The sequence below is a fragment of the Eublepharis macularius genome, chromosome 5 (assembly GCF_028583425.1).
Source record: "Eublepharis macularius isolate TG4126 chromosome 5, MPM_Emac_v1.0, whole genome shotgun sequence".
Lineage (NCBI taxonomy): Eukaryota > Metazoa > Chordata > Lepidosauria > Squamata > Eublepharidae > Eublepharis > Eublepharis macularius.
The window spans coordinates 173,082,409-173,153,575 of NC_072794.1; the positions used below are offsets into that span (position 1 = coordinate 173,082,409).

A 71,167-nucleotide genomic window follows, 5' to 3' on the forward strand; every position below is an offset into this window, starting at 1 on the left:
AGGACAACAAACTATGCCAAAGCTGCAAAAAAATCATACTTCTAACTCCCGGGATGGGCCTGCCTGACCCCAATCTGTTTCAGAGAGTGGAAACACACAAGACGAATTACACACTGTGACACTGAGAGATCTCTGTCTTTCGGTGCTACACCTCTGAAGATGCCAGCCACAGCTGCTGGCGAAACGTCAGGAACTACAATGCCAAGACCACGGCAATACAGCCCGGAAAACCCGCAACAGCCATCGTTCTCCGGCCGTGAAAGCCTTCGACAATACATCGAGAGAGACAGAGTTTGTATGTGTGAGAGACAGTCCCTCCTGTTGCGATTCTTCCCGGCTGAGCTGAGATTCACATCAAGTGGCTGTTTTTTTAAAAAAAACTACAGTTCCCAGGTATCCTTGCAGGATCTGGCACTTGCCCGTGCATCTCGTGTGTTTTGACCCAAAAGCTTAAGGGCTGCTGCCAGTGAGTTGCCAACCTCCAGGTAGGAGCTGGAGTTCTAGAATTACAACTGCAGACTACAGAGATCAGTTCTCCGGGGGGAAATGGTAGCTTCAGAGGACAAACTCTATGGCATACTCTAAATTCTAGATGAAATCTCCCACCATATCCCTCCCCCCTCAGACTTGTCAGTTCCTGCACACTTGTGGGGGACTCCTTGCCCCCAGCCTCCACCAACCCAGGTGCAACCTGGGAAATGACACCATTTCCCAATGCAACAGGCAGACATGGGGATGTGAGCACAAAGTACAAGTAAGTGGGGGTAAGTACCCCCCAGATCGCCATCCCCATCTCCCAGTTTGGTCCCAAGGGGAAGGAATTCCCCAGCTGAAGTTGGCAACTGTTGGGTTTGTAGCAAGTGCCAACCCTTCTGTCATAAAAGAGTTAAGCTAATGTTTGTGTTAAACTAGGGATAGCTAGTTAGCACAGGGCCAGTTTGGTGTAGAGTAGATCCTTCCTGCCAGAAAAGGGGTGGTACAAGGTGACCTTAAAATGGACTCTTGGCTGATCAATTTATTAGGGGGGGGGGGCAATTAACCTTTCCTGCATGCCTGATCTCATCAGATCTCAGAAGCTAAGCAGGGTCAGCCTTGGTTACTAATTGGATGGGAGACCTCCAAGGAAGACCAGGGCTGCAGAGGCAGGCCATGGCAAACCTCCTCCGTTAGTCTCTTGCCATGAAAACCCCAACAGGGGGTGCCATAAGTCAACTCTGACTTGAGGGCCAGATTTCATTTTCAAGTAAGCTTTCCTGCATGTATCAATCAGAGATCTAGTTACAGACCTGTTATCGAGATGAAAGGATAGAGGAAGAAAGGAACGAGAGAGAGAGAAAAAGAACAAGATGGAGTTTAGTTAGGCTGTTGTTATTTTTTATCCATGTACCCTTTTACCCTAATTTTATAGTAAACTCTTTTTATTAGAAGCTAAACACACACACTCACTCACACACACACACACACACACACACACACACACACGTCTGACTGCTCTTTATTTTCTGCTGTGCTTTTATTCCCTCTGCTTAACTTTGCCAACAGCTGCCCTAGCAAACTGCACTGGGGGCAAGGGGGAAGATCAGGGCTGAGCCAAACCAGCCTTCCCTCCCAGCTGTGAAGAAGCAAACAGGGCCACAGGGACACCCGCTTGTCTGCCGTGCTGCTTGCTGCCATTTGGCTTCCTTTCCTCACCTTCAGTTCCTCCAGAGCAAGGTCCAGATGTAGCGCCCTCGCTCCGGGTTGGCTTTGTGACGATGCCAAGTAACGAACGCTAGGCTTGCCAGTTCTGGCTTGGGACATTCCTGGACATATTGGGGAAGGGGGTCAAGCCTGGGGGTGGAGTTTGAAGAGGGGAAGGAGCTTAGCAACCTTAGTTTCAGTTGGGGAAATCTCCATATCTTTGCGTAAAAGGAGGGGCTAGCGAGTCCCTTCGTTAAGAGGCTTCACACTCTATTTGCCCATCCACGCCCAGCTTGAACAAGGTCTTGAGATTTCTCGCTCACTTCAGGTGTCAGCTACTTTAGCATAACTAGCGAACGGTCTCTGTAATTGTCGTGGCTGGATTTTAATTTCCCATAATTCTGTCTCGCCTTGTGTTTCCTTCAGGGCGCTGGGTTTCATCGGCTTTTTCACCCTGCGTGAAATGACAGCTGAATAAGAACACACTCCGCGCATCAGACGGAAGTGGGATCTAGACCACAAAAGCTTAGGGTCAAATTAAAAACAAGTTGGTCTTTTAGGTGACCTGCAATTCCAGTTTATTTTTCTGCAACCAGACTAACACAGCTGTTCCCTGGGAACCGATGAAAAGGAGAAGCCGGAGCGCAAGAGGGCATTAGTATTCCACAGACCTATCCGATTAACGAGGAGTGTAATTACGTGGCATATCCTGAGACCTGGAGATAAGGCAAGATCTTGGCAGCCAGGCTGATTTACAGAACAGAGGACAGAGGGAGGCCACTGCCAAGCATTGCACATCGTGCCCTTGAAGGTGTTAGTGCAGCCCTACTAGAGATGGGCACGAACCGAAATACGAACCAAATTAAGCATGAACCAGGCTGGTTCGTGGTTTGTGAACCACAGTTCATCAGATCCCATTTCTGATGAACCGCCACGACCTTTTAGGCTGGTTCATTTTGTTCGTTTTTTGGTTCGTCACTGCAGACAGCCTGGTGCCAATCAATCAGTTTTCTAGGCAACAGGGGATGGACTTCCCGCAGACCTTCTGCTGACTCGGAAGTGACGATTTGCTGACCTGGATGTGACGTCTTCACAGACCAAACGAACTGGTTCGCAAACCAGGGGCAGGTTCGTGAAAGTTCGTGGTTTGTGAAATTTGATGAACCACAAACCACATGGTTTGTTTTTTTTCTGATTCGTGCCCAAGGAGGGCAGGAAGGGATGAGCATGTCCCTTTTCTCTCATGCCCAGAGTAATGCCGATCACCACTTTGGGGTCTGGAAGGAATTTTCCTCCTGGCTAGTTTGGCTGGGGATCCTGGAAGTTTTTTTGCCTTCCTTTGGGCACAGAGCAATTGTCGCTGGGGGAGTGAGGCAGAGGAGATAGCTGTGAATTTCCTGCATTGTGCAGAGGGTTGGACTACATGAGCCTGGAGGTTCCACTTGTGTGGATTCTTTATTGCTGCTGCAGCTGCTAATGAGGCCCAGAGGCAACAGGGCTTCCACGTGGCTGCAGGTTTCCTTGATGGCTCTCCAGACCCCTCAGCAACAGCCACCCTCTCCCATTCTCCACTGCTGGTATTTTCTATTGCTTTTTTAAAACCAGGCATTGAATATCATTATAACTTTATAACAATCTGTTCTCCGAATTCCCAGCTTTCATTTTTTAAAAAGTAAGTCTTTATCTAACTTTGTTGCAGAGATATGCATTTCCCTTTATATCTCTGCAATGAAAAAGGCTAGATATTTACTTTTTTAAAAAAAATCTGGGAATTGTTATAATGATATAGCACTATGCAACTGCTAATTAAAAAACAAAAAGCCCCCAAGTAGCAGAGGGGAAATGACCGCCGTGGGGATGGGGCAGGCTGGCCATTTCGACATGAATTATCTGCCCTGAGTTGGGTACTTTTGGAAGCTGTTTTTTTTCCCCTGCTTCCACATAGAATCATGGTGCATTCACGTGCCTCATGGGGTTTCCCGGGCTTTTCTAAGATCTTTCTCACACCCACTTTGCTGTGAAGTTTGGACAAAGACCATGGCAAAACTTGGATGGCTGCTAGTCGGGGGGAAAGTTCAGATGTTCAAAGTCTCATAAACATAGCAGTATTTTTCTCTGCCCTGTCCCCGTGGCAGGCTCTCCCCACACTTGGCCAGGGATTTTTTAAAAATCAGTAATTGAATATTATTATATTGTCATACAATTAGGCTATCTGAATTCCCAGTGTTCATTTTTTTTAAAGTTCCACAAAAGTCCTGTCTGGGAGAGGGTCAGGCCAAATGTGCCAGCTAGAGGGGGCTCTTTCGCCAGCTGCTCCACCCTGAGCATGCCACTGTTGGCTTTCCCTTTCCAAACTGATGCCTATTATTAATTCCCTTTCAACATGCAAAGAGAGAAGGACCCGTAAACATCGTTTTCCCTGGAAGCCCTGGCTGCTGCTTCTGTGGCTTTTTCTCCTTCTCTCACTTCTCATTCTGCCTGCCTGACATCCCCTGGCTGGGGGTGTGTGTTTGCTCTGAGGACTATATAAGTGGACAGCTGTGAAGAGGTGGACCGGAACGAAGCAAGAGGCTGCGTGTGCAGAGCTGGCAGTAACAGGAGTGGAGGCTGGGTAGAGAAGGAAGAGGACTCCCGTGTGGGACAGCATGGCTGAAGGTAAATGCAAAAGGCTGCAGCAGGGACCCCCTTTGCCCCCCACCAGCTTCTGACTCCTTCTTCTGCCTGCTTCTTTGCTGCCAAGGGGTAACCATGCGCTGTTCCTTTCTCCATGTGTGTTCAAGTGCCCCACGTACTAATTCCACAGGGAGCCCAGAGGAAAGAACAGTGTGGCTCAGTGGCTCAGTTTATAAAATGGTAACATTCCCTGTAAAATAGCAAAGAGTCCAGTAACACCTTTAAGACTAACCAACTTTATTGTAGCATAAGCTTTCGAGAACCACAGCTCTCTTCGTCAGATGCATCTGATGAAGAGAGCTGTGGTTCTCGAAAGCCTATGCTACAATAAAGTTGGTTAGTCTTAAAGGTGCTACTGGGTTCTTTACTATTTTGCAACTACAGACTAACATGGCTAGCTCCTCTGGATCTATTCCCTGTAAAGTCTCCTTTTTATTAAAAAAATATGTATTTGTTTTATTCCTTTACCCTCGGCCACCCTGTTATTAAAAATGACTTTCTGAAACAAAAAAGAAGAAACCGTTGACTGAGAAGCGAACTTATTTTTTTTTAAAAAATCAAGCCAACCCTGATGCTAACCAATCTGAGAAAAATATTCTAACAAATATATATAAGTTTTTTGTACAACAACAGTCCATAATATGGGGTGTGCATAAACAGCAGTGATGTGAAGAAGGAAATATTGGAATTAATGCTTGGACCCTTCTTCCGATGTGGCATTTGCCATGAAATGGAATAGATAGTCATTTCAGAGTTCCGGAATGTCCCACATTTCCAACACCACTATTGGAAGAGAAGTGTTCAGGCTAAGCTAAGAGCCAGCGCATAGTGGTTGGACTAGGATATGGAACACTCCAGGTTGGAATGCTTGATCTGATAGTAAAGAGCCCAGTAGCACCTTTAAGACTAACCAATTTTTTTGTAGTATAAGCTTTCAAGAACCACAGTTCTCTTCATCAGATGCATGATGAAGAGAGCTGTGGTTCTCGAAAGCTTATGCTACAATAAAGTTGGTTAGTCTTAAAGGTGCTACTGGGCTCTTTTCTATTTTGCTACTACAGACTAACACGGCTAACTCCTCTGGATCTATGATCTGACATGGAAGCTCACTGGATGACCTTGGGCCAGTCACACTCTCTCAGCCTAATCCACCTCACAAGGTTGTTGTGCAGATAAAATGTAGGAGAGGAAAATGATGTAAGCTGCTTTGGGTCCCCGGGGAAAGAGGCAGGGTATAACTGAAGTAAAAATAAAACATAAAAATAACATTTGAGTCATTGGTCCCTGTGTGGCCCCTTCTCATCACAGCTGGCAAGGTTTCGTCTCCCATCTGGAAGCAAAACAGATTCCATCCTGCAGGAGTGGGAAGGTCTCCTTGCAAGTTGGGGGAATTAGCGTGCAAGGAGAGGTAGCAAGAGGGGGTAAACTCTGGGATCTCCACCTGTGTATGCAAGTATTGTCCCGGCTAGAGAATACTTTCAATGACCAGGCAGAGGTTTCAATCCAAAAGGGATTTATCAACAGCACGCAAAACACACTCAGTGCTAACGAGAAAGCAGTCATGAAAATCGGTTAGGGGTTGAGGGGATGGGTGATATTTACCATCCAGAAGAAGGCATCCGGGAGAGAGAGAGAGCATTGAACAACCGAGGCGTCAAGGCGAAAGAACTCAAATGGAAACTTGAGGGTGGATGCTGGATCAGCTACGGTGGAGGGGCAGAGCCAGTTTAGTGTTGTGGTTAAGAGCGTGGGACTCTAATCTGGAGAGCCGGGTTTGATTCCCCACTCCTCCACTTGGAGCCAGCTGGGTGACCTTGGGTCAGTCACTTAAGAGCGGCAGGACTCTAATCTGGAGAGCCGGGTTTGATTCCCCACTCCTCCACTTGGAGCCAGCTGGGTGACCTTGGGCTAGTCACAGCTCTCTGGAGCTCTCTCAGCCCCACCCACCTCTCAGGGAGTTTTGTTGTGGGGATAATAACATACTTTGTAAACCACTCTGAGTGGGCATTAAGTTGTCCTGAAGGGCGGTGTATAAATCGATTGTTGTTATCATTATCATTATCATTATCATTATCATTATCATTATCATTATCATTATCATTATCATTATCATTATCATTATCATACCATGGAACAAGCCCAGGGGCAAGATTACATTTTCTGCCCCCAAAACAAAGACTGAATGGTTGTTCCCAGAGTGGGACAAAGGATTGGAAAGTTGTCTCCGGGATGAGACAAAGAGCCGGCGAACTGTTTCCAAAGTGGGACAATGAACTGGCAAACCATCTCTGGGGTGGGACAATGAACTAGGAAGGTTTGATTAGGTTTTCCCAAGTGGAACTAAAGTTATCAATAATGACTGACAATCCGCAAGGCATGGATGGATGAGGCTATCAGCTCCCTGAGTCGCTTAAGAATAGGAAAGTGCTTAAGGGAATATCAACCGGGTGCGTTGCAGTGATTAATTCAGGAACTCCGGGAGGTCCCTATTGTATCAGGATCCTTAGTGCATCTCTGGGGGGCGTGGGGGGGGGGGCTGAGCTGGCCTCGCCTGTCGTCTCACATGCTAACAACGCTCTGTCTCCCGGCTGGGATCTGGCTTCCATATCTCTGCCTGCTTGGGCAGCGTATCTGTGTGTTAAACATTCCATATAATCACAAGTGTTCTTAATATTGTGAGGGCAAGTCTGACCACTAACAAGTGAGAGAAGCCACAGAGACTCTTTCCTGAGGTTCTTCTGTGCCGTGAGCCTTTCCTCTCTGCTGCATGCTCACTGCTTGTTTAACCCCATGATATTTAGGAAGGATGCCGCTGGGCGCGCCAGGCACCATCAGAGGGTGGCTTTGTGGTTGTCCTGGGCAATTCCATCGGCACTGCCGTTTTCTTAAAACAATGTTATTTGCAGAGAAGGTAAACTGAGGGCCACATGATGCTCGGAAGGGGCTCCCGACATGGAATCGCCCCCAAAGCAGCCCCAGGAGTCCTTGATCTGGATTGGGTCTGCAGCCCTAAGGACAGGGATTTAAGTCTTTCCCCGCATGTCATTAAATTGGCCCTTTCCCCTCTGTTTTGAGCACCAGCAGTGGGAAAACGTTCATTTGGGGTCTTACCCAAACTTAAAATAGGGTTGCCAGGTCCCTATACCCTCCTGAGGGGAGTGGGAGACTGGGCACTCACCTGTTGGATGATCGTTGCATGCGTGCCAAGCGCATCCTCGCTCTCTGATGATGACGTCACTTTTTTGAGAATTGGCCCCAAGTGAAGCTCCTGAGGCTGGCACGATGCTGGCGCTTCTGGGAGTGACATGGTTGCATCTGCCAGGAGCACGTGCCGCGATTGTGCCCAGGGTGTCTGCTCGTGGTGGACAATCACCAGGTGGCTTGAAATCTCTCACCAATTGCCAGCAACTGGTGAGCAAAGGGTAAAATTGCAGGCAGACACCTGGAATCCCTAGTTTGAAACATCTTGTGTGTGGGGGGGTCCCCTGTGGGGTGTTTTGCATTGGCAAAACAGTGCAGGGGGACCAGTGACCCACCACCACTTTCCCCCAGCTGCATGTCACCAACTCATATCAGCCCTCCCCAAGATGATTTTTCGGGTTTGTGATGGGTGGACTTGATGTGGACGGAACCAGCAAAAGTTCAGACATCACGGGTCATTGGTTCTAGGGTTGCCAATCTCCAGGGTGGCCCGGATACCTCTCAGAATTTCAGTTGTTCGCTAGACTGCAAAAAATCAGTTCCTTTGGAGAAAAAAACCCAGTTCCCCTGGAGAAAACGGCTGCTTTGGAAGGTGGTTTTATACCCTGCCGAAGTCCCTCCCCCTCCCAAATCTCCAGGAAGTTCTCTGTTCAGAGTTGGCAACCCTGTTGTGGGCAGATTTGCACGACCTTTCCTTGCCTACAAGCTCAGGTGGGATGGTTTTAGTTGAGAAAACAGGTGAATGAAGGGGGCACGGTGAAGGTCAATGAAGTTGTGAAGCGTGTGTAGAAAGCTGGCGGTCTGTCTGTGCTTCGATCACAATTTACAATACAGCCCCAAAAGTAAAACTTGCATCTCACAGTGAAGAAGACCCAAGAAATCGTCCCTTGGCTCCATTTGAGTCCGCTCCACTGGCCCTATTCCTTTCTTCCTTATTCACTCTTCCCCTGCATGAAATAATTGCACTGATATTGAGACCAGTGGGTTGCCAGAAGTTCACGAGACCCAAGCAGGGTGGGTGATGCTGCCCAGATTTTCATTGCACAAACACGATGGCTGGCAGCAGCTGAGCAGCTGGCCCAGCTCTTCAGCACCGAGGGCAGATGTTCCTCCTCGTGCTCTGCTGGTGAACCCAGCTTCAGCCTCTCCAAAATTGTCAGCACAGGACAACCATAGAGATAGTTGCCTCATTGGATGCTTGGAGGACAGCATTAGAACTTCAAGAGTGCTGCTGAGCTGGAAGGAGAAACCTTGGAGTCCTGGATCATTTCCACACGTCTTGGCAGAGCGCTAAACTCACAGAACGAGGGCGTCTTCATGGCACGGGCTCTGACGTCATCACACCACGAAAACGGAATCGTGGCACGATGACATCAGAAATTGCGCCATGAAGACGCCCTCGTTCCGTGAGTTTAGATGTGTGGAAATGACCCTGGTGTAACGGTGCAGCTCATGATGGGCTTATAGGCCTTTTCTCCTCTCCTTTCATTCCGTCACATTACCGCTGCAAACAGTTTCCACTTCTGTTTTCATTGCCAGTATGGAGGATTTGCTTTGTTTATGCCTTTCAGGAAATATAGATCTACAAAGTGATTGCGTTATAGATTATAATATGCAGAGAACACATAATGCTAATCCGCTGATGCAGAAGTAATGCTGAAAATGTCCGCGTTTTATGTGAAAAGTCGGGAACAAGGGAGCAGAAAACGGCAAGAAAGTAAAGACTGCCAGGTTTGATTCACGCAGAAGAGGCAACATGGGAACCGCACCAGCAAGCTTGCAAAATTCAATGCAATTTCCTGTCTGCAGCAAATCTCTCAACCAAAGAAAGTGGAAATGCAGCTCAGATTGGAGCCTAATAAGGTTGCCAATTTCAGCTAGAGAATTCCTGGAGATTTGGGGGCGGTGCTTATAGAGGGCAGAGTTTAGGGAAGGGAGGGGGCTCGGTGGGGATATGATACTATGGAGACCCCCCCCCCCACACACACACATACACAAGATGCCATTTCCTCCAGAGGAACAGATCTCTGCAGTCTAGAAATCAATTGAAATTCCAGAACTCCAGGTCACATCTTGAGGTTGGTAACTCAAGCAGTTGTATAACCTTTGCTGCCTGCCAGGGACTACAGAGCAGGGTTTGTGTCAGAGTAACTCAATCTTCTTTTGTTCCGGTGCCAGTTCTGGAACAGAGCAGCAGTAAGCCCTCTCCCCTTCTTCTTTCCCCAGGCAAGAGTAAACCTTAGACTAAGGCAATATTTCCTTAAGCCTTCAATTTTCCAGCTCACTGCATGACCTTGAGCCAACAGTCTCTCTCTCTCAGCCTAACCTGCCCCCTCCCCCAGCTGTTTTGGCACTTGAAAAGGTGCGCAGGATGGGGACAGAAGAACAAGAATGCCCCAGCCCACCATATTACAGTCCCCATCAGGATCAGCCCCCCACGACATTTTCAAATTGCTTTAAAACAGCAGCGGTACCAGCATCTGTGGGTTGGACCTGCGGGTGTCATCATGTCTAGTTTGGCCCTGAGACGGGCGGGAAAGAGAAAACCAATGCTACCTCTTGCCGTATTCCTCTAGAGGGTTGTCCAGATGTCTTTGCATGTGTGAACTGACACCAAGAAGGCTCATTTACCACGCAACCCCACCACTGACCATAGTTTTAGATACTGAAAAGCTGTATGTTTTTCCAGACACACTACTAGCCCAGTCTGTCTGTCTGTCTGTCTGTCTGTCTGTCTGTCTTTCTTTCTTTCTTTCTTTCTTTCTTTCTTTCTTTCTTTCTTTCTTTCTTTCTTTCTTTCTTTCTTTCTTTCTTTCAAAATCTTACTTATTTGCATTCCCTCTCTCTATATATATATGTCCCCAGTTGAAAGACCCAAAGCAGTTTATCAAATCCTTCTTTTATCAAATCCTTCTTTTTAAAAATGCAGTCCTGTCTTTCTCGGCATCTTGAAAGGCACTTGGTCAAGGCGGCGAGTATTTAGGTAATTGTAGAAGTTGATTCTATTGCACACCTTTTTATAAAAAAAAAAAGAAAGAAAAAAACCTAGACTGCAAAACTGGGAATTTAAAACTGCCTGACCGAATGTTCCAAGCAGCAGAGTAAACAGTGCCGAGAGGCACTTCTAGTCCTGGAAAAGGAGCCAGACAGCAAGAGCCATTAAAAGTTCATTTTGTTCATTTCCCCAAAGGAAGGTTAAGAGGGGACTGGAGCGCATTTCATGTTCAAAGTGAAGCACGTAGAGGAACACGCGCAATATGGCTGATTAATGCATCCTGCAAGCTGCCAACAAGAGGCGGGGCAGTTGTGAAGTCTCTATCCCCAGGCCGTGGCTGAAGCCCAGTGGATTCTGTAGGCTTGAACATACTGGAGAGGAAGTTCCCTAGCCAAAGAAATCTTTTCTGAAAAGCAGCTCGGGGAGAGGGGGAGGAAGAGGGGGAGGGGGTTAAGCACGCACCTGGTTCCTCTGCAGAAAAATTGGCTGCCTCCGACAGCTGCTATTGCTTGGGAGAAAAGTCACAAAAATATCACACCCACAGCTGGAGGCAGGGCTGGTTTGGCCCCCGCAAGGTCCAAGTCAGGAGGGAAGTTTGAAAGCGGCCACTTTGATGCAGTTTTCTTCTAACTGTTCCACTTGACGTTTTAACCATTCCACAATATATTTTGGATTGCATTCGTATTGTTTTAGGCCATTGTGTGAGCTGCCTTGGATATTTGCCTACGTGCGGGACAAATATTTAACTTCTTTATTGTGCCAGAGAAGTTCCTGCTGTGATTCGCATCTGTTCACGGTACAGCAGCAAAATCAGAGCAAAGCAGCCTTAGAAGGAACCCGGTGGGAGCAACCCAGACAGAGGTTTGCCCGGCCTTTTGGGATGGTGACTGCCCAGGCCCCGTCGGCACAGGAACAGCACCAGCTTCCTGGCAGCCCAGCTCTGCTTCTCTCCTCTTAGCAACCCAACAAGAAGCATTTCCTAAAGGCTGACTCTGGTTTACACCCCTGAAATTCCTTTAGATATCTGCATTCTGTCCTCAAGGTTTCCTTCTTTGTACCAGAGCCCAGTTCAAGGTATCGGCTATCACCTACAAAGCTCTTCGTGGCCTTGGTCCATTATGTCTAGGGGATCACCTCTTTCCCTACGTTCCACCACAGCAGCTTTGCTCAACTGGACAGGGCCTTCTGCTGGTGCCGCTTTGCACGTGGGCAAGATCAACAGCTGCCCAGACACCCACATTCTGTGTGGTGGCCCCCACTTTATGGAATGGCCTACCTGAGATTAGGAATCCTCCCATTCTCCTAGCCTTCCACAAAAGATGCAAAACTGAATTATTCGAGAAGGCTTTTTACTCAGATAGGAGGGCTGTACTGTAAGGAAGCAGTCTCAAGGGATCCATCAGTAAAGGGATAGGGAAGGACCATAGACTTTACTATAACTGTGAATATGATAGACCACAGACTCCACTACAATTGCTCTATGACCCTACAATTGCTCTATGTTCCTATGTTGTTTAATATGTCTAGAATTTCTTGTGCTCTGTTTCAGCATTTCTGCAGCTAGGTATTGGATTTCTGCCTTTTAAAAAATTCCTTGCAAATTTGCCTGTTACATACCCATTACGTGCCCACTTACCAGCCAGTCTGGTGTAGTGGTTAAAAGCAGCAGGTCTCTAACTGGGAGAACCGGAGCTCTCCTAGCCCCACCCACCTCACAGGGTGATTGTCGTGAGAATAACAACATACTTTGTAAACCGCTCTGAGTGTGTGTTAAGTTGTCCTTAAGGGTGGTATATAAATCGAAGCTTGCTGTTGTTGTTATATGAATGGGCTGGAGGCGCCCACATATCCATCTCTCCAATGGAGATGCTTTCCTCAGTACAAGATGCTTTCTGCAAGATTCCCGTTGCTTTCTGAATGTTGCATGTTTGAAAATCAGATGAATGTGGCTTTATTGTTTTGTAAAGATCACCTGGTGCTGCTTCGTAATGAACCAGCCCCCTGGCCTAAACAGCTCAGTTTGCCTCCTCCAACTGGCAGTGGCTCTCTGGCACAGAAAGGTCTTTCCTAGGTCCTGAGCCCTCTTGAAGCGGAGGTGCTGGGACAGAACCTGGGATTTCCTGTGTGCAAAGCAGCCCCAGCCTCTCCCCTGCCTGCCTTCTCCTGAGCAGACAGCAGCAGAGCAGGATTGGCAGGGAATAGCCTGGGTAGTCTGTGCAAGCTAGAAGGGGGGGGGACACATTACATTAGAGGAGGGACAGGATGCCTCGAATCACGTGGAAAGGTTGGGTATAAATGTTTTAATAAATAAGCAAAGCATGGGTTTCATTTGCCCTTCACGGCCTTGCAGATCTGGAGCTGAGCTCTTGGGACCTGGAATGTGAGCGCAACCATCAGGACCACCGGACCTCCGAAATGGGTTGCCAGCAGCTCGTCGTGCGCCGGGGGCAACCCTTTTTCATCACGCTGCACTTCGCGGGGAGGAGCTACGAGGAAGGGCTGGACAAACTCGCCTTCAACGTAGAGACAGGCAAGTTCCCTTTTCATTTCCTAAATCGGTGGCCAAACTCAGGGAGATGTGCAGAGTCTTGACCCAACTACCTCTTGCTTTAAATTTTTGTTAAGACCAGCTGAAGGGAAGAGTGGATTTAGAAGTTCCCCCCGAGCAATTTTCCCTGTGCAAATGGCTTCCTTCTGGAACTCCCTTCTGGAGGGAGATTGATAGCAGGGAAGTGGCGTTTATGGGAGGAGCTGCAGTCCTGGCTGGCAGCCACTCTTCAAGCAGCTCTGCAAAGGAAGGCCTTTCCCAACACCTGCTCACCTGAGACAGCAGGGGTGCTGGGACTGAACGCAGCCAAAGCTGGAGCCGTGTTTCCTCCGTGGCCCCTTGGCCCCCTCCCTTAGCACCAACATCCCAGTCCAGTTTGGGCGTCCCCTTCATCTTGCTCTTTAGAGAAATGTAAAGTAATGGGAAATCTGTCTGGACATACCTATAAAGTCGCAAATTCTCTGCAGAGTTAGGACTGGTTTCACTTGGGCTTAGGTGTGCCAGATTCCAAGTAGGATCCAGTTGTACATTTCATAAAAGTGTGCCAAATGCTGCTAAGTGGCTGGCAGTAGCTGAGTCCAGAAGAACCCTTCACTTTAGGGGCCTGCAAGCCCCCCTCCCCTTTCAGACTCTGAAATGTGGGTTGAAGGGCCGGCTCCAAGACCCCAGCCCACCCACCAGTCAGCCCAGAACGGTAGAAGGCACAGCCAGGTTTGGGGTTCCTCCTGGGAACTTGTCTGGCCTTCTTTCAGTCTGAAACACTACAATCGTTCTTCCGGGAACCTGAAGCGTGAGCCCAGGGGTAAATCACAGTGCTCTGAGCATGTTTTGAATTCTATGAGCCACTCTGAATATCGGGACGGCTCAACAGAGGCTGAAATATTAGCAATGTAAATTTGCATAGGAATGCCCATAAGGAGAGAGAGGGACTAGCCTCGCCCATCTACAGATCACCCTGTTGAGTCACTTCTTCCCGCAAGCCCTGCCGGACAGCAACTGGTCTCAACAACATAACTACAGTCATGTTGATTTGAAAAGGAGTTTTTGCTTTTGCTAATTTAGATTCCAGGATTGGAGGGGGGGGGGAAGGAGGAGGAGGAGGAGGAGGAAGAGGAATTTTACCCTTCTCCTCCCCCCAGGAAAAGCCACCTTCAACCTGCTTTCACTCTTGGTATTCATAGTTTCCTCCCAGGGGGTAAAAATAACAGGGGAGGGATTTTCCAGCTAGAGGATGGTAGCTGGGCAGGGTTCCAGTTTCCCTTTCTCTCCATGTCTGGCTCCTCCTCTGTTTATTTATTTGCTTCATTTATACCCCGCCTTACTCCCCAGTGGAGACCCAAAGAAGCTGACATCGTTTTTCCTCTCCACTATTTTATCCCCACCACAACCCTGTGAGGTGGCTTAGGCGGACAGCAGGTGACTGTCCCAAGGTCATAAAGCAATCGCCAAGGCTGCAGCTGCAAAGCAAAACAGACCTCATATTAGAAAGAGACCAATTGTGTCGCTGAGTCCAACACCTGTGTGCTGGGCCACTAAAGGGGCTACAGTGGTGGTACGGGGTACAGGCTGCACCCCTGGCCACCCATGCTTTATCGCCTGCAATGGCTACTCTGCACCTCTTTTTCTCCCAGGGGGGCTCCTTAACGCAAAGTGTTCTCTGCTGCTAGAAAAAAACAGTTCAGACCACATTATGGCAGAGAGCCGGTCAGCTGTTCGGCTCTTTAACGTGGTCTCTTCCGAGTAGCTTCTTTGATGTTTGGAACCCTCCTCAACGTTCACCGCGTGCATCCTTTCAAAACATCACTTTTATCTTTTAAGACTAGCAGAGCGCAGGGAGCCTGTTTTTGACAGCACAACCGAGTGGAGGCCAAAGACGTAAATTCCCCGTCCCTTCCCTGCATGATGAAGTTGCACGAGGAGCAGGCCGTTTCCCTTTCGCACACGGAACGAGAGGCCTGATTTTCACCTGGTCCATCGGAGCCCTGAGAAACATTAATTTGAGGGAAGGGGAACACTTAAGCACGGGAAGCATTTCCTTCCACACTCCACCTGCAGCTGGCTGCTCTTCAAAGCAGCAACTGTAGGATCTAGAGGCGATGGCGTTGGACCGAGTATTGCAGGCGGATTGGAACCAATTCTTTGGTTGCACCTTTCTAGTTCAAGACACTCCAGGAGACCCAGTGAAAGTTCAGGCAGGATTCAAGTGCATGAACTCCGAGTGGGGTTTGCTGCCACGTACTGATGCTCCGTCGACTGCACCCCCACCCCACCTGTCACATTTTATTTCCCCTCCCAGGAGCTCAGAGGGCTACCCAAGTAACTCTCCAATGCATCTCCACAACAACACTGCATAGCAGGCTGGTTTTGAGATCGTGGCTGGCCTGAAGCCACCCAGAGAGCTTCGGGACAACGTGCACTTTTGAGCCTGTAACCACGGCACCACACCAGCTCCTCCCTCCATCCCCCCTCCTCCCCTATCAGCTGCCAGCAGAGAGGGGCCCAGTTTCTCTGGCATATCTCCAGCAGGGCTGCTTGTCCCGCAGCCTCACCCTCACTGACACAAAACAAGACCTCTTTCCGTCACCCCCCAGTCCCGACGGCTGCAGAGATATCTGCTTCCTCCACAAGGCCTGGTTTGTTTTCACATCACCTCCCAAGTCCCTGAGCCTACGTGGGTCTTGAACGCATTGCTGGGAAATTCCTGAGGGCTGACTCTCTTTTCCCAAAGTCAGCAGGTATGGAGGAGGGAGAGGTAGAAACGATAATCCGGTGAGCCCAAGACACTCCGCTTTGGGCCAGCTAGCAGTCCTTGCCACCAGGGCTTTTTTTCAGCTGGAACGCGGTGGAATGGAGTTCCGGAACCTCTTGAAAATGGTCACATGGGTGGTGGCCCCGCCCCCTGATCTCCAGACAGAGGGGAGCTTAGATTGCCCTCCGTGCCGCTGAGCGGCATGGAGGGCAATCTAAACGCCCCTCTGTCTGGAGATCAGGGGGCGGGGCCACCACCCATGTGACCATATTCTCCAAGGGCAACCCACTGAGTTCCACCACCTCTTTTCCCAGAAAAAAAGCCCTGCTTGCCACAATAGCAAAAATGCAGTTCTGTGACTGCCCCCCACTCCAAAGCGACACCATCAACCCCCCCCCCGCAAAGAAGTGTAATTCTGAGGACCCGACTGTGCCAATGCAAGCTGCCTTTGCCCATCTGTTGAACTGGAATGTGTTTGGGTTGGAATCCACCAAAATAGTAGACGGAAGTCTCCAGGAATCCAGGCAACAGCCTCCAGAGCTGGTAACTGAATTTGTCAAGCCGTGATAGTTGGAAAAAAACATGCTGAAAAAAAAGAGCAAACATTCCTAGAGACGCCAGAGACAGAGCCTGGCGCCCTCTGGGCACTGAGCCTCAACTCTGTGGACCTTCCGAGGATATCAGAAGGGTGGCAATACTGCACATGGAATCGGGGGGCCATAGTCTCTGCACTCCCTCCCCGGGCACCGTGCCGCCTCTCCCTCCTGCCTCGTTCCCACGTGGCCGAGCTGTCATTGACTTCCCCAGAGGACCACCCAACTGCGAGCCTGGCCAGGAGCCCCTCTCCCCCATTGGGCCTGGCTGAAGAGCTAGATGGTCCCAAAGATGTTGCTGGTGGGGGACGTTGGAGAGGTGAGAATTCCAGGGCTTCCAGAGCAGATATAACATTTGCTAAAAGTGACCCAATGATCTCTGCAGCTGGCAAAAAGATTTCCGCCTTCTTAATTTTTACTCAGTATCTCGCCCCATCACCAGGCTCTCGCACCTCAAGTGCACAACATGTCCCAGCAGCAACAACAACAATGACAGCGACGACAACAACAACACATTAAAATCTAGATTTGGAAAAGAAAAAATCATGCTCTTAAACTGTGGTTCATGTTTCAATTGTATCAGTCCACCGACTGATGTTCTCCCCATTCAATATCCCACAACTGAGTCACTGCAGTTTCTTTTGGAAAAGGGGGGAGGAATTCCGAAATCTTGGCTGTCCTTTTATCTCTATGCATCAGGCAGCGAGCAGCAAAGCAAAAGGGGGGACAAAGGCAGGAAGTCCCCCGGTGTGCCTTTTCCACCCATAGTTCTTAGGGAAACAGGCTGCCTTTCAAAGAATGAGCCCTCTGGACCCGTCCTGACCTTGGCATTGTGCCAGGCCTCGAGTTCTGTCTCTGCACCAATATCTTGCCAGAGATAGAAACTAGAACATCCGAAAGCGCTGCAAAGTCCAGACTTCTGGTGCATGAGCTTAGAGCACAACGTTTCGTGTCCCAGTGTCCAAACATTTCATTGCTCAGCTACTGTCTAAGCTGCCCTCGGATCGCCTGGCACTGCTTGACATGTTCCCCTTTCCAGATGGGCTGGGTAGCTGGTCCCTGTGATTTTTAAATGGAAAAGGGCACAGAGAGCTCCTCAATAAATAAACCAACCATCCTGCTGGCAGCGATGATAACATTCTTTATGGTTCTTGAAATCTAGCAGTTTACCATACGTGCAGAGGCTGTAGAACATAAATGGCCAATAAAACCTCATGTCCATAGGTATAATTTCTATGATAGTGTGTGTTATGTGCCATCAAGTTGCCTCCGACCTATGGCGACCCTATGAATGAAGGATCTCCAAAATGTCCTATCATTAACAGACTTGCTCAGATCCTGCAAACTGGAGGGCGTGGCTCCTTTGATTGAGTCCAGCCATCTCATTTTAGGTCTTCCTCTTTTCCTACAGCCTTCCACTTTTCCTAGCATTATTGACTTTTCCTAGCATTATTGACTCTTGTCTTCTCATGATGTGACCAAGGTACAATAGCCTCAGTTTTGTCATTTTGGCTTCTGGGAAGAATTCAGGCTTGATTTGATCTAGTACCTACTTACTGTCCATGGTATCTGCAGAAATCTCCTCCAGCACCACATTTCAAATGAATCATTTTTCTTCCTGTCAGGCTTCTTCACTGTCCAACTTTCACATCCATACATGGTAATGTAACAGCAATGTATTGCAAGCATTACAAGGCTCTTCATGGTCTTATACAGGACAGGGCATAATGTGAGGCAGGAATCAGTAAAACATTTGCAGTGATGATAAACAAGGGGACTCCTGGGTATGTGCAGAGTGCTTTCCTCTTGGTGTTTTCTAATCTGAGCTTCGTACGAAGGCTGAGCCTTTCTTTTATAGGAGTTGAGTCCTGCTCTTGTGAATGGTTCTAACTGTATCTCCTGGACTATAAATCGACATGTCCAGATTTTTCAGGATGGGATAGACAAATGCCACCCCCTCCACACAGCAGTGGAGTGAAGTAGCTCCTGAAAATGGGTTAGTCAGAGGGTAGAGCATCATTTGCAGGTTTACTGGAAAGCGTTTCAGGTTGTACTTGTTTTGAGGGCCTGTGCAGTGTATCCTTCCAAGTCAAGTGTGCCCTACTTGGTAGAAACTGTGTGGCTTTAGCACATTTGGGCCTCTGTCTAAGAAACTGATTCCCCTGGATTCTGCAGCAGCTCCCAGCTTTAAAGCCACCTGCCTCCTCCACACAACTTGAGCAAACAGTGTGACTCTCAATTTACCCCCCAGATGAAGGGGCTGCTGTCTCCTGCAGACTGCAAACCGCAGGTTCCAGGAAGTCTGGAGGAGGACAGACCTGCAGGCAGGCCTCGTGTCATGCCCACATGCCTGCCCTGGGGACAAAGACCACGCTTTATTTATAAGCAACTGGGGAGGGGACAACCTGTGGCGGGTGCACGCTGTGGGCAGTGCAAGACAAACAGCTCCTGTGGCCACGGAAGAAAGAAAGGCCCCCAGTCCTCCACCCTGGAATTCTTTGCAGCACTGAATTGGCAGCTGTCTGAGTGAGGAAGAGAAGCCCTTTTCAACCTTGTTTGGGAACAAGGAGGAGGAAAAAAGTTATTCCTATTTCTGATCCCGGGAGGGGTGTGTGCGGTGTGAGTAATTAGGGGCAGTGGCGCACTGTTGCTCTGCGAGCACAAGCATAATGACAGCACAGATTCCCTCCCACCCAAGGCCTCACTGAGAGAGGAGGGACGGACTCTGTTATCCTTGTTAGCTCATGTGTATTTTTGGTCACAAGCTCTGACTCCTCCGAGGGTTGGCAACTGCTTGGAGAAAAAGCGTCCCATCCCTTTAATAGAGGCTCCGTGGGAAAGTTATTTATGGGGCAGACTTACTGACTTGCATGCCGTGAAGAGCTTCCGCTGCCCCTTACCACACATGAACTTGGAATTGTTTTCTGTTGCCCCAGAAGGTCGGACCAGAACCAACGGGCTGAAATTAAATAAAAAGAGTTTTGGGCTAAACATTAGGAAGAACTTCCTGACAGTCAGAGCGGTCCCTCAGTGGAATAGGCTTCCTCGGGAGGTGGTGGGCTCTCCTTCTTTGGAGGTTTTAAAGCAGAGGCTAGATGGCCATCTGCCAGCAATGCTGATTCTGTGAACCTGGGCAGATCCTGAGAGGGAGGGCAGGAAGGGTTGCATCAGTGCTTAGTTCTCATGGCCCCTTCTTACATGCCCAGGGTAAGGCCAATTGCCACTCTGGGGTTAGAAAGCAATTTTCTCCAGGCCAGTTTGGCTAGGGATCCTGGAGATGTTTTGCCATCTTCTGGGCATGGAGCAGAGGTCACTGTGCGTGCGGGGGGGGGGGGGGGTTGGGTTGCCAGCCTCCAGGTGGTGGCTGGAGATCTCCTGGAATTACAACTGATCTCCAGGCCACAGAGATCAGTTCAGCTGGAGAAAATGGCTACTTTGGGGGGTGGACTCTATGGAATTATGCCATGCCAAGGTCTTTTCCCTCCCCAAACCCCACATTCTCCAGGTTTCTCCAGGTTTCACCCCCTAGATCTCCAGGAATTTCCCAACTTGGAGCTGGCAACCCTAGTGGGGAGGTAGTTGTGAATTTCCTGCATTGTGCAGGGGGTTGGTCTAGATGACCCTGGAGGTCCCTTCCAACCCTGTGTTTCTATGATGAAGCCTTAAGAAGCATGTACTTGCCAGAGAGAAACTGATCTCGGTATACATTCAGAAGTGGGGATGTGTTTCGAAACAAGAAGTAGCTACAAAGCTTCTAGCTGATCCTGACCTGTTGGTCTGTAAGCACGGAATAAAGGGATTGGAATACGCTGAAGCCTCTGTTAAAGGCCCCGGTCATTTTTTTCCAGGCTGTTGGCAAGTTGACGTGCCCGGGGACTAGCCAAGCATGCAGAGCTCGGTGTGTGAAGGCAGTGTCTGGTGGCCCACGGAATGCCCTGTTCAATGAAAGATACCAGTTATTGTGGCCGGATGGGTGGGGAGGGCCAGCACAAATTGTGACTGTGCATTTCTCCCTGGTTGGCCAGTTTGTCTTTGCTGGGAGTGGGGGGACGGTGTCTGGAGAGGCAGCATCTTTGGAAGCCGGACTTCTGCAACGCCTCTCTCTGCCTGGCAAAGACAGCCCAGCCTGCGGTAAAGTGAAAGGAGAACGTTGTCTGGCCTGCAGCGGGTCTGCCCACGTATGCCAAGCGATGAGCATCGGAGCCTCTGGCCAGTGGGGATTTTCCACTATGCGTGGTGGGGTGGGTGTCAGGGTTGGCCTCCTTTGAACCTCATCGATTACAGACAGTCCAGGCCTTTTAGAGGTTCAGAAAGCAGAAGTCATTAAACAGTTTATTGCAACTCCAGAAAAACTGTGCTTGTCTAGCCGCACCACTTTGTTTGCATTATTCAATGCCAAGAACATCAATATGGTATAATGTTTAATGTGTCTGGGAGGTCCGAGTTCAAAACCTGCCATTACCTCTAAGTGCCTTGGGCCAGTCACACTCTCTCAGCTTAACCTACCTCTCGGGGTTATTGTGAGAACAAAATGCAAGAAAGAAAACCACGTATGCCGCCTGAGCTCTTTGGAAGAAGGGAGGGATAACATTTGTGGCAGACTGTGCTGGAGGTGAAGAACAGACTTCTGATGCACAGCCCCTGGGTATCCAGCCCAACCAGTTTTCTTTTGGGAATGCAAGAGGTACACAAAGCAGCAGCGTAGGTTCAGGTGGGCAGCTGTGTTCGGATGAGGGCAGGCCATGTAGATGGGCTGGTTTGTAGTAGAAGAGCAAGATGGAGCTCAGACTTTTAAAAGCTCATACCCTGGGAATCTAGTTGGCCTTTAAGGTGCTACTGGACCTGAATCTTGCTCTTCAAAATTGAAGAATGTTACATTTTTCCATCCCTATGAAAAGCAGCTCCGTCTTGGTTGCATCCAGAAGTTCTTTTCTATCAACCAGAGCCCTTTCGACCTGAAGGAAGCCAACAACTGTTCACACCTGATGAGCTTTCTTTGCAACAGCAGACTTCTGCCACGTACAATTAATATGTCTAACTCTCAACATGGTCCCATCTGCAGATACTTAAATCACCAGATTGGGGCCATGGGGCGGGGGGAGGGAATCTTTCTACAAACCCTCCGGTTGCAGAAAACCCCCAAAGTGTTAAACTCCCCCCCCCCGAAGATGGAAGAGTATTGTCTGTGTTTGCACAGGTCATGCACCGCAATCAGTCTGTCCGCATCAACGTTTTTTATTTCCCAAAGCTCCTGAAATACGAAACAAAATTATGGTGCTCAAATTGTGGTGATGTGGCATCTCTAGCCACAGATGAACTAAATATCCTTTGGGCAAAGTCACAGACAATAGCTGGCAACCCTCAGGCAAATCCACTGGGAGAGTACAGGGCCACCGGCAAGCTTGAAGCTGGCTTTGGACACGGAATACAGAGGGAGGTGGGGCTTGAACAACATTGGCTGGAAATCCGATAGAGGGCAATCTCATTCGAGCCCCCCAAAAAACCTGCAAAAGAAGCGCCATGAACTGGAGCGATGCCATAGATTGATGGCATTGGACGCAGCGGGTGTGAACAGTTGTGAGTATAGCGCTGCGGCAGTGAAAAAATGGCGCGAATATGAGGTAGTGTGGATTCGGCCCTGGAAGAGCACTGTGTGTTCCTGGTGCCTTGGTATGGGGACCATCCACGTGGCTAGCAGGATTTCCCCGTGGTTCTGCTTTGAGTGGCTCAGGTCACACCATCTGCAGCAGCTGAACTCAAGAAGCTTCCTACGAAGGCTGAGCTTCTCTTTTATAGGAGTGGAGTGGAGTGGCACCTCCTGGTCTGCAAATCGACATGTGCAGATTTTTCCGTCTCTTGAGTCAGACTCTGGGGCTACCAAGCTTTGACTGGCAGCCGCTTCCCTGGGTCTCAGGTGCGAGGTCTTCCACATCATCTCCTACCTCATATCCTGGTGATATCAGAATTGAACCTGGGACCTCCTGTATGGTCTGCCAAGCTGCATAAACCATCCCCATGTTGAAGCACTCTGAAACCCAAAGAGAACACCTGTGCACATTGCTGCCCGGCTATGGGGCCCAGCTAGGGTTATTAAGAGCCAGTTTGGTGTCATGGTTAAGAGCAGCAGGACTCTAATCTGGAGAGCCAGGTTTGATTCCCCACTCCTCCACTTGAAGCCAGCTGGGTGACCTTGGGCCAGTCACAGCTCTCTCAGAGCTCTCTCAGCCCCACCCACCTCACAGGGTGTTTTGTTGTGGGGATAATAATAACACACTTTGTAAACCGCTCTGAGTGGGCATTAAGTTGTCCTGAAGGGCGGTATATAAATCGAATATTTGTTGTTGTTGTTGTTGTTGTTGTTGTTGTTGTTGTTGTTGTTGTTGTTGTTGTTATTGGGAGAGACAGCATGTTGGGATGCCACCTGCCACCCCCAATTTTCTCCCTCTTTTCCTTCTGCTGCCCAAATGAATGGAGGCGGGAAGCGCCCACCGGGGTCAGGGGATCCCCCGCCACCCGAGGGGACATGGGAAGCCCGTCTCAGGCCCAAATTCGGAGATGGGTCTGAGACGGAGCCAAAGTGGTCTGCCATGTCACCCCAAAGGTAGAGTACATTGGGGTCAACTGGTACTTTCTGTGCTCAGCAGATATCGAAAGACCAGCAGTCTGTCCGAGCCCTCGAAAGGCTTTACTGTGCCCAGGGCGGGGTTGTGTTTGCAAGAGGATGGCAAACTGCCTACCTGGTGCCATATTGGGCCTGTGGTTGCAGCCTGCTGGATGCCAGTCACTCCAGTGAGAAACCACCAGGCAAGTACAGAGGTGAGGCACAGAGCTTTGGGCAAACCGGCCCCTCCTTGGCTAATCCTGCGGCAAGCAGCTTCGAACACGGCACACCAGGAAGTCCCGACCAGCCTCTGAGAAAGGCAGATCACGAAGCCTCATCGGTCACAAGTGGAGAGAGTTCTCTCCTCATAGCATCCCATCAATCTCCTTCGAGCAGCTGCTCACTTGAAATAAACACTCTGGGGCTGTGAGCTGCAGGATCTCAGGGAGGGAGGCAAGCCGCCTGCCCTCCAGCCCTCCTGCAGAGCAGTGCCTTGGGAGGTCACGGCTGCCCATCAAGGCACTGCGTTGGCCACTGAATTAGGGGGGGGGGATGGTCCCATCCGTTCTGCTGTTTTGGCAGGATAGATGTTAGATTTTAGTTTCAGACCTGGTTTTTAGACTGGTTCCTTTCCCAGAAATTTAACTGTTTTGCATGAACGACTTGGGAAGCATGTAAGTAAAGTAAGTAAATTACTGGAACTGGATGAAGGCAGAGAATAGTTTTCCAAAGAGTTGCCAGGGGGGGGTGGGGTCCAGTAGTGGCATTGTTGGCCTGTGGGGTACACACTCAACTGTCCTCTTTGGTCAAACAGATTCTTCAGGCTTTGAAGTGCTACAAAAACCGGCAGCAAGATTATAGTAGGTACAGCATGTTCTGCACAGCCACGATACCTCCATAGCGCCATCAGAGTTTCCCCTTTCTAAATCCACTGACTTCACTATACAAAGGGTATTACTCTGCTTGGGAAGGCACTCTTATCATACCATTTTCACCCTTTCTGGGGCCAAAGGGCTGTCTCCAGCAATAGACGTGAAAACAGAGAATTTCTTTTCCTTAGCTGTCTGTGGCGAATGATGCAAAGCATATAAAACCCTTGCCCATATCGTTCTATTAGGAATAAAACATGCAAGACAAATTAATTCACACTGAACTTCTTTAGCTCAAAGATATTATTTGCATTGCAGTGAAGTAAATCCAGCTGAGTCCCATGGGATTTACTCCCTAGCAAGAATGGGTTAGGATTGCAGCTGTAGGTTCTTACTAACAGTGGACAGAAACATGCAACTTTCGGCCTCCCTGAATGCAACTAAACAACCGATCTTGCTTGCCCAAGTTTGCAGTCAGCCCAGTTCAGCCTCTCTTCCAATCCACCAAAGTGCTGGACTCTTCCAGTTCACTCCTGTTGCTAAGGGAAGGTGGCTCCAACAGACTGGACAACACAGGGGGAAAAAAAGATTATAATCTGTAGTTGAAAAGACATCGCTTTGAAATAACAATATAATTCGGTCCAGTTCTTCCAAACTAAATTTGCCTTCACTGATATATTTTTCATATACGGAATTGCCACTTACCTTTTACAAGGAGATAAAAGATCAGAGAATTTAATCTGAATGAATATATTTGCGGTCAGAGACCATAACAATGACAATACATCCTTATCAATCAATAAAATAATTAAATCCAGCGTAAAAATGTAAAAAAAAATTTAAAAAATACATTTAGCATTTAAAATCTTATCTTAAAATGCATATAGTTCTCTGGGAACCACAGGAATTCTAATATTTAAAACATTGATATTAAAATAGTTAAAATCGTAAAAAGACCAGGAGACTATGTATGGCTATTCTTTTTGTTATGGAATTTAACCAAATAGAGACAGAATTTGGCTATTTGCCTGGAGATAGTTAGATTTTCATCAATTAGGAGTTTCTCCAGGCAGGCCTTATTTGATCTAGTTCTCCAGGGAAGCAAGCTGCTTGCTTTCATAGAGGGATGATTCCACGTTGTACTCTTGCATTTGCAATGGCAATGGAGGGACCACAGGGGGTGGCTCCCCGTGGCATCCTGTTGTCCATACCACGGGTCTCTCTACACAAGACATCTTACACTGGGACGCTCAAGTGTAGGGGACCCAATGTTAGCAGGGAAGCATAGTTTATAAAGACAGAGCCAAAGGCTGTATCAATTTCACCTCTTCACTGGAGGGTAGTTTAAAAAGACAGAGCTGGTGGAGATTGCTACTCAGAGGGATTGTTAATTTCATCTTCACCTCCCTGAAGGCTCCGTCAATTTCAGAAGATGAAATTAACAAACCCTCCTAGGAGCGATCTCTGCCGGCTCTGTCTTCTTAAACTACCCTCCGGTAGAGAGGTGAAATTGACTCCCCTGCCCTCTGGCTGGTGGAGTGCTTTTAGATAGCTTTTAAAAAAAAACAGCAGTTAGGTATATTGCTTCAAGGACACTGTTTGCTTATTTAGAAAATGTAGATGCCACCTTTCCAAGGCAGTTGTAGCAATATACCAATTTCTGATGTTTAAAACAAGATGACAAATAGCTCACTGCCAACTGGAGCGGGGGCGGGGGGGGCGGGGATGATGGCAGACAAACAGTGACCAAGCCTGCTTGGAGTATCACAGGTTTTGGAGGGAAAGAATGCAAGAACTCCCAGGAGGTGGAGATTGTCAGGTAGGAACAAGGAAAAGCTGCTGCAGTTTGCGGGAGAGGTAAAGGTGGAGAAAAACTGCCATGTGGAAGCAATCTGGATTGGAGCAGGTTCTCTGAAGAGGTGGCACAGAAATTATCTAAATAAACCAGCCTCTCCCAGTCTGCTGACTCAACAGTCAATGACTCTGCCTTGTGGGCTTGCCCGGGGACATCCCGCCAGCTCCTGGCAATGTTGCAGAGGGTGTTCTTGGATGCGTACAGATGTTGCGCATCCTCTGAAAGTCATACCCAGCACCTTGCACAGTGTGGCAGGTCCAGTGGTCCTTTCTGCGGAGGCTTCCAGAGCATCTGGGGCTTTCTGGGATGCTCCTAAACACATTGCAGTCCACGGAGCCCTCTTTGCTCAGCCCCGTCTTGGCATACACCAGTCTAGAGAACTGCTCCGTAGGACTGCAATCAGAGAGCCATCTGGGTGGACGGGGTGGGGTGGGGGAGCTTTTAGCTAAACTCTGGACTGAACAGCCAGAGCCATCCGTCCCCCTGCCTTTCCCCCGTGCCCCCCTCCCAGCTCAATGTGCTGGAGACAGACAGCAGGGAAAGTGCTTTTCACCCTCCATGTAAGGGTCACATTGTTCCATGGCTTATCTTCTCCAGTCCCTTGAAAGTGTGTCGACTCCTCTTTGCACCTTTTGCAACTGGCCAGCATTCAACTAAAGGCTGCCCAAAGCTCCCTTTGTTAGCAGGCTTTGGACTGGGGGAAACATCTGCTTTTCTGCAGGCACTGGGGGGCCAGGGGTGTCTTTGGCTGGACTTCAGGCGCAGAGAGGGCATTAACCTGCCTGCTTCTTCCCACAGGGCCTTGCCCCGACGAAGGATCTGGGACCAAGAGCCATTTTCCTCTCTCCAGTTCCTTGGAAGCCGAAGCCTGGAGCTCAGCAGTGGAGAGCCAGGATGGAGCCACCTTGTCCGTGTCCATCTGCTCCCCTCCAGACGCCCGGATCGGCCGCTACAGCCTCACCATGGAGGCCTCCACGGGCTACCAGGGCTCTAGCTTCAGGCTGGGGGAATTCGTCTTACTCTTCAATCCTTGGTGCCCAGGTGTGTGTGTGTGTGTGTGTGTTTAACAGCCTCTCCAGAAAATTTCTGGGAAGCTCTTTTTGACCCTTTCCAGCCATGCTGCCCACTCTTTATAGGGTGTCAAAAGAAGATCCCAATCACTTCAGTCTCCTTAATAGTCATCTTGCTTGTTTAAATGTAAATTCCAAAGGCCTGAGTAGTTATTTAAAAAAAAATTCCCATGAAAAAGCAACTGCAGTAGATTCAATTAGCTATATGCCAAAACCCTTTCAGCAGACTCCAGTCCCAGTCTTCAGAAGCTGTTCTTGCCCCCAGGGCATCGTCCCACCATTTCATAGGTCCTTTTTATTCCTCCCCCCTTTAAATACAAGTTGCTGCTCTCCAAAGGAGAAGCGTGTCCAACTCCTGCCTCCCAAAAGAGAACAACAAACGTTCATGTGTTGGTGTGTTCGTGTTCGTGTTCGTGTTCATGTTCGTGTTCGTGTTCGTGTTCGTGTTCGTGTGTAAAGAGATTACCAGTGCAGGCAGCTGTGCAGACAGCCGTGTGCACACACAAAACCTTATTCCAAGCCTTAGGGCCCAGGAGAGCCTTTTGCAACAACTGCCTTTAGCTGGCACATGCGCTGAGCCTCAGCCCCACCCACTAGGGAAGCCAGCTCTACCCAGGCTCCACCCCCAAACCTCTAGGAATTTCCCAACCCAGAATTGGCATCCCTAGTTGTGGCAGAGGCAAGATTTGAATCAGGGAGTCCATAGCTCAGTCTTTCAGCCCTTGTGCAGCACCAGCCATTACTCTGTAAAACGGTTCCAGAATGGAGGTCTTTGGGGGGCAGCAGCCTTTTGTCTTCTTCAGCTATTTTTGATCTGGGTGTCTGCACATGCTCAAAGGCAGTCTCACTTCAATACATTTATTTTTAAATGGATCTGTTAGACGCCCTTGGGAGATCTCACTTATCCCGTTGCTCCAGGTCTCTGCCGTCTTTCTGCTGCGACTGCAGCTGTGCTTTCTCTGTTCCACAGTGGATTCCGTCTTTCTCGAAAGCGAAGAAGAGCGGACCGAATATGTGCTGACCCAGCACGGCCACGTCTTCCAGGGGTCGAACAGCTTCATCTATTCCATCCCCTGGAACTTTGGGCAGGTGAGTTGCCTTCTTGGCCCGGGCTGACCTTCTGGCGGGAGCATTTCATGCTTGGGCAGGCCCATTGGCCAGCCCTGCGATACGCATCCGTGAGACACATAGAAGCGCAATAGCCAGAATCTGTCCTTTCAGGTGCAGCCGGAAACAGCCCCACAGCCTGCATGCAGGGAGTGATGCTAAGGCCCTGCAAAACTTCCCTCCTGGACACATTTTCATTTATTATATTTTTATATACCACCCTTTTACCTTGTAAGGAACGACAACCTATGGGTGAAATAAATGCAGGATTAAAGCCAACCAACATCAACAACTAAACAAAATAGTTAAAATTATTGAAGATTTGCGTAAAAAGCAGCTAAATTAAAAAATAAACTACCAACCTCCATTCAGCATCTTTGAACACCAGCGCTAAATCCAAATATCTTTCTCTTTGAAAATGCTGAAAGGAACGTCCCAGATTGGGCGTCCTTCGTGTTACCGCAGAGTAGAAGAAAGCCTGAGGGGAATTTTTTGAGGAACCCTCGAAGTGGAGAGGTGGCTTACAAATAAAACATAATAAAAACATAAAGCATCATAAAAATTATTAAAACCCACTATTTAAAAAGAGTAGAGCATAAAACAACAACAAATGCTTAAAATGGGTCTTAAACATTATACACACAGCTTAGCTTTTTGTTCTCTGTTGCCCGAGAGGGTTGGACCAGAAACAACAGGTTAAAATTAAAGCAAAAAAAGTTTCCAGCTAAACATTAGGAAGAACTCCCTGACAGTGAGAGCAGTTCCTCAGTGGAACAGGCTTCCTCGGGAGGTGGTAGGCTCTCCTTCCTTGGAGGTACTTAAGAAGAGGCTAGATGGCCGTCTGACAGCTGAGATGATTCTCTGTCTTAATATGAATGTACACATATCAGGAGAGGGAGGGCAGGAAGGGATGAACCTGGCTAATCCCTTGGCTCTCATGGCCCTTTCTTACCTGCCCAGAGTAATGCTGATTGCCACTTTGGGGTCAGGAAGGAATTTTTCTCCAGGCCAGCTTGGCCAGGGATCCTGGAGAGTTTTTTGTCTTCCTTTGAGCATAGAGCAGGGGTCACTGGGAAAGGTAGCTGTGAAATTCCTGCATGACACAGGGGGATGGACTAGATGACCCTTGGAGTCCCTTCCAGCTTTATGTTTCTGTGTTTCTAGTTATTCCAAAGGGCTGAAATTGACAAAAGGCATATGTTTATATAGTGGTTGTGATGAAACCTGTACACTTGCTACATTAAATACCTATAAAATATGTATTAAAAGCTGTACACCCGATTAACCAGATAAGTTGATTAACAGGATGTCTAGGTCCGGCGGGGAGGTGCTTGAGTCATTCACTCTCTGCCCACGGAACATTGCTGTTCTTTTGTCGCTGCTGGGCTGGGGCTCTGGCAGGTGCCATGCAAGTGACTCATGTACTTGGTAGCCAATTCGCTCACACAAAGCAGAGATAAAAGGGCAGCCGGCCAAGGAGGTGGTGCTGGAGTAGGCTGTGGGTGCCAGCCAGGTCCCAGGCATGGCTGCCCCCTGCTCAGTGCTGCTGCCTTCCCGCCACCAGGAAAAAGCTTTTGTAACTCATATTTGGTTAACTGGCAACCCCCATTCCCCATGGATATGGGTTAAAAAAGGTTAGGCTGTAATTTGAAAACCAAATTTCTCTGCTGAAAGTAATTTCAATCTGACCAAAAACTGTAACAATCTGTCAATCTGTTATCAACTCCGAAATTCTTCCATTGCTAAAGAGATAACCCCACAAAATAAACTGCACGAGGAATTTTGCTTTTAAAAATGCCACATTTCTGGATATGAAAACATTGACTGTGAGCTGTGTACATAAATCCTTGGAATCAAGACTAGATATGGGCATGAACCGCAAAAAAACCAAACCATGTGATTTGTAGTTCGTCAAATTTCACAAACCACGAACTTTCATGAACCTGCCCCTGGTTCGCAAAAACATCACATCCAGGTCAGAAAATCATCACTTCCAGGTCAGCAGAAGTTCACCTCCGGGTCAGCAGAAGGTCTGCAGGAAGTCCATCCTCTGTTGCCTAGGAAACCGATTGATAGACATGAAACTGTCTGCAGTGATGAACCAAAAAAACGAACCAAATGAACCAGCCTAAAGTTCGTGGCGGTTCGTCAGAAATGGGATCTCATGAACCGTGGTTCGCGAACCATGAACCGGCCTAGTTTGTGCTTAATTTTGGTTCGTATTTCGGTACGTTCCCATCTCTAATCAAGACATGACCCCCAGGAGATTTAGCATCACTTAGATTCTGTTTTGTCGCATCCCTCACTGGTGCTCCCATGAAATTCCGTAGACTAAACGGCACAAAGATTTTAAAGAAAGGAAATTGACAGGGGAGGCTGCAAAGCAGATCCTTTTTATTAATTGGTAAGATGTATTGATTTGGAGTCCAGTGCATTTTTAAGCATATCTATAAGATATAGTTTTTTTAAAAAATCAAAGCCCAGTGCTGATATTCATTTCAAATAAGTGTAACACATTGCCACTGATTTATCTTCTCTGGAGTCCCTTCAAGGCTAAAGAGAGCACTCCACAATACAAATTTCCCACTTTTTTAAAAGCCACATTTCTGGATGTGAAAATGCTCAGAGGCCTGATCTGGAAAAGTAGGGAGCCGAGGTCTGTACTTTCAAACTGTTGAATCCAGACATGACTCAGGAAAAATACAACATAACTCAGAACGCAGCGCCAGCTGTAGTCCACGTTTTGTTGTATTCGTCTCATCAGTGCCCATGTGAAATGCCCTGCACGCTCTAATCATAAACGAATATAGAGCTGAGCTTAGAATCGGTTCCTCTGAGTGGCTGGTGGAGTCTAGGAAGAGGAATCTTTCATTCATGCAACTGCAAAGCAGGGGAAGAGAGGTCTGCAATCCTAGTCCTACTGCATTGTTTATTAAGATAGATCAAGATGGGTAGCTGCGTTAGTCTGTCTGCAGCAGTTGAAAAGAGCAAGAGTCCAGTAGCACCTATAAGATTAACAAAATATGTGGTAGGGTAGGAGCTTTCGTGAGTCATAATTCTGTGAGACACAGGTATTTGAAGGTGTGAGCTGTGACTCCCGACAGCTCATACCCTACCACACATTTTGTTAGTCTTATAGGTGTGACTGGATTCTTGCTGTTTTCTGCTACATTGTTTATTGGACGAGAGCCAGTTCAGTGTAGCGGTTAAGAGGGCAGGACTCTAATCTGGAGAGCCAGGTTTGATTCCCTACTCCTCCACCTGAAGCCAGCTGGGTGACCTTGGGTCAGTCACAGCTCTCTCAGAGCTCTCTCAGCCCCACCCACCTCACAGGGTGTTTGTTTGTTGTGGTGATAATAATAACATACTTTGTAAACCACTCTGAGTGGACGTTAAGTTGTCCTGAAGGGCGGTATATAAATCGAATGTTATTATTATGATGTCTTTTGCTGGCTGATTGAATTATTTTTTATAGTTTGCAATCCACTTTGAGTGACAGTGAGAAAGGTGGATTGTAAATGTAGTTAATAATAATAAACAATAATAAAGTGTTTGCCAAGCCTGATCTCCCATTTCCTGCATTGGGGTGGGAGACTGTGCCCTTTGCTGCTGGGCCTGGCCTCTGCCTTCTGGATTCAGCCATCTGGAGTCTTCGATGCCTCCGAGGAGAAGGGCAAATCTCCTATAGAAAATGAAGGCACACGGCCAAGTACCTTTAGAGGTAGAGTTGCCAGCCTCCAGGGGGGTAACAGATACAGCAGGGTCCTGACAGGAGTTAACAAACAAGACCACCTAACGACAACCACTTCAACACAATCTTATGTAAACATTCATGTAACTAATACATTATAAATCAATTGCCAGTATTTGTGCAGTTCATATAATGTAATTATTCAATGACCATTCATTACTAAATGCAGTTTCAACACATTTATACGGTCTTTGTTGCAAGACCTAAGTGCAGAGAAATGTTATTCGTCCACAGCCATATAGCTTCCCGTCATGAATCAGTGAGCAAGATAATTCCGTCCAATATATCAGTATAAATGGCCACAGAGGCACTATAGGTCAAGAGGCATGTAGAAAGAAATATCCATCTGACGGGAAAACCGGTAGAGGGTCTCGTTTCTAGATTCTCCAGGTGGGTCCTGGAGATCTCCTGGAATTACAACTAATCTGCAGATGATGGAGCTCAGTTCTCCTGGAGGAAATGGCTCCTTTGGAGGGTGGACCCTGTAGCATTGTACCCAGCTGAGATCTCTCCCCTCCCCAAACCTTGCCTTGCCCAGGTTCCTCCATCCCCCAAATCTCCTGGCATTTCCCAAGCTGGAGATGACAACCCTATCCATAGGAGATTATTGGTAACTGAGAAAGACCTATGTATAGTTCCTTTGGGAAATACTGGAGCTTTGGGGGTGGCACCCAGGGAGGGCAGGGTTTGAGGAGGGGGGGAACTGCTCAGCGGGGTATGATGCGGTAGAGTCCACCCTCCAAAGCAGCCATTTTCTCCAGGGGAACTCATCTCTGTAGTCTGGAGTACAGTTGAAAAGAGCAAGAGTCCAGTAGCCCCTCTAAGACTAACAAAATAAGTGATAGGGTATGAGCAGGGCTTTTTTTTCTGGGAAAAGCGGTGGTGGAACTCAGTGGTGGAACTCAGGACCACACAATGACATCACTTTGGGTCAGCTGGAACAAGGGGGGAGTTTTTAAAAGTTTAAATCGCCCTCGTCAAAAATGGTCACATGGCTGGTGGCCCTGCCGCTTGATCTCCAGACAGAGGGGAGTTTAGATTGCCCTCCATGCCAGCGGCGCAGAGGGCAATCTCAACTCCCCTCTGTCTGGAGATCAGGGGGCGGGGCCACCAGCCATGTGACCATTTTCAAGAGGTGCCGGAACTCCGTTCCACTGCTTTCCAGCTGAAAAAAAGCCCTGGGTATGAGCTTTTGTGAGCTATAGTTGAAGATGTGAGCTGTAATTCACAAAAACTCCTACCCTACCACTAATGTTGTTAGTCTTATAGGTGCTACTGGACACTTGCTCTTTTCCACTGCTACAGACAGACTAACACAGCTACCCACCTTGGAGTACAGTTGTAATTCTGGTAAATCTCCAGGACCCACCTGGAGACTGGTAACACTAGACCTATCAGAGGAGATACTTGAGGGCAGGCTTTTCCCAAGAAACTGCATCAGCCTCAGTTTCCCCACTTATATGGGATTGCATAGGATTAAATGGGATTTTTCTGGTGGCGTGCTTAATCCAGGGATATCGAGTTCAATTTTGGTTTATTTGTTGCAGCCATAAATCACAACATGTGCATAAACATTTAAATTAAAACAAAGTAGGAAGAATGTAAAACCAGCTGCCAAAAAAATGACAAGCTCACACTGGCTGTTTAATGACAAAGAGAGAATAATTCTGATTTAAACAGGCTGAAAACACCCCAACTCACAACAGAGAAAACCTCCAGAAATCCTCAACCAGTCTCAAAATGGGAATTAACGCAATCCAAGCACGTCGGTCGAACTGTGCCAGCGAAAAAGTAGCCACTTTCTATGTCATTTGCAGAGAATTGTCAGCAAAAAAGGTCTTTTTTTTTAGTAAGAGGAACCTACAATCTGAGCGCTTTAATAGAACAGAGTTATTGCAATAAATGTTCTGAAATAAACTGCCTTGAGTGCTGAAAGACAGTAGGCAGCTGGAATTAATAAATATTTTGTGAATTAAAAGCACCATATCAATGAATGGTCATAGCAGTATAAATCTCAGAGCCCCTGGACAGTAAAAAGTGTCCCAAGGGAAAGCAAGTAAATCAATCAATCAACACCAGGCCCATCTGAGCTAGGCAAAACTCATCCAGGCTAAAAGAGTTTGCATCTTTTTCTTCCTCCTTGCCTGTGTGTCTTTCCTCTAAATTCTCTCTACAAACCGGCTTTGTGTTGTTTTGCAGAGCCCCGCGTGCCTTCCCTTTCCGCCTTGCCGCAGAAAGGAGGTGTCTCCCGGGGCTTCATGGCTTTCTAATCTGTCCTGCACAAACGGGCCAGAAGTATTGGGCTGTCAGGCTGCCAGAGCCCTCCTGAGCTCTGAGATAAAATGGGCTTGGGAGCTGTGTGCGAAGCTTCTCCTTTGGGCTTGCTGAACTTTCCACGGCCAGGACTAAATTAGCGCAATCTCTGCAGACTTAAAAGACTTATTCGTTGGGCCCATTCTGAGGTTTTGCTCCATTTTGATGTCTAGACTGGAGGTGGAGGTGATTGGAGCATCTGCATGGCATTGACCTCCTATCATCTGATTCTATATTTTCCTCCGTTTTACTGCAGTCTTTCCCAAAAATTGCAGTTGAAGTGTGTTTGTACTCTGTGTGGATGGGCAGCTGAACATTTTTTAAAAATCGGAAATTGACATATTGCGATAGCATTATAATGCTCTAACCATCAGTTGCCACAATCTACTAGTTCCTTTGAATTACCAGCTTTTTTTTAAAAGCAAGTATTTAGCCCTTTTCACTGTGAAGATATGAGGGGAAAGATGTATCTTTGCAACAGAAAGCACTAGAAACTAACTTATTTTCTTTGAATTGAAAGCTGGGGATTCAGAGGAACTAGCAGGCAGTGACAATAGATGGTTATAATGTCACTGCACTGTAGCACAGTACCAAATTCCCATTTTTTAAAAAAGAGTCTGAAATAGCCCTCTGGTGGCAAGGGGAAATGGCAGCTATAACGCCCCCTCCTTCACTCCCCACCGTGAGGCAAATTTTATCACCAACATTCAGTTCCCCTGTGTTGTGTCATGCAGCAGTGGCATGTTGCGTGATGATGTCACATGCAGTGATGTCATCACACAGTCTGGGCGGGTGCATGTGCCTGCTCTGCGTGCACACGTGGGGGCAGCAACAGACCTGAGGCTGCCCCCAGCCTCGGGCACCAGAAACCCTGGCACCGGCCCTGTCCTCATGTAAGAAGTATTATACACTAAGACTCTTTGCAGCCCTTTGTTCTGAAACAGCTAAGCTCTTCTGACATTATTCTTCTACACCAGACAGGACAGCAGCTGGTAATGAGCAGATCCCACCCGCTCAAGAGCCTTCAAATGTTAATGAATTTGGGTTTGGGTTTTATTTATTTATCTAGTTGTTTATCTAGTTTCCCTGAGCCTTTTGCAAATGTTTGCCCTGAGGAGGAGCCTCCAGATTCCTTTCACAGTATCTCAGCAGGAAAAAGGTGGAGGCTGCTTTCTCATGGAAGCCCCCTCGGGTGAGGCACGACCCCCCCTTCCGTGTTCCTCTGGGGCCCTCATACCTCTGCTCCCCACCCCGTGTCTTCCATCTCCTCCTCCTCTTTTCTGCACTAGTTTGAAGATGAAATTCTGGACATCTGCCTGCAACTGCTGGACACCAACCCCAAATTCTTCAAGGACCAAGACCGGGACTGCTCCCGTCGCAACAGCCCCGTCTACATTAGCCGGGTGGTGAGCGCAATGGTGAGTTGGAAGCCTCAGGAGCCAACTGGCCCTTCCCAGTAAGTTGCAGCCCTGAAGGCAGCTGGACCAAGACCTCTGGCCCTGATGGCGCTGGGTGGGTGTGGCTGTTTGGCATGGACCCGATCAGTGGTGACAGCTGGATTGAATCCCAGCAGCCCCCGCTGATGCTGCTGGGGAGAAAGGGCTCGGTTTGCCTCTGGGCCACTTTAATGTCCTTATCTGTCTGCCTCTGTTTGGAACAAAAGAGGAGGCTACAGAAGGTCCCATCCATCCATTCCATAGTCCTAAAGAAACAGCTGGTTTCTCATTGCGTCTCACATCTAAGATGCCCCTGATACACGAATTTATGCACACCCTGCAAAAATAAATAAATACATTTTGCACCAGGCGATGCAAGTCTTGCATTCAGGAAACCTGAACTGTGCAACCTATATAATTTACAGGAGGACTGGAGAGAAACTGCAACATTTCTCTCATTTTGCATTTATGTATTTATTTTGGTTATTTATTGTCCATCTTTCTCAGTGCAAGTCAATACGATATCTGAAAAGAAGCAGAAAACTGAGACAGAGCTGAGACAATGCTAAAACAAAGCATAAGCAAGTAAAACTGTGAGGGAGATATATTTAAATATCCCAGACAGTCCTCATTATGGGGCAATATCCCTTCACTCACCAGGTGCAGGATATTCCACCTTCTTCATATCTATATATAGCAGAGTCAACAGCTGAATCCAGTGAGAAGTAATATCATTTGAGCAGATAATATTGAACTTCATTTAATAACTATATACAGTAAAGCAAACAACAAACTATGAGAGAAACTTATTCATGACTTGTACATAACAGAGAGACAGTTACAGCAACAGACCTTTTTAACTGACACAGAAAGGAATGTTCATTCACAGCAGGGAGGGGCCAGTTCAACAGCAACAGATAAACAGACACTAAGTATCAAGCCCCTTTTCCATCTGCAAGTACACTCTTTCCATTCAAATTAGGCTACAGTGATTTATTCCAACAAAAACAACAATGCAGAAATTACTTAGTAGGAGCATACTTAAGCTCAACTGACAGTATACAATAGTGTAGTCTACAGTTCCTATTCCTTTACCAAAGCATCTTCCTGAACTATTTCCTTACAATACAGCCCTCCTACCTGTGTAGGAAAGCCTCCTTAAAACTTCTTTGTCTTTCACATATAAATCTTAGCACTGGGAGATGAAAAATTTGAAATTTTGCAACAGGATTCTGAACATCCCATCAATTCCTGGTGAAAGGTCATTCCATCTCTGGTGATCTCTCGTGCTGCAGGTGAATTGCAATGATGACCAAGGAATCCTGTTTGGGCGCTGGACGCAACCATATGATGATGGAATGAGCCCCATGGCTTGGAGCGGAAGTGTGGACATCCTGCAGCGGTGGCGGAAGTACGGGTGCCAGCCAGTCCGCTACGGGCAGTGCTGGGTCTTTGCTGCTGTGGCCTGCACAGGTGAGAAAGACACGGCAAATCTCTGTGCCCCAGTTTATTATTCCCCCATAGAGAAAGCTGGCTGGACTCTAAGTCAGGCTTTGTGGACATTTGCAGAAGCAGACAGGAGAGCTTTGTGCTGGGGAGATGGTGGTGCCATTTGCTAGATGTTCTTTCACATACAAAATTCCCAATGCATTTAAAAATTCTTACCCCCTCTGTGGAAGGGGTTCTAAATCCTCCTTTAGTTCCCTCCCTAAAGTGCTATTCTTCTACTTGCCGGGAGCTGGTTATGCAAAGGAACTTTACAAATGTGATTCCCTCATTTGTAGCCTGGAAGAGGGAAAGCGTGCCTTGCCACATGGGGACTCACGCTGTTGCATGTCTAAAGGCAGTCAGGCCAAAATGCAGCAAGGGCCATGGCTAGGAATAAGAACATTAAAAGAATCATAGAAGCATAGAGGTGGAAGGGACCTCTAGGGTCATCTAGTCCAACCCCTGGATCGGACCAGGAGTCCATCTAGTCCAGCATCCTGTCTCACACTGAGGCCAACCAGTCACTCTGTAGAGTCAACAACTGGGCACAGAGGCCGAGGCCTTCCCTTGATGTGGCCTCCTGGCACTGCTATTCAGGGGCTTACTGCCTCTAAGTGGGGGGAGGTTCCCTTTACTCACTATGACTAGTAGCCATTGATAGCATCTCTCTAATCCCCTTTTAAAGCTGTCTGTGCCTGTGGCCAACTTTACATCCTCTGGCGGCAAATTCCACATTTTAACCACTCATTGTGTAAAGAAGTACTTAGAATCATAGGGTTGGAAGGGACCTCTAAGGCAGCTGCCCCTCTGGAACCATCATTTAATCTGCCTGGAAACAATGTGGGTGTGTTGGGGTGGGGGACATCTTCCCCCCATCCTGCTCCTTGAGGATTGCTAAAAGGGCCGAGCAGCCCCCTTCTATCCCCACTTGGCAGGAAACAGCGAGGCCAGTGTTACAACCCTGCTCTACAAAAACATGAAATGGACAAATAAGGAATACAATGTGGAAAGGGTTTTTTTTTAACTGCAAAAGAATGCCATTAGTATTAGATGAGAGGAATATATAGAAATATTTCGCTTCATGGCAAAAGGCTGCTAAACTTGATCTAAGATTTAAGACCCTGGCATTGCCTGGACTTTGCTCCTTCGCCGGCCAGCTGGTCTATAGATTAGACTTTGCATATACAAAATCAGGTAGAATGAGACAATCGTTTCCAAGCTCAGAATTCCCAGCCTTGACATACATAGGCTGATGTGCAAAGCCAGCAGCCTTGGCAGAGGAAATTTTATTTTGTTTCATGCATTCACAAAAAATATATCTCACCTTTTCAATTCATTGAATCTTCAAGACACCAAACAGAAACTGAAATGGAAGCATGAAGCTCTGTTGCACCCCAAGTCAGACCTTTGATCAGCTCTGGCCAGCAGCAGCGCTCCAGAGTCACAGACAGAGAAGGCCTTTGCTGACCTCGCCAAGATCTTTTGAAAAGTGAGGGATTGAGGGCCAAACTAGACGTGACGGCATCCTCGTGTGTGTCCACCGTGGGGATTCTGTTGCCATTTTAAAGCAAGGACCAAATCTTGATTGGCCTGGTTGCCACTCTCCACATCCTCTGGCAGAGAAGAGTCTTTCCCATCAGCAGCCACCTGGCTGCCTTTTTAACCTGGAGTTATGAAGTCTGTGGGAATTTGGTTTTAGGTAGGTCGCTATGTTGGTCTGCAGTAGAACAGCAGGATTCGAGTCCAGTGGCGTCAGCTTTCAAAATACAGATACCTGAAGAAGGGAGCTTTGACTCAAAAGCTTAGTCCCTGAAAACTTTGTTGGTCTCTAAGGTGCCACTGGACTCGAATCCTGCTGTAGGAATGTAGGATAGCTGAAGCAAAAGCCACAGAGACCAAGACAAGAGAACGACCCTTCTACTAAAAGCACAAGCAGATAAAATCACCTTGACTGAGAGTCCAGGAAGGGCTTTCCAGAACTGGGGGTCCAGCATGGAAAAAAAAACCCTCCCTTCTTGGCAGCCCAAACCTCCGTAGGAAGGGAAGCCACAAAAACAGCCTAGAAAATAATCTCAGAAAAGCAGGCTGGTTCCTGCGGGAACTGACATGGAGGGGTGTGTGTAATCCTTTTCCTGACTGTCCTTTTTCCTCTGCAACCCTCCCGACCCCTCAACCCCCACAACAGCTGCTTTCCCCTTCTTGCTTGGGAAACATGTCTGGGAACTTTGGGTCAAGTTTTCCCCTTCTCCTCCTCCTCCTCCCCCCTTGGAAATGCCCCACCTGCTTAGTACATTGGCAGCAAACAAAGGATTGAAAGACCTTCTGGGTCACAGAATTCTCATTTTTCTTTTTTCCCTAATTACAATAAGAGGAAAACTATGAAGGCAAATCTTTGACTATCCACCCCACAAAGTGGGGTCTTTTTAAAGTCAGGGGAGGAGCAGATGCCCCCCTTCCTTTGACTTTGCAGAGATTGGCCCCTCATAGAATCATAGAGTTGGAAGGGACCGCCAAGGTCATCTAGTCCAACCCCCTGCGCAATGCAGGAGATTCACAACTACCTCCCCTCCCCACAACCCCAGTGACCCCTACTCCATACCCATCCACATGCAGCAGCTGTCCGAGGGCTTCCAGACTGATGCCTGCCCACCTTTACCTCTCTCTCTCTGTCCCTCCCTAGTGCTGAGGTGCCTGGGAATTCCCACCCGCGTGATAACCAACTACAACTCTGCCCACGATACCAACAGCAACTTGACCATTGAGCAGTACTTGGATGAGAATGGAAGGCTGCAGGCAGGAACCCGGGAATTCATTTGGTGAGTGAGCAGGTGGTGGCCAGAGCTGGCCAGACTCATTTTGCAGGCACACACCAGTGAGGCATTTTCGGCCTGTGAGCTTGGTGACCATGGGGACTAGGAGGCCGAGATATGAATTCCATGCAGAGCCGAAGGGATCAGGGGACCAGTGAACTTCTGAGATGCCAAAATGCAGCAGATTTTGCTTTTGCACTGAGGCAGAGCCCAGGCCGTGTCTGAACAAGGTCTGAACTTCAGTCCTGGTACTGCCACTTGAAAAATGGCTGCAATTAGCAGGGCTGTGTTGCCAGTCGAAGCAGGCAGTGCTCAGCAAAGCGAACCAGAAGCCTGACTCGGTGTAAGACAGCTTCAGATACTGACCTCATGACCATCCTGTATTGCAAAATTGCAAGGGATCCCATAAAAAAACTTACAGAAAATCCCCAGGAAAACATCCCACTGGGAAAACTGGATATGTGTTAGGTGGAATTGTGTCAAAAACTCTGTAATGTTGTGGCACCCTGGAGGAAAGAATGCGAGGCAGCAGGGCAAAGTGTGGCACAGTACAGATGGAGAGAGAAATAGGGGATGGAGGAAGGAAAACTTGGGTGGGCCGGAGAGCCAAGATGGCTGAATAACTTTATCACTCCTGCACCAGGTGGAAACGAGGGCTGGTGAGCCCCGTTTCACCACAAACTTCATATGTATCTGACCAAGTAGATGGGAAAGTTTGGCCTTCAAGCACCTTCTTTCCCTCTTCCCGTTGCTGATTCCACAGGAATTTCCACTGCTGGGTGGAAAGCTGGATGACTCGTCCAGACCTTTCCGACGGCTACGATGGCTGGCAGGTTTTGGACCCAACTCCTCAAGAAAAAAGTGAAGGTAACCATTCTGAACACCGTTGTTCCACTACAGTCTCAAGTGTCTCTCCCAAACCCATCCATACACCCCATAAAGGTCTATGCTCATCACCAAAGATGCTTCCTTTATGGGGCCCGTTCCCCCATTTTCTCATCCCACAATCAGGTGTGTTTTAATATTCTAGGCCAGCTCCATTGCCTGGCCTGAAAGAAGTGAGAAGCCACTTGGGAACTATGGTTGTTGTGGGTTTTCCGGGCTGTATTGCCGTGGTCTTGGCATTGTAGTTCCTGACGTTTTGCCAGCAGCTGTGGCTGGCATCTTCAGAGGTGTAGCACCAAAAGACTTGGGAACTTCTTGCGTGTTCCAACTCCCCTGTGCTGGAGATCAGACGAAATAGCTTCTGTGGCCCTTCTCCGGGGTCCTCAGACACACGAAATTGTTTGTTCGTGCAGGATGTTGACTGCACCTTTCATTCCTCAGGAGTTTTCTGCTGCGGTCCAACACCAGTCAAGGCCATCAAGGAAGGAGAACTGAGACTGAAGTATGATGTTCCCTTCGTCTTTGCCGAGGTCAATGCGGACGTGGTTTATTGGATGCTTCAGAGCGACAGTTCCCGGAAGAAGACCGTCAACTCCACTCTCGTGGGAAAGAACATCAGCACCAAGAGTGTGGGTAGAGACACGAGGGAGGACATCACCCACAACTACAAGTACCAGGAAGGTACAGAGACCTCCCAAATTTCGAGAATAAGACTCGGCGCGGAGACGTGGTACCTGGACATTCCAAAATAAGGAGGAGGCACTCCTGGAAATTTCCCCCTCCTTTTGTGTCCAACTGTCTGTGTGATAGACTAAAGAAAGACGCACTCCTAAGCATGTGTAGAGGACCTTTAGAAATTAAACAGGGCAGGTGTGTCATTACAGATGAGGAGTTTAGCTGACTGACCGAATTGTGGGTCTCTAGTAATCTGGACAGTAGTTGAATCCCCAAGACTCTAGATAGAGGGGCCATATTATGTACTGTGTTTGGATGACCTCTCCAGACACCCCTCCCCCCAGATGGGGGGCTTTCTATATATTTTGCTGCTTCAGGTCTCATTTCAGGGGGAAAGCGAGTTAGGATCATTAAAAAAAATAAACTTAATCGAATTAACTTGTACAGCTACTGGAACATAAGGATGTCTGCCCGTTTTCAGATTTCTGAGATCCAAACCCTACTGCATTGTCATCCCAGCCACGGATCATATTTGTCTTATACTGTGCAATCTGCCTTGTGTCTCAGTGAGAACGGTGGACTATAAACAAGAACAATAATAAGCATAATTGTTGCAATGGTTTCCTTTTGGCAGGCTCTGAGGACGAACAGGCAGTGCTGGAAAAGGCTAAACTCCGGAAGACCTACCCAACAGAGGAGGAGGGCTTGAAAGTCAAGATCAAAGTCTCCGAGGGGATGAACAACGGGTGTGACTTTGATGTCTTTGCCTACATCAACAACCACACAGCCAGTGAGCGGACATGCCGGCTGATGTTTGGTGCCCGTGTTGCTGGCTACAATGGGGCACTGGGCCCAGAGTGCGGGAGCAAGGACCTTCTGAACGTTGCCTTGCAGCCGTATTCAGGTAAGGGAAGAGACCTCTCTCATTTCTCCTCTTTTGTCTCTGATCCCTCCTGCCCCAAAACAGTTCCCACACTCCACACAAAGCTCCGGGGAGCTCCACTAGAGTGAGTGTTGCACTCAAGGATGAGTCTGGTCTTTATGGACCATGAGCCTCTGGAATGCACAACACAATGATAAGCAATCAAAACAATTGTTGCATCCCGGGCAGAGCCTGATGCTTTTTTTCTACCTGGGAGTCTTGGAATGCACAGCCAGGGCAGTAGACAAAAGCAAAATCACAAACCAGGACAGATCCAGGAAGCCGAAATTTCTGTCCGAAAAGCAGGGCGGGCAGGAAGCTCTGGCATTCAGGGTCCAAAGCTAGGGAGCCAGGAGGAGACTGGGACCGGGTTTCTAGTTGAAAAACAAGCACAGGTTAGCAAGACAAAATGCAAAGCAGCAAGCGAGGTAATCCTCATTCACTGAGGGCCAAGCTACAAGTGACGAATGACACTTGAACAGCAAGTGGATTGAGTGGAGGGCAAGTGAACAGGGAGAAATACACTTGCCATTCAAGTGTCATTCGTCACTTGTAGCTTGGCCCTGAGTGAATCAGCTCAAAGAGGAGGTGGTAAGCCAGGCTGCTTCCATAACATGCCCTGGCCAGAGTCTTACTTTTATCTGCCTAATTAGCTGACTCATCGCTGAAACACAGGTGTTGCTTCTTACTGGCTTATCATTCCTGCTTCTCTAACAACTGAGCTTCAGCAGCTAGGGCTAACCATCTATGTGCAATTAACCAGGCGCTTCTCCATCTCTCCTGAGCTGTCAAATGCTGCCAGTGTCTCCTGCACTCAGCTGATTCTGGAGGAGACGCTGGTGGTGGCCAATGCACAGGTCTGTGTTCCAAGAGCAACCCTCATTTCCTGATGTTTCTTTCACTGGCTCTGCCTTTAAATCCAGCTGCTCAGGCAGGGATTCCTCCAGTGCAGGGCCTGCTTCTTCCATTTCCTCATCCTTGGAGGAAGAGGTGGCTGGCTGGCTCACAACAGTGAGATTAGGGGAGCACAAGGGGCTAGGAGGTGTGAATGCCACATGAAGAGGAAGTCTTTTGACTGCCCAGGGTTGCTCCCCACAGGCTGTTTCCCCAGGGTGAGGGTGGTCATGTGGTCAGGAGCCAGCTGAAGCAAGGGACTCCTGCTATGCAGGCAGGTGCCACAGGCTCCATTCGGCTCATACATGGGGCACACCAATGAGGACCATGAGCGAAGGCTCACCTGTGCACATCTGCTGCTCAGAAGCCCATATGGGAAAGGAGGACCTGCCCAGCGGCTCTGCTTTTTCCTCTTGGGCACTAGAGGGAGAGGTCGGGGACTGTTGCTTGAGTTGTGAGAATTCAGCAAGGGAGAATCAGGTGGCAGAAGGGTGTCTCAAGAAAGGCTCTGCTGGAGAAGCCGGTCAAAGGAAGCACAGGTCACTAGAGGAAATATGGCCCAAAGCCCAGATATTGAGGGCCTAGATACTGAGGGCCCTTTCACCTGTCTTACAAAGGATCAAATGTCCTGTCTGTCTTCGGAGCAGGGCTTAGCTCACACTACGGGCTACGCAGCAAGTAGTAATAGATGCAGCACAGTTTCTCTTGAGCAATCTCCTCTCTCCTAGAGCAACTGAGATTTTGCAGCCTTACTTCATCTCCATGTTCACAAATCTGAACTCACCGACGGAGGCTGCGTGATGCCCAGGAGTCAAGAACAAAGTAGCTGTAGGGCACTGGGACTAGCTGAGGGTCTCTCTCATTTAGTGAGGTGGATTAGATTAGCATGCCATGGTTTAAGCTTTATGATTCAGGGTGGAAATGCATGTTTCTAAGTACCTAGGGATGCTCAAGTGAACCTCATTTCATGTCCCCCCCTCCAACTTTCCATGCAGTCACTCACACAGTCACACTTCAGTTTGCTCCACATGAATACATTCACGCGTTCAATATCAGTTCCTCCTCAACTGCTAAAAGTATCCCCGTTTCCTCCACATCCATTCATTGAAATGCAGATCTTGACAGTTTCTCACACCTTAAAGAAATACCAATTGGCAAGTCAAAGGAGCCTGCAGTACTTGTTCTTGCAGTGAAAAGTCTCCGGACTCACTCACAGATGCAATCACACAAAGGGAGCTCCCGTGAAAGTGGCATTCACATGTGCCAAGCAAGAACAGCCTGCAGGTGAATTGAGGATCGCACATAAAACCCTGCACTTGAGTGTCCCCAGGTAATTTGCAACATGTATTTCCACTCTCAAGATGGGTTGACAAGTGTGCTACTGCAGTTATCTTAGCCTCATGAAAATCATTTATTTATTTTCCGGTTGCTTGTCATGCTTGGTTCTCCACGCCTGGTGCATTCATTTTAGCAGGCACAATCCCTGTGGTGGGCAACCAGCTACAACTGGCACCAAGACAGGCATTCCCCGTCTTACCACAAGAAGTGCAAGCAGAGGATCGCGTTTCCCTTTGCACTGGCGATTTCCTGCCCTTTGAGGCCAGTGCCAAGCCAGGGGGTGCCATTGTATTCAGCTAGTCTCTGTCACAGCGCCCAGCCTTCAGTTCAAGCAAACAATGGGCTTGTATTGTGCAACTAGCAGAGCGAAAAAAATCCATATGGTACGAACTCGGGAGAACAGAGCCGGAGGCAAAGCCGCAAAGATAAGCAGTCCTTCCGGCCTGCCCTGGGGATGGAAGTTTCGACGGGGCTTCATTTCCTGCCGAGGTGGAGAACTGGTGTTGACGTTGGGCCAGAGCCAGGCTTATCACTCCCCAGTCATGCCCCGGGTGTGTCAGGACAGGCGATGGGTGCGCTGTGCTCCTGCCTGGGTGCAGCCTGGTGTGTGGTGGCAGCGGCAGCACCCCAGACACTGTCTTCGTTCCCCAGGAGCCTACTACACTTAGTTTGGGGAGGGAGGACTGCCAAGCCTTGTGGTTCCCTTTCAGCCACGTGGGTTGCAACAACCGGCAAGGTGGGTCTTGGAGGACAGGAGCTGTTGAAGCAGCTGGTTCGGTTCTCCAAATCAGAGCAGCCAAGATAAGCCCCATGCTTTGTTCCAACATGAACACAGAGAGGGCAAGTATGAACTCACCAGTTAGTTATCCTTGTGCAGGATAATTGGTGAGATGCAAGGAGTACAGCCATTTGCGCCTGTTGAGGAATGTGGCACTGGACCGAGCTCTCTTGGCGAGCTGTGAGGATTGGAAGGGAGATGGGATCTGTTGCCCCTTGGGCTCAAGCTAAGGGCCCGGTCTGTCTGAGCCAGCATTAGACAGACGCCATCTGGGAGCCCACAAGCTCCCGGAAAACACTGTCCCTCTTCCCTCTCTTGTACCAAAGGAACGTTCCACGTGATGCTCCCAGTTTGGTTCAGTGGTAGAGAGCGACGGGACTCTAAACTGGAGAGCCGGGTTTGATGCCCCACTCCTCCACTTGAAGCCAGCTGGGTGACCTTGGGCCAGTCACAGCTCTCTCAGAGCTCTCTCAGCCCCACCCACTTCACAGGGTGAATGTTATGGGGATAATAATGGCATACTTTGTAACCCGTTCTGAGTGGGCATTAAGTTGTCCTGAAGGGCGGTACATAAATCAAATGTTGTTGTTGTTGTTGTTATTGTTGTTATCAGCCCTCTTCTAACAGAAATATTATGCCTCCTTTGCCCAGAATGATAATTTGAATTAGAAATATATCTCCTCTTCCACATGAATAACACTGAGACACTGAGAGATCTCTGTCTTTTGGTGCTACACCTCTGAAGATGCCAGTCACAGCTGCTGGCAAAACTCCAAGACCATGGCTATACAGCCCAGAAAATCCACAGCAACCATCATTCTCTGGCTGTGAAAGCCTTCGACAAAACAAATATCACATCCCTGCTCCGTCTCCTCCCCTATAGGGTTGGCAAGCCTGGTGACCAGCAAGAGGGTTGGGGGTGTTTGGGGACATGTGACATTTAGGTAGAACGTGGAAATGACAATGGGTAGCTCTAGGAATCAATTTTCCCATAGAGTTTCCAGCAATTCCTAGAGCTACTCACTGCCACTTCCGTGTTCTACCCAGAAGTGACATGGCATCATGGAGGACACCAGCATTTTTTGTTTTAATGTTCTCCCACTGCTGCTCGGAGCAGTGGTGGGCAACAGAAATGGGACGCCTCCTGCCATAGCTTGGGAGCCCTACTCCCCTCTCCAAAATCTGCCCTTCCCAATCTTTGCCCCCAAATCTCCAGGAATGTCCACATCTGGAGTTGGCAAAACTAATTCTTGCCCTAGCACACTGTCCAAAATATCCAGAAATGTCTGGAAACATAACATGGAGCTGACTGGGTTGGCCCAGGCTAGAGGTTGCTATCCTGGCAGGACATAAAGCTTGGTTTCTTTCCCATCCACATTTTTGTTGTTGCCTAAAATATTACGAGGTCTTTTGTGTTGTCTGTCTGCCTAAATGGCCTTCACCTTTTGTGTTTCAGCACAACACTACCCTTCCAAGCCCCCTGTTTGTACCTTTACACGCTAAACCGCTGAGCAAAGAAGAGTACAAACGTCTTCAAGTTGTCAAAATGCTGCCTCCATGCTGTTGGCATTAAATTGCTTTTCCTGTGCATTGCCTGAGCTTTTAGACCTTTGCAGACCCGGCCTCCTTTTCGGTGCAAGTTTGAACAAAAGTGTGACACCGAAAGTTGGAGAAGTGAACAAAGAGAGCTAAAATAGCACATGCAAGCTCTCTCTTTCTTTCATGCGATGCATATTCTTGTACAGGGGTGACGTGGTTTTTTCCACTGCTAGCAAGGAATTCAATTTTGCTTTGACCCAACGCATTATGCTCTCTACACTGAGCTATTTTTGATGGTGCTCCAGCATTTTAGGTACAGCAGAGCCCTTTGACAAGACAACAGACGCCTGACCTGCCTACATGAAGCCTGTTTCACCTGAGGAGCCCTGTCATTAGGCGGGATTTGGAAAAGATGTAAAAACAAGGATCAGGCCGCTGTGGGAAAAGCTGCGGATCTTAGCAGGGCGAGCTGTGAGCCAGGAGCTTGGCTCAATGCCACGTGAGGGAAATGATCCCTATTTCGTGGCTCCTGCTGACACTTCAGGCATTTGGCTCTTGTACCACAACTTCTGTGGTTGAGTTGCCCCCAAAGGCCAATTGCACCAAGGCTAAGCAAGATAATCCGAGGGGCTCACAGCTGCTGTGCAAAGCAGAAGCCCCCCGGGCCGCCTCTCACGTTTCCGTGACAGTATCTAGGAAAGGGGGCCTGTGATGTGAAGTGGACTGTCCGTGCTCGGTTTTCCTACCCAGCCCCAGCAGCCAGTGAAGTGCAGCAGAGGTGGGGGAACTCGGAGTGCACCCATGTCACATCGGGTGTCTTCCTTTTGTGCGTATTGCTGGGGCAGTGTGAGGAGGAGGCAAAGGTCTGCTCCAAACAACAGCTGTGTGTCCCTCACAATGCCTTGGAAATAGTTCTCTGGATGCAACGCAACTCCCAGAATGCTTTCTCCTAGTTGAGATTTGGTTTATTTCATAGAATCCTAGATTCATAGTGTTGGAAGGGACCTCCGGGGTCATCTAGTCCAACCCCCTGCACAGTGCAGGAAATTCACAATGACCCCCTACACACACACACACACACAATGACCCCTGCTCCATTCCCAGAAGATGGCAAAACACCCTCAGGATCCCTAGCCAAATGGGCCTGGGGGAAATCACTACCTCATCCCAAGGTGGCGATTGGCATTACCCTGGGCATGTAAGAAGGGGCCATGAGGACTAAGCCCTGATGCAACCCTTCCTGCCCTCCCTCTCATGATCTGCCCAGGTTCACAGACTCAGCATTGCTGGCAGATAGCCGTCTAGCCTCTGCTTTAAAACCTCCAGAGAAGGAGAGCCCACCACCTCCCGAGGAAGCCTGCTCCACTGAGGGACCACTCTGTCAGGAAGTTTTATTTTTAAAAAAAGTAATTCACCTTTTGACTCAATTAAGGCCCTCAAGGCAGCAAACAGCTAAAAAGACAGTAAAAATAAACTCTGGGAGGTAGATGTGAATTTCCTACATCATGCAGGGGGTTGGACTAGATGACCTTTGGGTCCCTATATATACACAGAGACAGAGAGAGAGAGAGAGAGAGAGAGAGCACAATTAAAACATGAAGAGGAAGGAGAGGTTATATGGTGTAGTGATCAAACTGGTGGACCTCTGCCACGGAAGCTTGCTGGGTGACCTTGGGCCGGTCACAGCCTCTCAGCCTAACCTACCTCACAGGGTTATTATGAGGATAAAATGGAGAAAGGGAGAATGTTGTAGGACACCTTGGGTCCCATTGGAGAGAAAAGTGGGATATAACGACGTTCAATAAGGAACAGAACAATAAAGGCTTCGCCCCGTGGTGGAAGACAGTAATAAGGGGGATGGAGGTTTCATAGCGGGCTCATCACATCTCCCCCTACCCCTTCCCATAGTCCTTAATTGAATCCAGCGATAGGAATGCATCTTTCAGTCCCTTTTTCATTGTCTCATGGAAATCCTCTTAACCCTCTGCGACCTAGAAGGAGGCTTGTATCCGACTGCAGCAAACCTGACGTTGCTTTCCTTCTGGGTTTCCGTTCCAGAGAAGACAGTCCCCTTGCGCATCCTTTATGAGAAGTATGGCGGGTGCTTAACGCAGGACAACATGATCAAGGTGATGGCCCTCCTTCAGGACCACGAGACAAAAGAGATCGCTCTTGGTGTCCGAAACATCTACGTAAAGAACCCAGACATCAAAATCAGGGTAAGGCAACGCTGGCAAAGAACTTCTGGGCAATGGGAGAGGTAGTGATGTAGACATACCTGTGCATGACCTGTCAGGAAGGAATCCCACTATCAGCTTTTGGGAATATGCAGATAGATGTCTAACCCAGACTCCTGTGAAATAGCAACTAGCTCTCCTAGACCCCCTTTCCAGGGTCCAAGACATGCAGAAAAACCAACATGGGTAATTCAGCTGTCCTTTTCATTTGGCTGTCATGCCTTATAGGGTTGCCAGCTCAGAGTTGGGAAATTCCTGGAGATTTGGAGGGGGTGGGGGAGCTTGTGGAGGGGGGCAGGGTTTGGGAAGGGGAGGGACCTCAGTGGGTTATAATGCCAAACAGACCACCCTCCAAAGCAGCCATTTTCTACAGGGGAGCTGACTGCTGTTGTCTGGAGATCAGTTAAAATTCCAGGAGATCTCCAGAGGTTGGTAACCTGAATGTCTTGGGATCAGCTTTCTTCATATACAGGTAACAGGGCTTTTTTTCAGGGGAAATGTGGTGGAACGGAATTCTGGCACTTCTTGAAAATACTTGTCAATAGTGCTTGAAAAGAATATTATTTCAAAGAAACCCGTGTGTTTCTTCCTCTTTTTCCTCTTGAGAGTTCTGCCACCTCTTTTCCCAGAAAAAAAAACCTGGTGGGTAGACAACAGTGGGTGACAGAGCTAGGGCAGGATCTTATGCACACTTTCCTGAGAGTAAGTCCTTTTGAATTCAGTGGGATTTACTTCTGAGTAGATCTGCTTAGTATGGCTCCCATAGAATGATAGCATGGATAGGTGGTGGATGAAATAGCCTCAAGGCTTACATTCAACCAATAAGAGCAATTCTTCTATAAGAGAAAAATCACAAATGTTGCTGGTACTAAATAATGTAGAAAGCATAAAATACCCCCAAATTGGCAACAAGTTAGGATTTCCAACTCAGGGTTGGGAAATTCCTGGAGATTTGGGAGCAGAGCATGGGAGGGTGGAATTTGAAGACAGCGATGTGACCACCTAAAGTAAATAAATAAATGTGACGCCATAGAGTTAAAAATGTTCATACGATGTTGGCAACTGGTGGGAGACTTACCGGGGGGGGACCTTGCCAGCGATGTAATGATGTTGCATGCAATGTGCTGCTGATGCCAGGGCTTTTTTTCAGCTGGAACGCAGTGGAATGGAGTTCCGGCACCTCTTGAAAATGGTCACATGGCTGGTGGCTCCGCCCCCTGATCACCAGACAGAGGGGAGTTGAGATTGCCCTCTGCGCCTGAGCGGCGTGGAGGGCAATCTAAACTCCCCTCTGTCTGGAGATCAGGGGGTGGGGCCACCAGCCATGTGACCATTTTCTCCTAGGGCAACCCACTGAGTTCCACCACCTCTTTTCCCAGAAAAAAAGCCCTGGCTGACGCCACTTCCTACCTGCACCCAGAAGTGATGTCTGTGCATTGCCAGGGACGATCTAGCATTTGGGCAAAACTCTGTGGTTTAACCATAGTGTTTTGCCCAAATATCAGAGCATCCCCAGCAATGCTCTGAAATCACTTCCGGGTACACGGAGAGTGACATCAACGTATTGGGTTCCTGTCTGTCATTTCCCCAGTTTCTTGCCATTTCTCTGGCTGGAAGGAAGCAACCATGGTGATGCTGGATTCCCTGCCACTAGCAGGAACATGGCAAGTCTACATAGAGTCCACTCTACAAAGTTGCCATTTCTTCTACGAGAACTGATCTCTGTAGTCTGGAGATCAGGTGTAATTCCTGAAGAATGCCAGGCCCCACTTGGAACTTGGCAGTGCTACAACCAGTATCAAAACAGATCTAATGCCAACACCATCTCCCTTTCATGGTCTCACTTGGAGGGTGGACGGGGCAGCATCCTACAAACATCCTTGAATTGCAACCTCTTTGCTCAAGGCACGTTCCCAGATGGACTCCAACTATGTGGTCTCTTCCGTGTGGAATAGAAGTTGGCAAAGAGCTCTGGAGAGTTCCTCAATGGAGGATCAGCCCTGTAGTCTCTTGACAGTAAACACTCTTTGTTGTATTTCTGGTACACTTTTCTGCCCACCGTCTCCCAAAGCGATTTCCTTTCGTGAGGAAAGAAACCCAGCCTTCTGTCAGGCTTGCAGTCTGGAAACGCAAGACATGGAAAGGGGAGGGAACAGTGTGGGGTGGGAGATCCGTATGACAGAAGTTTCTATCCAGTTGGGCCAGACATCTTCCCTGGAGGGAAGTCTTGCCTGGATGGAAGCAGTTGACATTGTCCAGTGGCCCTTAGACGTCCAGCCTGTGACAGAGACCAGAATGTCCTTTTTCTTCTCTTCTGATGTCTCTGAGAAACTGGCAAATGGAGCAGAGTTCTTCCTGGCATTCTGCTCTGTGTTTTTCATTGACAAGAAGATCTGAGTCTATTTAGGCATTGAGAGGATTGTAAATTTACATTCTGGAGTGTCTGGCACCACTCACAAGAAAGGTCATTCCAGGCCTGTGTGTGTGTGTGTGTGTGTGTGTGTGTGTGTGGAGCCATTGTCCTAGATGAATTGTTGGCTCCACCCTACCTGGGGCATTTGGTGGGACAAGGAAAAGGCTTTCAGCAAACCTGAAGGCTCAGGAAATCGGCACTTGGCAGCTTCTACAAGTTGGCAGAGAAAGAGGAGTTTTACCTGTGCGCATTCCTCAGCAAGCAGGTAGTTCGAAACAAGGGCGTGTGTGTGTGTCCTGTACACAAAACGGAGGGGGATCAACTTGACCACCCTTAAAATGGCAGCCAATAAAGTCTGGGGGTTTGTGACATTACGTGAGCACATTTCCCATCACTTTACATTTCTGTCTAATGGATTTATTAGTTTGAGCTAATTATATGCCAGTTTCATGGTTTAGAGCAGCAGGACTCTAATCTGGAGAGCCAGGTTTGATTCCCCACTCTTCTGCTCGAAGCCTGCTGGGTGACCTTGGGTCAGTTGCAGCTCTCTCAGAGCTCTCTCAGCCTCACCCACCTCACAGGGTGATTGTTGTTGTGGGGATAATAATAACGCACTTTGTAAACTGCTCCAAGTGGGCAATGAGTTGTCCTGAAGGGAGGTGTATAACTCAAATGTTGTTGTTGTTGTTGTTATTCTTATTATTTTCTTCCTAAAAAGGGGATTACAAATACGCCTTTTTAAAACATCAGATAAAACAGAGAAAAGCAACCATAAACACTTATGCACTCTGACCCATCAATGCTTGCCAAACAGGGACAGTCAAAAAATATAAACAGGCCATCACATAATTTGAAGAAGAACTGCTGTCAAAACTAGCACAGAAGACACTCTTCTCATCTCCTTTGGAAACATATTGCAGAGGGATGGGGCCATGGCCAGAAAGGTCCCTCCTGGGTCAAAGAGAGTGAGATCATCCTATAGAGCAGGATGACAAATCAAAGCCACTGAGAGCCAAACTACACGAGACACCAGACACGTGATCTTCATGTATCGGGTCCTACAAGGTTCCCTGGGTAGTGTAGTCTTATCAAGAACAGCCACTAATTCTCTCTTTCCCTTGCAAAAAACCACCCTGGATTTCCTGCCTCCTGTTACATTCCTCCCCCCTCAAGCAACTTGACAGCACATAACGCACAGAGGAGAGAAAGCATTTCATCGAATCATAGAATCATAGGGTTGGAAGGGGCCTCCAGGGACATCTAGTCCAACCCCCTGAACAATGCAGGAAATGGATACTCTAGAGACTTGCTTCACATTTCTGTTTCTTCTTTTCTTTCGGAAACTTTGCTCTGTCACTTAGAGCTAAACTATGCGAGACGCCAGGCACGTGTTCTTCATGTGTCAGGTCCCATAAGGTTCCCTGGGTAGTGTAGTCTTATAAAGAACAGCCGCTTGATGCAATTCTCTGCTGGGGGAAGAGCGACGGTAGGGATTCTCTCTTGCAAAAAGCCTCAGCTCAGGTTTTCCTCTGGGAGCTTGGGGGCGGGGGACATAATAGGAGGCTTTTTGCAGCGCACAGACACACACACACACACACACACACATAGATTCCCCCTCACTGCTCTTCTCCCCAGTGGAGAATCGCATCCTGGATTCTCTCCCATCGCATCAAGCAGCTGTTCTTTGTAAGACTGCACTACCCTGGGAATCTTGCATAACTCGACACGCGCACCTGTTCATCTCGTGTAATTTCCCTCCAAGAGGTGTGAATCTGGTGTTTGGGTTCATACCACAAGAAAAATAGCCACGGTAGGAAGGGCAAATTGGTTCTGGACCACAGTACTGGGAGAGGAGGTACTTGAAGGTTTTGCTTATCGGAGCAAAATGTAGCTCCAAGGTGAAATGTGGGGGATGCACACTGGCGAAATGGCAGAAAGGGGGAGGATTAACGTCTGTTTCTCCATCATCATGGTTTCGACCCAGTTAGCCCTCCCACTGCTACCATTTACAGAAATATAAAAGATGAGAGATCTCATGTTGCCCCCCCCCCCCGGAGGCTGTACTCCGCACTCAAACTGGGGGATTCTCTGATGCTACCCCGGCTCCTTCATGGCACAGGCAGGGAGCTCAGGGCAGGCCTTGTGGGAGAAGCTGTGGCATGGCTTGCGGGAGATGCCATGTGCTGACTTAGTAAGTCTTGAAGGAACAAGCTCTTTCAACTTGCCAGGGCAGCCTCTTGTGGGAAACCACACAACCCAGGGCTCTGGCATTGACTGTTTCATTAGAAAGCCAATTTCACAACATTTTCTTTGCAAAATACAAATGCGGAACTCTTTCTCAGTCTATCCACTTCCCTTATTTCCAAATCATTGGACATTATCTGGCCAACGTTAAGTGACTTCTATTGATTTCAGCGGGACAAAATAAACCACTTGGCAAAACTCTCTTGCTAAAATCAGCAGAGCTTCAAACTATGCCTGGATAAGGCCCACTGTCTTTCCAATACTCAGTGTAGGCTAGGGATTCTTTCGAGAGATACCAAAGCAGAAGTTTGTTTTTGTACAAATTAGGCATAAAATGAAGCGCTGCAACTCAGAGCCAAGCTCCAAGTGACGCCTGACACAGGTTGGACACTCGTCAGCTTCCCTCAAGTTTTGATGGGAAATGTAGGCATCTTGGTCTTGCAGCTGTAATGGAGAGCCAAGCTGTAAAACCAGGACGCCTACATTTCCCATCAAAACTTGAGGGAAGCTGACAAGTGTCCAACCTGTGTCAGGCGTCACTTGTAGCTTGGCCCTCAGTTAAGCTATCACCAGAGACAAGCTTTCTAAGAATTTTCCAGAGCTCAGAGACAACTTCAAAGCTAGCCCCGACATAGAAAGGCAGAAATCTTGATTGTTTGACACTTATTGCCATGTGATGCAATAAAAAGAAATGTGATGGCTTTAAAAAGAATTCTGTCTAGTCAGCAAAATGACAACTGGCCACGAAAGCCACAAAATGCCTCCATATTCAGGGAGCTTAAAACATGCTGTTTAAAACCTCAATGCGTGACTGTAGAACATGTATTGGCTGGAATACTGATTTAATAAATGGCTTTGTGGCTTTCACTTCCACATTAGCAATGTTCACACCACAAAATGGATGTTGTAAGGTGATGTAAGCCTCCTACGGAACGACAATTGAATCCAAGATGATAGTTGGTGGAGAGTAAGGTTGAACCAGGGCCAGATCGAGGGGGCAGGGGGGAGTCTGCCCCCGGCGCCACCAAGGAGGGGTTGCTGGCCGCCTTTCGCCTGCCCCACAGAACACAGGGTGGCCAGCTTGCTGTGCGGGCGGCACGCTCTGCCCTGCGTGATGACGTCACGGAAATGATGTCATCGTACAGCGCTGAGAGCGTGCACACTGTGCGCACGTTCGAGGAGCCAGACTTGGGTTGCCCTGGGCACCGGCAACCCTAGATCTGGCCCTGGGTTGAACTGTACATTCTACACACAGAGTTTCCAGTGAAAATAGCATTTCTTGTCAGATTTCCTCCTCAGCATGTCGTATCATGAACGACATGTTGTGCATCATGGGCTGATGCTAACAGGACAAAGGAACACAGAGAATGATGCTACCAGGACATGGGAGATGATGCTACATGCAGGGGCGGAGGGGAGACTCAACATGGGGATGCTGGGTTTGGCGGCATGGTTAGAGGACAGCAACGAAGATAGGTGGGAATCTGGAAAACAAGCCTTGTGGGGAAAGGCTGAAGGAAGCAGATGTTCTGAGCCTGAAGAAAAGAAGGCTGAGAGGAGACACGATTGTGCTGTCCCACAGAAGAAGGCAGAGGGCAAGACCAGACCTAATGGGCTTAGGTTCCAAGAAGATAGGTTTAGGCTGAACATTTGGAGAAACTTTCTAGTCATCAGACCAGTCTGAGCCTGGAACCAATCATGAAGGCCGTTTCCACGTGTCTTACTGGCCTCTGGAACGTTGCGCGAAACACCCGGAAGGTAGCTTCTTCTCGCGTGAAATCATGCCAGGAAGACACAATGCTGTGCAAAACTCCCGGATGATAGCGTCTTCCTGGCATGATTACGCGGGAGAAGATGCTATCTTCTGGGTGTTTCGCGCAACGTTCCAGAGGCCGGTAAGATGTGTGGAAATGGCCCTAGAACAGTAGTGGATGATCTCTCAGTGGAAGTCTCCAGGGAGAGGCAGGTTAGCCGTTGGGAATGCCCTATCCAGTTTTGTGTAGTGGTTAAGAGCGGCAGGACTCTAATCTGGAGAGCCGGGTTTGATTCCCCTCTCCTGCACCTGAAGCCAGCTGGGTGACCTTGGGTCAGTCACAGCTTCTCAGAGCTCTCTCAACCTCACCCACCTCACAGGATGTTTGTCGTGGGGATAATAATAAAACACTTTGTAAACTGCTCTGAGTGGGTGTTAAGTGGTCCTGAAGGGTGGTATATAAATTGAATGTTATTATTACTATTAATTTGATTTCGTGCATGGACCAGGGTGTTGGACTCCATTGCTTCCAGCTCTCTGATTTTATGTAAACCTGCTCTGATAAGAAGGCATTGGTATCACCAACACAAAAGGAATGAATAGGGGTGACTCTGTGGCCTTTGGCCCTGTCAGAGGACAGAATGCTGAGCTCGGGGATGCCGTGGTCAGTCTCCGCATTTCATATTTGAAAGGCATATTGAGAGGCAAACAGAGATAGACAGCAACTACTGTTAGGGCCAATGGATAAATCATTCCTTTTTCTTCAAATGCAGGTCTTAGGGGAACCGATTCAGAAGCGCAAACTGGTGGCGGAGCTCAGCCTGACAAACCCCCTTCCTAACCCCCTGAGTGGCTGCGTCTTCACAATGGAAGGTGCTGGTCTCACTGGAGGACAGAAGGTGCAAGAGTTGTAAGTATTGGGTTCTGGAGTCTAAGGGTAGAGAGAGCAGGTTGGCACGAAGTGCTGCAGCAGGAGTGGGTGGAGTTTTTTGGCCTGAGGGCTACATCTGGGTCTCCGCCTGCTTTTGAGGGTGATGCAGGAAACAAGAAGAGCCTGGGTTTAATTCAGAATCCCACATGGGGACCAAGACCCAGATGCAGTCTTCTCTCCTCCGCTACTGCTATGAATGGCGGTCAGATCTTTTTAAAAAAAATATATATTTTCCCAGCTTCTATCATATACAAATACAGGAGTAAAATCAGCTGTTTCAAAATACCTTAATAGGATTATAGATCCAGAGGAGTTAGCCCTGTTAGTCTGTAGTTGCAAAATAGTAGAGTCCCATAGCATCTTTAAAGCAAACCAACTTTATTGTAGCATAAGCTTTCGAGAACCACAGCTCTCTTCGTCAGATGCATCATTAGATGCATCTGACAAAGAGAGATGTGGTTCTCGAAAGCTGACGATGCATCTGACGAAGAGAGATGTGGTTCTTGAAAGCTGACGATGCATCTGCCGAAGAGAGCTGTGGCTCTCAAAAGCTTAGGCTACAATAAAGTTGGTTAGTCTTAAAGGTGCTACTGAACTCTTTCCTATTTTGCAACTACAGACTAACACGGCTAACTCCTCTGGATCTATAATAATTTTTTAAAATGTTGGGGGGAAATGCTGAGGCTGGACAGGAAGCTCTGACTAGCCCAGCGTCTCTGTGTGATACCGCCAGGCTTGATTTCACCAAGACTTGGGCTTGAGTGGTCCTGAGATGTGCCAGGGTCCGCCATGCTTCCCTCCACGCCTCGATGCATTTGTTACATGCGTTGCCACATTTGCCTGCAGTTGAAGCTCCTGATCTAGAATTGGGGTGATAGCTTTAGACGACTGAGCAAGACGAGTTGCACAATGGACTCGAGCACTTTGGTTATCATGATATAATAATGATAATGATAATGAATCTAGGGCAGCTAAGTGAAGGCCTATTGGCCGTGATAGCGAGAGTAATGAAGTACCCAGTAGGGTGCGTGCGTTCCCGGATGCGTCCTAATGTTGGTGGGAAAGCAAAAATGGGACAGCTGCGGCCTTCAAGCTGTCCCTCCCTCCTTATAAGCTTCTTGGAGGCATCAGCCCCAAAACAGAATATTGTGTCCCACAGACCCCCTGGTGGTCCGATCGAGCAAGCCAGTTATCATATACTTTCCATGTATGGAAGTGTGCCTTTCCTCACATGCACACTTTGATTGCAGGGCACTACGAAGTCTTACAGAATCTCGGTTCTACGACTTCTCAAGCTGCCATAGAATAAGAAACTGAGCAGAAACAGGGCTGGGGGGGCAGATAGCTTGCGACGGGGGCAGCCACGCAAACTCCCAAAGGGGTGGAACGATTGATCGTGTCCCAATCTCTTTCCAGGGACAGCCCCATCGGGCCAGGAGAGGAGGCCAAAGTGAGGGTGGACTTTGTGCCTCAGCAGTCGGGCCTGAGGAAGCTGGTGGTGGACTTCGAGAGCGACAAGCTGACGGGGGTGAAGGGCTACCGGAACGTCATCATTGCCCCCCTGAAGTGAAGGCTGCCTTGAAGGGGAGGAGGCTGCTTAGATAGTGATACTTAAATCTGTTGTTTGTTCAGTAGGAAGGATGGTGGCAGCGGCCAAGGAGACCCACGGACACCCGCTTCGATCCTCCGCTGCCGGAGGCTGGCCACTGAACACTTTTTCTCCTCCCATTGCATGCTTTAAAAAGAAAGAGATGGTGCGACAGGGAAATCATAACTGGGCCCCTTTGCACCATCCTCTCCCAGCCCCCTTGCGGAAAGAGGATTCTTGGAAAGAGGCACACCATTCGCCCACGCGCCTCCTTTCATGCCGACCCTACCAAGCCCCTTTCTAGGTATTCGTCAGGAAGTGGTAACTGGTAATTTGGTGGAGCCCCAGCACAAGATCACTATACCGCCTGGCCTATGTAAGCAGTAGATTGAGGCAGTAGGATCCTGACATGGGCGTGTGGACTGTACCACTCCAGGCTATGTGGAGGATTGCCTTTTTGATCCTACTTCAACTTGCTCTCTGCTGAGGTACTTTCTTCTTGTGGGGACCTTTTTTAAAAAAATGTAGTCCAGAATGTGATTTCCGCTTCTTGCAATTTGAAGTGGTATAGTCCATTCCACTCCATCAGGACTCTACCAGTGCATTCCCCTCTTAGGAGTAGAAATGGGCATGAACCAAAATACGAACCAAAGTTTGGCATGAAACAGGCTGGTTTGCGAACCAGCAGTTCATCAGAGCCCATTTCTGATGAACTGCCACGAACTTTAGGGCGCTTTGTTTGGTTCATTTTTCAGTTCATCACTGCAGACAGCTTCGTGCCGATCAATCAGTTTCCTAGGCAACAGGGAATGGGCTTTCTGCAGACCTTCTGCTTCCCCAGAAGTAGTGATTCGCTGGCCCGGAAATGACATTTTCACGAACCAAACGAACCAGTTCACGAACCGGGGCAGGTTCGTGAAAGTTCATGGTTCGTGAAATGTGATGAACCACGAACTGCATGGTTCGTTTTTTTCCTGGTTCGTGCCCATCTCTACTTAGGACATACCATGTGGATAAGTGACAGTCACACCAGGGTAATTTTGTGGGGGCAGGCATGGAGGAGGTTGAGCCCACAAATCACTAGACGCCCAGCAGCCCTTAGGAATAGAAAGGGTCACTGTGAAAGTCTTTGTACGATTGAGACAATCATTGTAGGAAAGAAACCTCTTCGAGAATTGTCATGATGGAGAGGTGGCTTTTGCAGCCTCCATCTGGGACCATAACCTTTGAACTGGCCTGATGTCCCTTGGAGGGTAGAAATGCTTTTCATGTGGTGTTCAGACACTGTTCAGATTGTCAGAGATTCCTTATGCGAAAGGAAAATGTCTAATTCCAAAACTCCTGAGACCTATAAAGTACTGCTTGTGCCTTTGGGGGGGGGGGGTCCTACTCCCAAGTCCTTAGTGCCGCAGTTCCCCAGAATTCTTTGGGATATTCTTATGCCAACCTCCAGGTGGGGACTGGAGTTCTCCCAGCCTTACAAGTGATCTGCAGACTACTGAGACCAGTTCCCTTAGAGGAAATGGCAGCTGTGGCGGGCAGGCTCTACGGTATATCATAGATTCTAGGTGGAATCCCTCCATATACGTCCCCTCCATGGGCACTGCCCCAAGTCCCAGGATGGAGTTGGCAAACCTACTAGTATTGGAGATGGCTCTTCCAAGGAGTCCTGAGTTCCCTGGTTGTGTGAAAAAAACACTGTGAAATATCCCCCCCCCCTTAATAAAGCTCCCTGGGTTCTCTGGGGTGGGGGCCTCGCCACAACACTCTGACCCTCGCGCAGGCCTCTAAGCTTGGGCTCTCTCAGTCTGATTACTCATTTCGACTTTGCGAAATACCCAAAGCCAGCTCATGAGAGCAAAGGAGGGGGGGGGGGTGAGGGAAGAAAAAGGAAAACAGCGCACAATTAATCACCCGCCGAAGTCAAGATGACCTCAAAACTCCTAGGAAAAAATATGTCTGAAATAATGAACCTTCCCTGCTTCGTCTTGTTTGGGCCTCTAGGTGTGGCTGTTACAAAAGCTCATGAAAGCTGTGACAGATTGGTTTGTGTTTTTAACAAAGCTGGAGAAGTTGTAGGAGTGCCGTGACTGTCAGGCAAACGCAGGCATCAAAGTCGTTCGGTGCAGGCTGCCTTCTGCGGCTGTTGCAGTTCTCCTCTTTAACAGCATCCAACTCGGAGTCGGACCTTTTCCTTGGCTATTGTTAATTCTTTAGCTGAAGAATGAGACCCCTCCCTGGTCTAGTAAATGAAAAGACACAGCAGGAACGCACAAGAAACTCTGCAGCCTGCGAGCATGCAGCCCCGGCAGAGAAAATAGCAGCCAGCCCCACTTCTAACCAGGATGTTTCAAGGTCTGCCAAGAGACGTTTCAGAATGCACCCAGACCTGACGCGAGGAAGGTTCGTTCCCACCTGCGGCATTGGTTGCTGTAGTAGAGCCAGCGTGGTCTTTTAAAAAAAGAAAATATAGACTGAGGTGCCTCTTAGAGTTGCCTGAAAATTAAAAGGTTTGCAAAGGATGCTACTCCCAGTGGCGAGGGGCAAGTTGGCAAACCCTGTATGGAGACGTCCCTGAGGGCAGAGCTTGGCAGTGGGCTGCGGTGAAGAACCTTAGACTTAGAAGGCTTTGCTTAAAACCCGGCTTCCAGGAGAGGAGCGAAAGACATGAGCGAGCCGGGATCGGTGCCGTCCACCTCCTCTTCCTCTGTGCCTTGCATTTAACGACAAGCAGCAGTCCGTTTGTCTGTCTGTCTGCCGTGGTTGGCAAAGCCAACTTGCTATGCAACGCCGAGGAGGGAGTGCTGGCGCTGACTGCAGGAAACGTGCCGTGGTGTCTTCTTGGCCGCTCTGTCCTCATTGGTGGGCTGAGCAAAGGGTTGTAATGCTCTGAATAAACAGATTCTCATCCTATCTCATCCCATATGGAGGGTACACAAAACCACACTCTGTTGACCCGAGCCATGAAACTCACAGAGGTCTTTCTACTCAACCCCCAAGATTTGCCTCTCCACTTTCCGAGGCCCCTGTGGTTTCCCTGCTAAGAAATCCCTGCTGCACTCTCAGATAAGAAAGAATGTTTTAAAAACTGTTTTTATTTATATGCTACAGTACCCTATATAGCCTTGAATGTATGAAGAGGGTGGTTTGTTTCTTTGTTTCCCTAACAATTTCTTGCTAGCGTCCTTTGCAAATACTTTGTTCCATGAGTCAGAATTTACATAGAATTAAACAATACAGTCACTGAATAAAAAGTTTATTTTTCACTTGCAAGGGCACTGGGGGAGCTTTTTGTAGCCAGGGTTGTGCCATGAATGAGCTTTCGAGAACCACAGCTCTCTTCAGATGCATCTGTAGCATAAGCTTTCAAGAACCACAGCTCTCTTTGTCAGATGCATCTGTAGCATAAGCTTTCGAGAACCACAGCTCTCTTCGTCAGATGCATCTGTAGCATAAGCTTTCGAGAACCACAGCTCTCTTCGTCAGATGCATCTGTAGCATAAGCTTCAGAAGATTCCATACCCAGAGACCTTCTGCCCATCAGCCTTGTCTTGGGTCCGGCACAGTTTCCCCCACTGGGTCCAGCCCTCATACAACACCTGAAGATGGACTTTGATGATGGGGTCCACCAAGACAGCCTGTGTATGTTGCCAACTTGCAAGAGCCCCAGATCTTGTGTAAGGGGCAGAAAGATGGCTTCTAAGCACAGGACTGGACGCGAGGTCTCAAGTTCTAGACCTAGACACGATTACAGATATAGCGGCACTCACATATGTACAATTTTAGGTGGATAGCCTAGTCAGTCTGCAGTACAACAGCAGGATTTGAGTTCAGTGGCACCTTAGACACAAAGGGTGGGAATAATGCTTTACTAAGTACCTAGGGATGCTCAAATGAACCTCATTTCACGTGTCCCCTTTCCAACTTTCCATGTACTCACTTGCACAGTGACACTTCAAATTGCTCCATGTTAGTACATTCACACATTCAATATCAATTCCTCCTCAACTACTAAAAGTATCCCAGTGTCCCCCACATCCATCCATTCAAACGCAGATCTTGACACTTTCTCACACCTTAAGGAAATGCAAATTGGCACATCAAAGGAGCCTACAGCGCTTGTTCTCACAGCAAAAACAAAGCGGAATTGGCCCTCTGCCCTCTGGAATCGCTTGCCGATGCACTCACAGAAAGGGAGCTCCCGTGAAAGCGGCATTCACGTGTGCCAATCAAGAACAGCCTGCATGTGAATTGAGGACATAAAATCCTGCACTTGAGCATCCCCAGGTAATTTGCGGTGTATTTCCACTCTTCGATGTTCAGGGTGTAAACGTTTAGGAGTCAGAGCTCCCTTCTGCAGACACGCACACACAAACGCTCAACACAAAATGCGGCTGCGAGCTGAGTAGCTTCCGACTTTCCTCCGAGGGGTGCAGTTGTATCTCCCGCCACCCCTTTCTGCCGCTCCATGCTTGGCAAAATGTTTGGTAAGAGTAGGGGCTAGCGTGTCACCGACTTGGGCTGCTCTCGCTCTGGGTGCCTGCCTCATCTCAAAACACACTGTAGGGGAAAGAGGAAACTCCGCGAAAGAGAGGGAGAACTACAGACTTCATGTTCAGTTGACAGCCTGGGTGACAAAGGCAATTGTAGCCTTTGGGAAGAGCTTTTTTAAAAAAAACGGGCCTGATAAATCAACATTTTAAATTGACCTGGCCAGGCTCCTTCTAGGCTGCCAACTCGATCATGTGCGAAAGGCTGTGCTGTATATATTTATTTGACTTTTGTGTTGCCTTTCTATCTTGGCAGGCCCTCGGGGAGCTAACAAACCAGAGTTAAAATACAAGACAGCGTAAAATCGATAAAGCACCATACAAATGCGTCAAGCAGCACGCAGGTGATAAAACAGGCATCACCGTCCTTGCTTTACTCAAATGCTGGAAAGTGAATGCCATCAGAAATGCCCTTCGGAACAGCCCCAAGCTCACATCTGTGGGGAGGGAGTTCCATAATTTGAGAGGGGGGGGCAACAACCCAAAAAAGTCCTTCCGCATAGGAAATTCCTGAGTAGGAGTCTGACAACTGCCACAAGGGGCACAGATCAAGAGGCAGGGGTGGGCAAAATCATCTCCCAGAATCTGAGCTAGATGCCCAGGTGTTGCGGTCTGAAAGGCATCAGTACAAAGAGTATGAACAGACGGGAACATGCAGTAACATTGCCACTACTGTGGCATTCGAGGGCTCATCTACATGTTAATCGTTGTTTCCATGTTCAGGTTAAATGATTATTCTTAGAATCATAGAATCGTAGGGTTGGTAAGGACCACCAGGGTCATCTAGTCAAACCATTTACATGATGCAGGAAATTCACAACTACTTCCCCACACACACACCCAGTGACCCCTGCTCCATGCCCAGAAGATGGCAAAACACCATCAGGATCCCTAGCTGAACTGGCCTGGAGAAAATGGCTTCCTGACCCCAAGGTGGCGTTCAGCATTACCCTGGGCAGGTAAGAAGGGGCCACAAGAACTAAGCACTGATGCAACCCTTCCTGCCCTCCCTCTCTCAATCTGTTCAGGTTCACAGAATCAGCACTGCTGTCAGGTGGCCATCTAGCCTCTGCTTAAAAACCTCCAAAGAAGGAGAGCCCACCACCTCCCGAGGAAGCCTGTTCTACTGAAAGACCACTCTAACTTTCAGGAAGTTCTTCTTAATGTTTAGCCAAAACCTTCTGATTTAATTGCAAGCCGTTGGTTCTGGTCCAACTTTCTGGGGCAGTGGAAAACTACTCCGCACCACCCTCTATATGGCAGCCCTTCAAGTACTTGAAGATGGTTATCGTATCACCTCTGAGTTGTCTCCTCTCCAGGGTGAACATACCGAGCTCCTTCATTCATTCATTTATGACATTTATAGTCTGCCTTTCTCACTGAGACTCAAGGTGGCTTACACAATGTGGGTCAGTACAGGCAATCTCAAAGACATTTCAATGAACATGTAATGGGCACATACGTGCATTTTTGCAAAGATTTAAAAACCAGCAGAAATCCAACACAGAGCTGAAGAAATGCTGAAACACAGCCTAAGCAATTTCATGACTGACATATAAACAACAAAGGTATCACCCAATAGGATCATACTCATAGCAAGAGCAGTGAAGTCTGTCATCCCTCCTCAACTCTTTACTGATGTGTTCCCTATCCCTTTACTGATGGATCTCTTGACACCACTTCCTTACAGCACAGCCTCCTATCTGAGTAAAAAAAACCCTCTTGAATAATTCAGTTCCGCAGGAGCGTTCCTGACCTCTTCAGGTAAGCCATTCCATAAAGCAGAAGCCATTTTTCCCAGGCCAGTTTGGCTAGGGATCCTGGAGGTGTTTTGCCATCTTCTGGGCATGGGGCAGGGGTCACTGGGGGTGTAGGAGGGAGGTAGTAGTGAATTTCCTGCATTGTGCAGGGGGTTGGACTAGATGACTCTGGAGGTCCCTTCCAGCCCTATGATTCTAAGTGGGGGCCACCACAGAGAATGCACTTGTGTGAGTGGCTGTGGATCTTGCCCATGTGCAAAGTGGCACCTACAGAAGGCCCTGTCCAGATGAGTTCAGCGGCTATGGTGGAATATCGGAAGAGAGGTGGTCCCATAGATATGGCAAACCAAGGCCGTGAAGAGCTTTGTAAGTGATAGCCGAAATCTTGAACCGAGCTCGGCAACTGAAAGGCAGCCAGTGGAGTGACTGCAGAACGAGAGTAATATTCATGGTCCCCCAAGCTCCCGATAATAGCTGAGCTGCAGCGTTCTGCACCAACTGGAGTCTTCAAGTTAACTTAAAGGGGAGACCTGTGTACAGTGCATTACAGTAAAGTCTCGATGTGACCTCGGCACGGATCCAGATGGCCAGATCAGCTGTGTCAAGGTAGGAGGCCATTTTCAAGGATAGACTGTTTTTGTGGAAAGTGGTTTTTGTCATTGTCTTAATTTGCTTTTCTAGTAGTAGTGCTGGATCTAGTATAACCCCTAGGTGCTTAACCGAGTCTGCAACGGTCAGACGAACTCCATCGAAAGTGAAGAGTACAATGTCCTTCAAGAGCTCTGGCTTCCCAACCAGCATCACTTCTGTCTTGTCTGGGTTCCGTTTCAATTTGTTTGACCACGGCCATCAAACAGTGACCTAAGATCTCGATTGCATCCCACGGAGATTTGGACAGTGTTTATTCTGCAAATGGAGTCTTTAGGATTGCTTTATCCAGGAGGAGAATGGTGTTGGGTGGGGGGTGGGGAAACTTTCACTCTTTTCTCTCCGGCTGCTTTCTTGCTGGAAAAAGCCCCTCCGCTTCGAGCTGTTTTTACCCCCAGTCGTGGGAGGTGGGAGTAGATATGGGCATTTCCCCAACAGGAGTAAAAGTGTTTTTTAACTAGCGTGGAAATGGCAGGGCAGGAAAAGTTAAAAGTCCCCATGCCTTAATAAAGGCATTGTGGAGTCTGCTCTTGCAGAAGAAAAAGATGCAATTAAAAATAAACAGGGGCGAAGCTGCCAATGTGTCCCTGAGCCCTGACTGTAAGTTGCAAGGACGATGAGCGATTCATCAGCACGCCTCTTTGCAAGCTGGTCACCGTCTACAGGCAGCCCGAGGCTTGAAAATGTCCCGTCAAAGGGAAGCCTACTGGAAGCTGCGACGGCTCGTCTAAATCATCCCAACAAGGGCTATCAAGGAGAAGGGAGGCAGTTGTTACCACTAACCAGAGTTGAGCCTAGGAGTACCCAGGGGCTGGGAAGGGGGGAGTTGTCCCCAAACTCCAAACTTTGCAGCTTCTCTGAAAAGAGCCCAGTATGCATTTGTGTGACTCTGATGCATTCTTGTCCAAGACCTCTCCAGCACAAAGCACAGAAAGGAAACACATAATTTCCCAGACTCTTGGAACTTTTGCTCAGGTTGGCCTGTTTGCACTGAGGTCAGAAAAGGTGCTGGAAGAAGCCTGAGGCCAGAACTGACAACAGCTATGGCTGGTCACACCAACGCCTTGTCTTTTTCTCACTGTGTGCGCACCAAATTCTCAATTGGCTGTGCCCAGTTTTGTGCTCCATCTCTAATCCTGTACGGAAGCTAAAATACCAGCTGCCTTGTGCGGCCTGAGCACATGAGCCTGCCTTCCGCTGAATCAGCCCCTACACAAAAGAATAAATGGACACAAATCTGACGTTAGCATATCACAGCAAAGAACCTGCAGGAGAACATTTTAACCTTTCCGGACATTCCATTGCTTGACCTAAGAGTGGCAGTCTTCAATCAGAGACGCTTCAAGGGGAGATTACAACGGGAGATTTGGGTTCGCCCCCAAATTCTGATCAATGGGAGAACACCCCCCCCTTCCCCAGCAGAATAGGGGTGTAGGATTCGTATCTCACTAAAGATGCTAATTTTTAGCATTTCTCCCTGCTCTAATCAAGCTGAATCACAGAATCACAGAGCTGGAAGGGGCCATACAGACCTTCTAGTCCAACCCCCTGCCCAATGCAGGATCAGCCTCAAGCATCCCTGACAAAGATTCCTCCAGCCTCTTCTTGAAAACTGCCAGTGAGGGGGAGCTCACCACCTCCCTAGGCAGCTGATTCCACTTTTGAACTACTCTGACCGTGAAAAAGTTTTTCCTAATATCCAGCTGGTACCTTTCTGCATGTAATTTAAGCCTGTTGCTTTGGGTCCACTGCCAACTGGAACAGCTCCCTGCCCTCCTCCAAATGACAGCCTTGAAAGAGAGCAATCATGTCCCCCCTCAACCTCCTCTTCTCCAAACTAAACATTCCCAAGGCCCTCAGCCTTTCCTCGTAGGGCTCAGTCTCCAGACCCCTGATCATTCTCGTCGCTCTCCTCTGCACCCTCTCAATTTTGTCCACATCCTTTTTGAAGTGAGGCCTCCAGAACTGCACACAATACTCCAGGTGCAGCCTGACCAAGGCAGTATAGAGAGGGGCTATGACCTCCTGCGATTTCGATGCAATGGCCCCTTTGATACAACCCAAGACTGAGTTTGCCTTTTTTGCCACTGCACCACATTGACTGCTCATATTTAGTGTACAGTCCACTCTTACCCCAAGATCCCTTTCACATATACTACTGCCCAGATGTGTATCCCCCATCCAGTATTTGTGCTTCCCATTTTTGTGGCCCGGATGTAATACTGCGCACTTACCTATGCACTTATCTATCAAAGCTGGTCACGCTTTGTATTGTACTTCTGCATCTTCCTGACTCTCTTCTTTGCCACTCCCTTCCCACCTTCAGACTGGGATATGAGAGCTGAGGGAGTCTCCATTCCGGCTTGTATCTGCTGAAGGGAGCTTGGACTCTGGAAAGCGGGAAAATCTGCTTGGTCCCCCGGCTCTAATAATTGCTCTGCCACGGAGGCCAGGCTTGTCCTCTCTGACCTGCAGCAGCTCACCAGGGTCTCACGCAGAGGAAGGTCTTCCATGTCACTGTGCCACTGGCCTGTCTCCTCCCCCCACCATTCTAGGTATTGATGGCTGCCACTCAGCATGGAGTCCGCCAGTGGGTGTGTCTGCTGTGCTCCTGTAAGCTCCCCCCTCCCCTGTCTTGTCCCCTGCGTAGGAACCTTGGGAGGGGCCATGATTCCTCTGGGGCCAGTGCCAGGTGCAGGGGCAGATCTACTTGGGGGGGGGCTGATGCTTGAACTGTTGTGGGGGCCCCTTCGCAACCAGCAACAATAGGGCAACATCCAAGAAGGTCCAAAGGGCCTTGCTGCCCTTGCAGGGACCTCGAGGCCCAAATGGCAGAGAACGGGGTGGTGCGGTGGAGCCCGTGAAAAGGGGCCAATACAGCGAGCCCCTTCCCACCAGCAACGAGGTCTGGGTAAACACTGTTATCTTCTTCAATGGGTTTGTTCCATGGCAGATCACCACAATTTTTAAAAAAGTTTAACCACTACATCTCAGATTTTGATTAAAATTGCAGTACTGGGTTATCTCACATGTCGAAGTCACTTGTGTGAATAAGCATTTCCTAGGAAGTTTCCAAGAAGCAACTTCACTAATTTCCAAGAAAGTAACTTCACCTTTGTTTTAAAAGACCTCTAATAATTGCACAGGTTACCAACATCCACCTGCAATAATCCAAAGCAGACCTTGAAACGACAAGATCTGTGCAGGCCTCTCCCCCACCCCCTGATGGGTGCTGCTGCTGCTTCTTCCTGGGCCGGGCCGACCTGCTAGGCAGCTGGGAACAACCAGCCTGCTGTAGGGGAAGCTGCAACACTGAGCAGGCTCCATTCTGAGGTTGATATTAAGTGCTTCGACCCGTTGGCTTACGATTCTATCACTAAAATAGCCTTATTTTAATAGCAAACGCTTTTTAAAAACTCCACTGATTTTTGTTGAAAAAATCACTCTTTAAAAAAAGTTGCTTCGGGGCCCTCTGGGATTAGGGGCCCTGAAGCGTAAGCTCCATTAGTTTCACAGCAGATCCGCCTCTGGCCAGGTGCTCCCGTTGTCCTGAGCGGCTGAGCCAGAACAAGGCTCGAGTGCAACTTTCCCCCACTTTGCCACAGTTGGCTTTTGGTCAGGCACGACCTGCTCTGAATCCTGGTGGGAAGCCCCTTGAGGCTGCAGGACCAAGAGGCAGGGCGATTCCTCTCCAGGCACCAGCCTGGTTCTGTACCCAGCAAACCCTTCGGTCGGCTCCCCTGACCTGACCTGACCACTCCCCTGAGACAGCCACATCAGTCCATTGCAGCAACATAAAGAGAAAATATCTGATGGTTGTCAAAGTGTGTGTTTGACCGCTGAACCACAACTGCTCCCCCTCAAGGCTTTAGTGCCCAAGCTGGAGAACCAAGTCATACCTGCTGTTGCTGTTCCTGTTGCACAATCTGAATAAGCTGAACTGAAAGACTCGATGGCCGTCTGGCCGCAATGTTGAGTCTGTGAACCTGGGCAGATCATGGGAGGGAGGGCAGGAAGGGCTGCATCAGGGCTTACTTCTCGCGGCCCCTTCTTATACACCCAGGGTAAGGCTGATTGCCACTTTGGGGTCAGGTAGCAATTTCCCCTAGGCCAGTTTGGCTAGGGATCCTGACGGTGTTTTGCCATCTTCTGGGCATGGATTAAAGGGCACTAGGTGTGTGTGTGTGTGTGGGGGGGGTGCACGGAGGCAGTCGTGAATTTCCTGCATTGTGCAGGGGGTTGGACTAGATGACCCTGGAGGTCCCTTCCAACCCTACGATTCTGTGTTTCTATGAAATGAAAGGGGGAACTAGGCTCAGAAAGGTGTGGGAAGAGAGGCTCCCCCCCACCTCCACAAAGCCAGCATCTCCCCACCTGCTTCTCTGTCCTGCTTCCGGGGCTCATCTTCCTTGGTCTTCTGAGCCACATAAAGGTGCCACCAGTTGCGGGACTCACATTGCACTGGACTTTGGAAAACGGCCCCCTTGTGGCTGGTCATTTTCCCCAAGAGGCCAGCCCCACTCACACCCCTGTTCAGGTCGCACTGCCCTCAACCCGCCTCTTGATCCATTTGGTGGGAATCACCCGGCCCTGCCTCTCTCACTTCCCCCCAGGCTGACTCTGAGCCTAACCGCAGTAGCGCCAAAGAGCCAGTGCCGCCTCTGGGTGCACTTTAAGAGTGTTGCTCACTGGGTCCTTAAGACAGGGCCTGGGGCTATTGTGATAGGCTGCCTCCCCACGTCCCTGGCCTGCAATTCAGGGCCAAGCTAGAAGTGACAGATTACACTTGAATGGCGAATGAACAGACTCACATGTATTCCTCCCTGTTCACTTGTGCTCCACTTGCACTCCACTCGATCCAGTGCCGCCTCTGGGTGCACTTTAAGAGTGTTGCTCACTGGGTCCTTAAGACAGGGCCTGGGGCTATTGTGATAGGCTGCCTCCCCACGTCCCTGGCCTGCAATTCAGGGCGATCGAGTGGAGTGGAGTGGAGTGGAGTGCAAGTGGAGCGCAAGTGAACAGGGAGGAATACGAGTCCACCACTCACTTGCCATTCAAGTGTAATTCGTCACTTCTAGCTTGGCTCGATGTTGCTTATTGTCTCCCGGCTGAAAATAACGTGTGTGCGCATTTTTAAAATGGGTACTGGTGCTACAGCCGCCGCCGCCGCCGTGATGCGCATGCCTCCCTGCCTGCCCCTGGAGTCTTCCTTGTGCCGCTGCCGAACTGCTTCTCTTGAGCATACAGATCCATCAGAGGCCCCTCAGAAGGGAATGGGAGCCTAGTTCATTGTGGCTTGTCTCCAGGGCTGAGAGATCCCAGGAAGCGGCTTGTCTTTCCCCGCTGCTGGGGAGGATCTTCTTGAGGTTAGAAGGTTCAGAGGGAGCCCTGCTAGTCTGTTGCAGAAAGAACACGCACACGGGTGAACCTTCAAAAACTAGCATATTTATTGTGGCAGAGTTTTAGGTCGGTAACCATGTTGGTCTGCTGTAGAACAGCAGGATTTGTGACCAGGGGCCCCGTACAGACCAACAAGATTTTCAGGGTGTCAGCTTTCAAGAGTCAGAGCTTGTTTCTTCGTTTCTGAAAATGGGAGCTCTGTGACTCTCCAAAGCTGACACCCTGAAAACCTTGTTGGTCTCTAAGGTGCCACTGGACTCAAATTTTACTGTGACAGAAGCATTCATGAGCCACAGCACACCTTGTGGGAGGCAGAGAGGCCATCTCTGGGCATCCAGTGTGGTGGTTAGAGAATTGGTTTGGGACCTACGAGTTCTGGGTTCAAATCTCTACTCTGTCAGGAACTTGCTGAATGACTGTCTTGTCAAAGGCTTTCACGGCTGGAAAACGATGGCTGTTGTGGGTTTTCCGGGCTGTATTGCCGTGGTCTTGGCATTGTAGTTCCTGACGTTTCGCCAGCAGCTGTGGCTGGCATCTTCAGAGGTGTAGCACCAAAAGACAGAGATCTCCTCTGGATCAGTGTCACACTGAGAGATCTCTGTCTTTTGGTGCTACACCTCTGAAGATGCCAGCCACAGCTGCTGGCGAAACGTCAGGAACTACAATGCCAAGACCACGGCAATACAGCCCGGAAAACCCATAACAGCCATTGCTGAGTGACCTTAGACCTTTCTGAGACTGACCTACCTCACAGGGTTGTGGTGAGGAAAAACCAGGGGAAGGAGAAAAGGGAGATAGACATGTGATCAGTGGGGCCTGGTGGTGCTTTGCGCTGGTTCCCTGGTTAGGGAATCCACTTGCATCAGTTTTTTG

At 48.6% G+C, this 71,167-nt stretch overlaps 1 protein-coding gene across 1 annotated transcript; it reads left to right on the forward strand.

Moving 5' to 3' along the window:
- The first annotated feature begins 4,062 nt into the window (after positions 1-4,062).
- On the forward strand, positions 4,063-58,116 carry TGM2 (transglutaminase 2). The gene is made up of 13 exons (XM_054980003.1): positions 4,063-4,335; positions 12,900-13,079; positions 26,563-26,805; positions 27,805-27,923; positions 35,295-35,423; positions 36,737-36,914; positions 39,610-39,745; positions 40,503-40,606; positions 41,066-41,305; positions 41,934-42,203; positions 48,829-48,989; positions 56,191-56,327; positions 57,765-58,116. The coding sequence occupies exons 1-13, from the start codon at positions 4,326-4,328 to the stop codon at positions 57,916-57,918; spliced, it is 2,061 nt and encodes a 686-aa protein (XP_054835978.1). The 5' UTR covers positions 4,063-4,325; the 3' UTR covers positions 57,919-58,116.
- The last annotated feature ends 13,051 nt before the right edge of the window (positions 58,117-71,167 follow it).

Excerpts from the sequence above, each read along its gene's own strand:
- TGM2 (XM_054980003.1), top strand. Across the intron at positions 26,806-27,804 it reads CTTCAATCCTTGGTGCCCAG|TGGATTCCGTCTTTCTCGAA; the intron begins GTGTGTGTGTGT and ends TCTGTTCCACAG. Across the intron at positions 42,204-48,828 it reads TGCCTTGCAGCCGTATTCAG|AGAAGACAGTCCCCTTGCGC; the intron begins GTAAGGGAAGAG and ends TTTCCGTTCCAG.